At 45.1% G+C, this 60948-nt stretch overlaps 1 protein-coding gene across 2 annotated transcripts; it reads left to right on the forward strand.

The window, feature by feature from the left end:
* The first annotated feature begins 24734 nt into the window (after positions 1 to 24734).
* LOC122924972 (zinc finger protein OZF-like) lies at positions 24735 to 57511 on the forward strand. 2 transcript variants are annotated; one of them, XM_044276519.1, is made up of 4 exons: positions 24735 to 24762; positions 24899 to 25019; positions 26279 to 27301; positions 55295 to 57511. In XM_044276519.1, the coding sequence occupies exons 2-4, from the start codon at positions 24899 to 24901 to the stop codon at positions 56251 to 56253; spliced, it is 2103 nt and encodes a 700-aa protein (XP_044132454.1). In that variant the 5' UTR covers positions 24735 to 24762; the 3' UTR covers positions 56254 to 57511. The 2 variants fall into 2 exon arrangements, with proteins under 2 accessions (XP_044132454.1, XP_044132453.1); XM_044276518.1 differs by lacking the exon at positions 26279 to 27301 and having other exon boundaries at positions 55025 to 57511.
* Positions 57512 to 60948: the final 3437 nt, after the last annotated feature.

Below are 60948 nucleotides of genomic sequence, written 5' to 3' on the forward strand. Positions count from 1 at the left end.
GCTGCGCTCCAGAAACGTTAGTAAAAGCCCCTTGGGCACCTTACTTGCCTCATTTACATATATAAAATCGTTTTTTTTTTGCCTAAATAAAAGCACTCAGAGCTATGGGGAATGGATATTGTGGACGTGCTAACGGTGATCTAGCAGCCCATGTCCGCAGCTCTATAGGCAAAATCCAGGTGACACAATCCCTTTAACTTGTATTATAAATATTTTCCTACCTATAATTAATATTTTTTTTTATAGATGCTATATTTTATTTTTAAAATAAATCATTACCTATAATTCACAATAAACAACATAGAACAGACAATCACACAAAGGCTGTATGCCAAAAGCCAGGTATGTGTAAGCCAACAACCTATCCATAAGACGGGTACCTTCAGCATACCTTACAATGACAGCCTTGTATGCAATAAGACATTCAAGACCAACTCTCATTTGAGAGCCAATAAGCCTCAAAGTTGCCTGATTTTTGTTGAATGTCTTGGGGGACCTGCGCACCATGATCATTATCATAAGGGTGACAAAAATAGAATATTTTTTTTTGGATGCCAGCTAACTCCTCTCTCACTGCTTAGGAGGGCTGCATACAAATTTTCCGTTTTTCTAATTGTCTTAACATTTATATTTAATAACCTTTCTATACTGTTTTGTCATGTAAACGCATTTACATAAACATGGACATATGGGAAAGACATGCAAATGAGCAGAATCTGCCTTGTTTTTCAGCTGAAACACTATTTGCATGTCTTTCCCATATGACCATGTTTATGCAAATGAGTTTACATGACAGAACAGTATAGAAAGGTTATTGAATATAAATATTAGAACAATTAGAAAACTGAAACTTTTTACGCAGCCCCCCCCTAAGCAGTGAGAGAAGAGTTAGCTGGCATCCCCCCAAAAAATTATATTTTTGTCACCCTAATGATAATCATCATGGTGCGCAGGTCCCCCAAGCCATCATGAAGTCACAGCTCCATGTATTACATCAACACAAAACAATAAGCGCTTGCCCGGCTAGGCACTCACTAGGTTTTCCCTACCTCACCTCTAGCTCAGTATTCACACTGTGGTATTTGGCTTAGGTCAGACAGCCTTCTAGGTGTGACCAGTACAACCCACCAGTACTGTTTGTAAAATCAGTTTTGAATACCTTGAAGGGTGTAGTTTCTTAGATGGGGTCGCTTTTATGGAGTTTCTACTCTAGGGGTGCATCATGGGGGCTTCAAATGGGACATGGTGCCAAAAAAAAGGCCATCAAAATCTGCCGGTGTTCCTTTCCTTCTGCGCCCTGCCGTGTGCCCGTACAGCAGTTTACAACCACATATGGGGTGTTTCTGTAAACTGCAGAATCAGGGCAATAAATATTAAGTTTTGTTTGGCTGTTAACCCTTGCTTTGTTACTGGAAAAAAACGTTGGCACAGTTTTTATTTTATTTTTTTGACCGTGTTCATCTGAGGGGTTAGGTCATGGGGTATTTTTATAGAGCAGATTCTTACGGACGCGGCGATACCTAATATGTCTACTTTTTTTACATTTATTTAGGTTTTACACTATATTATCCTTTTTTTTAAAAAAAATAAACATTTTAGTATCTCCATAATCTAAGAGTCATATTTTTTTTTCCGTTTTTAGACTATTATCTTAGGTAGGGGCTCATTTTTTTGTGGGATGACAGGATGGTTTTATTGGCACTATTTTGGGGGGGCATATGACTTTTTGATCGCTTGTGATGTAAGGTGACCAAAAAATACCTTTTTTTGCACCGTTTTTATTTTTTTGAGGGGTTAGGTCATGGGGTATTTTTATAGAGCAGATTCTTACGGACGCGGTGATATCTAATATGTCAACTTTTTTTATTTATTTTAGTTTTACAAAAAAAAAATTTTTTTTTGTTTGTTTTAGTGTCTCAAGTCTGAGAACCATAGTTTTTTTTCAGATTGTAAGTGGCTAAATGGAATTAAAATTGGGGAAGGGGAATATAAATTTAGTACTCCATGGAAGTGTGATACTCCCTGAAGCAATCGATAGCGCAGAGGCCCGGATGATCGGGGCACGTGTCACACTAAGGCTGGGTTCACACCTGAGCGTTTTACAGCGCGTTCCTACGCGCTGTAAAACGCTCAACAAGGAGAAACCAATGATTCCCTATGGGAATGGTTCACACCTGGGCGTTTTACAGCGCGTACGATCGCGCTGTAAAACGCCCGATGCTCAAAAAAGTACATGAGCGACTTTGGGGCGTTTTGACGCGCGTTTGTGGCCATAGGACACTGCAGTCAATCACACAAACACGCATCAAACGCGTGTTTACTATTACCAAAAACGCGCATAAAAATGCAACGCTCAAGTGTGAACCCAGCCTTAGTAGTGGTGTCCTTCCGTATCCCCCTCCTGCGACACACACTGCACTTTTTTTGGGTTCGTCCCTTCTTTCCAGTATGGGGGACCACACCTGGAAAGTGTTGGCCAGGGACGATCCGGGCGCCTCCAGTTCCCGAGGTACTCCGGCCTGCTCTTTCCCGGTCCGAAAAGATCATGGCCTTGAGGACTGCCTCATAGAACTGGAGGAATGTCCCTGTGTTGCCAGCGATCCGGGACAGCACAAAAGAGTTGTACAAGGCAACCTGCACCAAGTAGACCGCAACTTTTTTGTACCATGCCTGGGTTTTGCGCATGGCATTATATGGCTTGAGGACTTGATCAGAGAGATCAATTCCCCCATATACCGATTGTAGTCGATGATACAATCGGGCTTGAGGACCATTGCCGCGGTACCTCGCACAGAGACTGGGGTGGTGCGGTTACCGTGGATTGTGGACAGTACAAGGACATCCCTCTTGTCCTTATTTCTGACCAGTAACATGTTTCCAGTGGTAAGGGCACGGGTCGCACCCCTGGGGATAGGTACCTCGGTAGGGAGGCCACATTGATTTTTCCGCACGGTCCCAAAAGCGGATGTGGATCTGGCGGCGAGGGACTGGAACAAGGGGCTACTAGTATAAAAGTTATCCACATACAGGTGGTAACCCTTATCTAGAAGTGGGTGCATAAGGTCCCACACAAGTTTCCCGCTAACACCCAGAGTGGGGGGACATTCTGGGGGTTGAATATGGGAATCGCGCCCCTCGTACACATAAAACTTGTAAGTGCACCCTGAGGTACTCTCACAAAGTTTGTACAGCTTCACGCCATACCTCGCCCGCTTAGAGGGAACATACTGGCGGAAAATGAGTCTCCCCTTGAAAGCAATGAGAGACTCATCAACCGCGACCTCCCTTCCAGGTACATAGGCCTCCAAAAATTTGCCCCCAAAGTGATCGATGACCGGCCTGATTTTGTACAGGCGGTCATAGCCAGGATCACCTTGGGGGGGGGGGGGGGACATGCTGCATTATCTGCATAATGCAGGCATTTCTGGATGGCCTCAAACCGGGAGCGTGTCATGGCCGTACTGTAAAGTGGGGTCTGGTAGAGGACTCCAGTAATGCCTGACACTGTTTTTTTTTTACTAGGCCCATGTGCAGCACGAGGCCCCAAAACGTCCTCATCTTAGCTGCAGTGACCGGCGTCCAGCCATCGGGCCTAGTCAAAAAGGAGCCCGAGTGTTGAGCAACAAACTGTTTGGCGTACAGGTTTGTTTGCTCCACCATCAGATTCACAAAGTGGTCACTGAAAAAAAGAGTAAAATAGTCGTATTCAGTGAAGCCCAGTGTGGCAATCTGGATTCCTGATTGGCCTACAAAATCAGGAATCACAGGCTCAAAACGCTCTTGGGTACACCAGACAAGTTCACCAGCAGGGGGCTTCGGTGGATTTAACTGGCGGGCCGGAAAACTAGTACGAGCCCCAGAGTTGCTGGCATGGCGGTCCCCTTGCTCCGCCGCCTTGGGGGCTCATCATTATCGCTAGATGATGATGAGGACGCGGAGGACAAAAGGAAAGTGGGGTCATCCTTGTCCTCACTGGGGCTCTCGGACTCGAAGACAAGCAGGGCATATGCCTCCTTGGCCGAGAACGTCCGGCGGGCCATAGGGGAGTGTTTGTGTGTGTGTGTGTGGAAAACTTTATTTAGTGTGTGTGGGGGCTCTGGTGTTCGTGGACTTTGCCCTAAACCGAAAAAAATTACTAAATAAAAAAAAAAGTGAAAACCCCAAAAAGGCAAAAGAAATAATAGATTCAGACTCGCTGATCAGCCGTACGAAAGCTGATCAGCGGTGGCCGGACTCTAAAAATGTGTGGAGGGGGGCAGGGGGTAATCTGCAGCACCCCTGGGGGGTCTAGGGTAACACCCCTGTGGACTCCAGACACCCGATCAGGGTGATGCAACAGTTAAAACTTTTTTCCCCTAAACTTTCCCTGAATATCCCTGCCTAACCTGTCCCTATCCTTTCCCTGTCCCTAAACTCTGGTGACCGTCAGGCTGTTATAGGATAGCACAGGAGAGAACTACAACTCACAGCATGTCCAGACTGCTATTATAGGATATCAGAAAAGAGAACTACAACTCCCAGCATGTACACAATATTATAGGATAGCACAGGAGAGAACTACAACTCCTAACATGTCCAGACTGTTATTATAGGATATCAGAAGAGAGAACTACAACTCCCAGCATGTCCAAACTGCTATTATAGGATAACAGTGGGCAGAACTACAACTCCGAGTATTTTCCCAGCACTTCCCAGTTCTCTTTTTCTCCATACAAAGCTCAGACTCTTATGTCACATGACCATCAATCACGCCTCTATTTCTGCTTGCCCCGCCCCCCTCAGGCAATTACATCATCCCAGGTCCTTCACCACCCCTTCTCCTCCCCACTACTAAGCCCCGCCCCCTGCACTGAGCATATGATAGTGACATCATCACAGGTCCTACACCACGTCTTCTCCCCACTCCTGAGCCCCACCCCCTGCACTGATCACATGACGGTGACATCACCCCAGGTCCTTCACTACCTCTTCTTCAATCCTCAGCCCCGCCCCCTGCACTGATCACATGACGGTGACGTCACCCCAGGTCCTTCAGCTCTGGCAGTGCTGCAGACACTGGGCAGGTCCTGGTCGGTAGTCGGGGCTCTTGTTCTCTATGGTATCAGCCATTCCTCCAGCCTGCAGGTAAGATGAGCTGTGATTAGAGATGAGCGAAGTTTTCAAAAATTTGATTTGAACACTTTACAGAATTTTTGCCCAAAAATTGCTTTGTTCCGAATGAATTTGTCATGAATCGCGTTACAACGTCTATTTCCTGGCTGCAGAGAGCCTGTATAGCGGTGTAGAACACTGTGCCTGTATAGCGGTGTAGAACACTGTGCCTGTATAGCGGTGTAGAGCACTGTGCCTGTATAGAGGTGTAGAACACTGCGCCTGTATAGTGGTGTAGAACACTGTGCCTGTATAGCGGTGTAGAACACTGTGCCTGTATAGCGGTGTAGAGCACTGTGCCTGTATAGAGGTGTAGAACACTGTGCCTGTATAGCGGTGTAGAACACTGTGCCTGTATAGTGGTGTAGAGCACTGTGCCTGTATAGCGGTGTAGAACACTGTGCCTGTATAGGGGTGTAGAACATTGCGCCTGTATAGCGGTGTAGAACACTGTGCCTGTATAGTGGTGTAGAGCACTGTGCCTGTATAGCGGTGTAGAACACTGTGCCTGTATAGCGGTGTAGAGCACTGTGCCTGTATAGCGGTGTAGAACACTGCGCCTGTATAGCGGTGTAGAACACTGTGCCTGTATAGCGGTGTAGAACACTGTGCCTGTATAGTGGTGTAGAACACTGTGCCTGTATAGCGGTGTAGAACACTGTGCCTGTATAGCGGTGTAGAGCACTGTGCCTGTATAGTGGTGTAGAACACTGCGCCTGTATAGCGGTGTAGAACACTGTGCCTGTATAGGGGTGTAGAACACTGTGCCTGTATAGCGGTGTAGAACGCTGTGCCTGTATAGCGGTGTAGAACGCTGTGCCTGTATAGCGGTGTAGAACACTGTGCCTGTATAGCGGTGTAGAACACTGTGACTGTATAGCGGTGTAGAACACTGTGCCTGTATAGCGGTGTAGAACACTGTGCCTGTATAGCGGTGTAGAACACTGTGCCTGTATAGCGGTGTAGAACACTGTGCCTGTATAGCGGTGTAGAACGCTGTGCCTGTATAGCGGTGTAGAACGCTGTGCCTGTATAGCGGTGTAGAACGCTGTGCCTGTATAGCGGTGTAGAACGCTGTGCCTGTATAGAGGTGTAGAACGCTGTGCCTGTATAGCGGTGTAGAACGCTGTGCCTGTATAGCGGTGTAGAACGCTGTGCCTGTATAGCGGTGTAGAACGCTGTGCCTGTATAGCGGTGTAGAACGCTGTGCCTGTATAGCGGTGTAGAACGCTGTGCCTGTATAGCGGTGTAGAACGCTGTGCCTGTATAGCGGTGTAGAACGCTGTGCCTGTATAGTGGTGTAGAACGCTGTGCCTGTATAGAGGTGTAGAACGCTGTGCCTGTATAGCGGTGTAGAGCACTGTGCCTGTATAGCGGTGTAGAACACTGTGCCTGTATAGTGGTGTAGAACACTGAGCCTGTATAGCGGTGTAGAACACTGTGCCTGTATAGTGGTGTAGAACACTGTGCCTGTATAGCGGTGTAGAACACTGCGCCTGTATAGCGGTGTAGAGCACTGTGCCTGTATAGTGGTGTAGAACGCTGTGCCTGTATAGAGGTGTAGAACGCTGTGCCTGTATAGTGGTGTAGAACGCTGTGCCTGTATAGCGGTGTAGAGCACTGATTCCACATAGATGTCTACAGAACCTGTTCTATTAACCCCTTCAGGACTCTGTCATTTTTCACCTTAGAGGGAACCTGTCACTGGGATTTTGTGTATAGAGCTGAGGACATGGGCTGCTAGATGGCCGCTAGCACATCCGCAATACCCCATAGCTCTGTGTGCTTTTGTTGTGTAAAAAAAACTGATTTGATACATATGGACGCCGGCTAGGGCCCCCGCGCAAGACGCGGATTTATTGGCTTGGCGTGGATGCATTTGTTAAGAGAACTGTAAAAGAACATACTAACACTTTTTAGTAGGATAGGGTATTTTAAGGACCATGAAAGGTCAGCACTTGTGTGAAGTGTCAATTTTGACAGATCTTGAGACGACACTAGTATTGGAAAGTGTTCAATATGAGAGAGAATCTAAATCGCACATCCTCATACTATGCCTTCCATATTCCAAACGTATTACATATCCGCATGATGAGACATCGCTATATAGCGCTATTGTCAATCTATTGCTGATGTCTCTTCATGCTGATATGTAATACGTTTGGAATATGGGAAGCAGAGTATGAGGATGTGCGATTTAGATTCTCTCTCATATTTAAACAAACTAGTATTGGAAAGGTTCGGAATCCTCCTCCTCAGCAGATCATTATTAGCTTTACATATAAGGATCACTTAGAAAATCCTGATGTAAGGGGATTTACCTGTTAGCCATATATGTCTGTTAGAATGGTAAATGTAGGATACAATGTAACTCTATGGAGAGTCAACCTATAAAAGGCTTTGTCTCATGACATTGGAGAACATTCTTTGACAAGACGCCTGTTGCTCTCTACACACATTCACACATACACGTTACTTTAAGGGAATTGCTTTTTCACTCATTTTAAATAGTTTTAGTGCTTGCTTGTTACTTTTTGAGATTCATCTGCTTTGCTTTATTTTTCTCTTCCTAAACTTTATAACCTTTTCTTTTTATGCGAATTAAATCCTTTTAACTTTTATCTTTCATCAAGAACTCTCCATATTTTGTGGGCTCCTTCTGAAGCATCTCTTACAAAATTAAGAAATGCTGGACGATATTTAACAAATGGCGAGTCAGCCAGGAGACGAACCTAGAACAATATATGAAAGGACCGTGCGTTGTCTCTAGTGCGCCTGATCAGCCGCTGGAGATAATGACGATGTCCTGTAAATAAACCTGCAGGAGGATTATAGTAACTTTATCTGGCATTGATTACTGAGCGAGGATGGATAACGTTACCTCCAGTGGTTATAGGATACATGTGTTTGTTAGTTGGCTATGTTATTCTAAATGATGGTGTCTTGTCTTCCTATGTCATCACTTCCTGTACGTCATCACTTCCTGTACGTCATCACTTCCTGTATGTCATCACTTCCTGTATGCCATCACTTCCTGCACCCTTGTTACATGAAGTAAGTGGTCGGGTGACGGGCAGCCCCTTTTCTATTGTTACACCTTTTGTGAGTAAACAATAAAAGTGTACAGACTGGGGGGGGGCAGTTGCTCAGCAGAACTGAAGATAGTAACACCTTTGTCGGACTGTGGTTAAGGGATTTGCCTGTCCGTACACAAAGTCTGAGAGCGGATTTCTCCTATTAATATCTCTATAACAGTAGAAACTCCAAAAAAAAGTGACCCCATTTTGGAAACTATGGGATAGGGTAGCAGTTTTGTTGGTACTATCTTAGGGTACATATGATTTTTAGTTGCTCTCACTTTTTGTGAGGCAAGGTAACAAAAAATATATGTTTTGGCACAGTTTTTATTTTTTATTATTTACAGTGTTCATCTGACAGGTTTGACCATGTGGTATTTTTATAGAGCAGGTTGTTACAGACGCGACAATACCAAATATGAATTTTTTGGGTTGGTTGTTTTAGTTTTACATAATAAAGCATTTTTGAAAAAAAAATAATAATAATTTGTGTCTCCATATTCTGAAAGCCATATATATATTTTTTTTTGGGCGACTGTCTTATATAGGGGCTTATTTTTTCCGGGATGAAATGACAGTTTGATTGGTACTATTTTAGGGTGCATATGACTTTTTGATCCCTTGCTATTAAACTTTTTGTGATTTAATGCAACAAAAAAATTGCTTTTTTGACACTGTTTTTACTTTATCTTTTTTACGGTTTTCACCTGAGGGATTTGGTCATGTGATATTTTTATAGAGCAGGTTGTTACGGAGGCGGTGATACCTAATATGTATACTTTTTTTTTTTTTTTTTACATTTAACACAATATAAGAATTTTTCCAAAAAAATAAATCATGTTTTAGTGTCTCCATAGTCTGAGAGCCATAGTTTTTTTTTTTTTGAGCGATTGTCTTAGGTAGGGGCTAATTGTTTGCGGGACAAAGTGACATTTAGATTTGTACTATTTTGGGGGCATACGCCTTTTTGATCGCTTGGTGTTGCACTTTTAGTGATGTAAGGTGACAATTTTTTTTTTTTTTTTGACGGTGTTCACCTGAGGAGTTACGTCATGTGAGTGATATTTTTATAGAGCCGATCGATACGGACGCGGCGATAGCTTATATGTCTACATTTCTTTTTTTTCCCTAATTTGTACAATTATGTTTTTACTTCATTTTGGGAAAATGACGACACTTTTTTATTTTTTATTTTTTTTTACTTGACACTATAAAAAAATTGGCTAAAAATAATTTTTCATCACTTTATTTTTTGTCCCACTCTGGGACTTCAACTTTTGGGGGTCTGATCCACTTTACAATGTATCACAATACTTCTGTATTTAATGCATTGGCTGCCTTCCCTGCCATCTGGTCCGTATCACAGCAGTGCAGTGACCCGATGGCCACCCTGCACCCGGCAGGATCCCGCACGTGCCGCGGCAGTTCGAGGCTTAATGTGCCGGCATCAGTATTTTCAGTGATTGCCGGACCCCTGCCACTGATCGGGCGGGCGCAACTCCTGCACCCATCCGATCAGCCTGCCGTACATGTACGTCGCGGGTCCTTAAGTCACGTCTACCAGCGCCATACATGTACGACACGGGTCCTTAACGCTTATTCAAGTAGAGCCCCCCCGACAGAGAGGGTGTCAGCAGTAAGTTTGTGTTGGCATCACTGTTTATTTCGCCCTTCTTCTGATCCATCTCAGAAACAACCCCAAAAAACGTATGCTGTCTTTTGAGCATCCGCCTTTACTCGGTCAGCATTTGGTCAGTATTTCATCAGTATTGCTAAGACCAAAAAAAAACGGGAGTGGATCCAAAACAGAGATGACACCTGAATGGAATATTTGCATGTCTTCTGTGTTTTGTACCCACTCCTGCTTTTGTCTACCAAATCATAAGCCAATTCTGATGGGACCATACAGGCCTTACAGCTGCTACACAGACAGGATCCGTTGTGCGTCTCATTTTTCCGTCCTTCTAACAGATCAGAAAAAGTGTCAAATAAATTATATCAACAAGGCCAAACAGGGTCAATAGCGGACAACCGCATGAGGAGTCAACACAATGGTCAGTCACATAGTAGGGAGGGTGGCAACCTTATGAGGACTCAAAACAATGGTCAGTAACAGAGTGGGGAGGTGGCACTAGCAGTGGCAGTAACAGCACAAGTTAGTGGGTGGAAGTAGGAGTTCTCCTTGGGGTAACTATGCCCCCACTGCACTAAACACCTGATCTGATGCCACTCTACTGGCCGGGCAGGAAAGTTTGTCCAGGGCAAACTCGGCCAGTTGCAGCCACAATTCAATTCAAGTTTGGCAGCCCAGTAGTCCAAGGGATCTTGGATCTGGGGGGCAGGGTACAGTCCAAGTATGCCAACACCTGCTTGTTCACATTCTTCACCATGTCCTGTTGCTGCTGGGTGGTTTCTTCTGTATGCGGGTGAAGAAAAGTGCTCATTAGAGACCCACGACTTAAGTTGCTGATGTTGGAGCTGGTGCTGATCCTGTCCCCCAACCCCCCTCCAGCAATCATGGCAGAGGGTCACCCCCCAGTCAGACCTTCGTGAGGATGGGCTATGGCACACATAGGCAGTAGAGATGTCGCGAACATAACATTTTCCGTTCGTGAACGGCGAACGCGAATTTCCGCAAATGTTCGCGAACGGCCGAACCGCCATTCACTTCAATAGGCAGGCGAATTTTAAAAACCACAGGGACTCTTTCTGGCCACAATAGTAATGGAAAAGTTGTTTCAAGGGGACTAACACCTGAACTGTGGCATGCCGGAGGGGGATCCATGGCAAAACTCCCATGGAAAATTACGTAGTTGACGCAGAGTCGGGTTTTAATCCATAAAGGGCATAAATCACCTAACATTCCTAAATTGTTTGGAATAACGTGCTTTAAAACATCAGGTATGATGTTGTATCGATCAGGTAGTGTAAGGGTTACGCCTGCTTCACAGTGACAGACCAAACTCTGACAGACCAAACTCCCCGTTTAACGCACCGCAAACGGTCCATTTGCACAACCGCAAACTCTCCATTTGCATAAGGTTGGATACCAAGCTAGCCATGTCCCATTCCTTGTCCTCACTGACGTCATTGAAGGTCTCTTCCTCCACCCAGACACCAAGGGTCCCCGAAAGGTGACAACAAGCCCCCTGGGACGCCTGCTGTGGTTGGTCTTCCACCTCCTCAAAGCCACCTTCCTCCTCTGACTCCTCTTCTTCAGACTCCTCTCTCTGCGTTGCCGCAGGTTCAGCATTGACGACGACAAGGCTGCTTCTGGTGGTGATGGTGACCACAACTCTTCCTCTTAATGCTCATCTACGGCCTGATCCAGCACTCTTCGCAGGGCACGCTCCAGAAAAAATGCATATGGGATGAGGTCGCCGCAAAAGGACGCATGAGCCTACAGCCATTGTGCATAAGCGTTCAGTAATGCGGCCAAAAAATACCCAGCTCCGCAAAGGCGGTCCTCTTTTTTTTTTTTTTAAATTAAAAAAATCTGTTCTTACCAGTTTTACCTCTGTTTTGTCCCCTATCAGGGGCCGGTGTATGGAATAGATTTTAGGAACCGGGAGATGGAAAAAGATGCTTGGTTGGTCCTCCTACTACTTCCAATTTGGGGCACTGCGCATGCAATGTACTGTGCCACCAGATATGAGTGGCGTGTTAAGTAGTACTATTCCTATCAGTTTAATCCCTGTTACGTTCACAAGTATTATTATTATTATTATTATTATAAGGTGTGTTAAGTAGTACTATTCCTATCAGTTTAATCCCTGTTACGTCCCCTATCAGGGGACGTGTATGGAATAGATTTTAGACAACCGCAAAGAGTTGTCAATAGTTGACACACTCATGACATAAATTTTATTCCTCTATGCGTTAATCTTGGTGTAGTGATGACTGTGATCGTGCGCACGTTTGGGAGATTGCAGGCGATGGGGTTTTTTCAAAGTCTATGGTCGTGCTGAGGTAGTTCAGTGACAGTTAAGTGACCCAGAAAACAATGATTCTGCAGTGTGGGCCCATTGTTGGCCTAGTAGGCTTTAATGATCACCTTAGATGATCACAAAGAAAATTTATGTTTTTTCTATGCAAAATTATCCAGCCGATCGCTTTTGGTCTGTTCACAATGAAGCAACGACCTTATCATCTGGGGTGTGCCAACATTGCCATTGCCAACACACTCATAGAGGTGGTCGCTTCATTGTGATACGCAAGCCCCTTCACCACAACAAGGTAACGATCACGAAGGGGAATTGACACATGTATGTGCCTTTTTTTTGTTTTGGTTTTTGCAGCCACAGTGCAGCACCAGAGGCCAGAAAAATTAGGCATGTACACATGCCTGAAAAATTAGGTATTGTTGCAGCGGCCAGAAAAATTGATGTTTTCCAGGCAGAAAGTGCCCTAAAACATTGCGGCTTGAACCCTAGTTGGTGGCGGATAAGTCACGCAAGTCATCCGGCATGCAGAGATAAAATACAGCAGCGTGTGGACCATTTTTAGCCCAAGGCAGCTCATCTCATCAGGCCTTTTTTAGTCGAATGTATCGCCCACTGTCAGTCCCTTCGGGATCCATCCCTCATTCATCTTAATAAAGGTGAGGTAATCTAGACTTTTTTGACCTAGGCGACTTCTCTTCTCAGTGACAATACCTCCTGCTGCACTGAAGGTCCTTCTGACAGGACACTTGAAGCGGGGCAAGCCAGAAGTTCTATCGCAAACTGGGATAGCTCAGGCCACAGGTCAAGCCTGCACACCCAGTAGTCAAGGGGTTCATCGCTCCTCAGAGTGTCGATATCTGCAGTTAAGGCGAGGTAGTCTGCTACCTGTCGGTCGAGTCGTTCTCTGAGGGTGGACCCCGAAGGGCTGTGGTGATGCGTAGGACTGAAAAAGCTCTGCATGTCCTCCATACAACAGCACGTCTGTAAAGCGTCCTGTCCTTGCCGGCGTGGTCGTGGTAGGAGGAGGATTACTTTCACCTCTTCCCCTGTTAGATTCCCGTTGTGCTGTGACATCACCCTTATACGCTGTGTAAAGCATACTTTTTAATTTATTTTGGAACTGCTGCATCCTTTCCGACTTCCGGTAATTCAGTAACATTTCAGGCACTTTCTGCTTATACCGGGGGTCTAGTAGCGTGGACACCCAGTACAGGTCGTTCTCCTTCAGCCTTTTTATACGAGGGTCCCTCAACAGGCACGACAGCATGAAAGACCCCATTTGCACAAGGTTGGATGCCGAGCTCCTCATGTCCCGTTCCTCGTCCTCACTGATCTCACTGAAGGTCTGTTCTTCCCCCCAGCCACGTACAACACCACGGGTACCAGATAGGTGACAACGAGCACCCTGGGATGCCTGCTGTGGTTGGTCTTCCTCCTCCTCAAAGCCACATTCTTCTACTGACTCCTCTTCCTCAGACTCCTCTTCCAGCGTTGCCGCAGGTCCAGCAAACGATGCTGATAAGGCTGTTTCTGGTGGTGATGATGGTGACCACACCTCTTCCTCTTCACGCTCATCTACGGCCTGATCCAGCACTCTTCGCAGGGCACGCTCCAGGAAGAAAACAAATGGGATGATGTCGCTAATGGTGCCTTCGGTGCGACTGACTAGGTTTGTCACCTCCTCAAAAGGACGCATGAGCCTACAGGCATTGCACATGAGCGTCCAGTAACGTGGCAAAAAAATTCCCAGCTCCGCAGAGGCTGTCCTAGCACCCCGGTCATACAAATACTCGTTGACGGCTTTTTCTTGTTGGAGCAGGCGGTCGAACATTAGGAGTGTTGAATTCCAACGTGTCGGGCTGTCGCAAATCAAGCGCCTCACTGGCATGTTGTTTCGCCGCTGAATATCTGAAAAGTGCGCCATGGCCGTGTAGGAACGCCTGAAATGGCCACACACCTTCCTGGCCTGCTTGAGGACGTCCTGTAAGCCTGGGTACTTATGCACAAAGCGTTGTACGATCAGATTACACACATGTGCCATGCACGGCACATGTGTCAACTTGCCCAAATTCAATGCCGCCAACAAATTGCTTTCGTTGTCACACACCACTTTGCCGATCTCCAGTTGGTGCGGAGTCAGCCACTGATCCACCTGTGCGTTCAGGGCGGACAGGAGTGCTGGTCCGGTGTGACTCTCTGCTTTCAGGCAAGTCAACCCCAAGACGGCGTGACACTGTCGTATCCGGGATGTGGAATAGCCCCTGGGGAGCTGGGGGGGTGCAGTTGATGTGGAGCAAGACGCAGCAGCAGAAGAGGACTCAGCCGAGGAGGTTAGCGAAGAGGATGGAGTAGGAGGAGTAGAGGAGGTGGCAGCAGGCCTGCCTGCAAGTCGTGGCGGTGTCACCAACTCCTCTGCAGAGCCACGCATTCCATGCTTGGCAGCCGTCAGCAGGTTTACCCAATGCGCAGTGTAGGTGATATACCTGCCCTGACCGTGCTTTGCAGACCAGGTATCAGTGGTCAGATGGACCCTTGCCCCAACACTGTGTGCCAGACATGCCATGACTTCCTTTTGCACAATCGAGTACAGGTTGGGGATTGCCTTTTGTGAAAAGATATTTCAGCCGGGTACCTTCCACTGCGGTGTCCCAATAGCTACAAATTTTTTGAAGGCCTCAGACTCCACCAGCTTGTATGGTAAAAGCTGGCGGGCTAAGAGTTCCGACAAGCCAGCTGTCAGACGCCGGGCAAGGGGGTGACTCTGTGACATTGGCTTCTTACGCTCAAACATGTCCTTGACAGACACCTGACTGTGGGCAGATGAGCAGGAACTGCTCAAGGCGAGAGGCGGAGTGGCGGGTGGTTGAGAGGGGGCAAGGAGGACAGCAGTGGTTGACGTGGCTGAAGATGCTGGACCAGGAGGAGGATGGTGGCTTTGAGCTTGTGTGCTGCTTTATACTCATGTGTTGATCCCATAGGCGTTTGTGATGTGAGATCATGTGCCTTCGCAAAGCAGTTGTACCTAGGTGGGTGTTGGACTTCCCACGACTCAGTTTCTTTTGGCACAGGTTGCAAATGGCATCGCTGTTGTCAGAGGCAGACACACAAAAAAAATGCCACACTGCTGAGCTTTGCAATGACGGCATTCTGGTGGTGGCAACAGCATGCGTTGATTGGCGTGCTGTCTGGCTGACCCCGGGTGCCGATACATGCTGTCTGACTGTGCCACTAGCTCCTTGCGACGACCTCCCCCTGCTTCCAACTCGTCTCCTCCTCCTCTCTGTCTCCCCATCTGAACTTTCCCCCTGTTCTTCTTCTCTTCGAGCGGGCACCCACGTGACATCCACGGACACATCGTCATCATCAACCGCTTCACTTGTATCTGACAACTCAGCAAAGGAAGCAGCAGCGGGTACAACATCATCATCATCACACCGTACGTCCATGTGTGTAATGCTGCCTGACTGAGACATATCCCTGTTATCTACATCCTCTGGCAATAATGGTTGCGCATCACTAATTTCTTCCAACTGATGTGTAAATAACTCCTCTGACAGATCAAGTGAAGCAGGCTGTGGTGCTAGTGTTGGTGGTGGCGGCAGGCGGGCGAGTGGTAACTTGAGAGGTGCCCGAAGCTGAGCTGGAGGAGGATGGTGCGTCAAGGTTCCGAGCGGAAGCTGTAGAAGATTGGGTGTCCTGTGTTAGCCAGTCAACTATGTCCTCAGAACTTTTTGAGTTCAGGGTACGTGGCCTCTGAACACTGGGAATTATTCTAGGGCCAAAGGGAATCACAGCACCACGAATCACAGCACCACAGCACCTGCCTGTAATTTTTTTTTGTTTAGTTGTATTATGCGTGCAAGCTACTGTGACACCAGATATGAGTTGCACTGGTGACACTCTGCACTTGCAGGGCCTGAAACACACACGCTTGCAGGCAAGTGGGCAATTGACTGCTATTCTATTACAGTAAAAAAAAAAAAAAAATTTTATGGAATATACTCTGACACCAGATAGGAGTTGCTCTGGTGAGGTGACACTCTGCACTTGCAGGGCCTGAAACACACACGCTTGCAGGCAACTGACTGCTATTCTATTACAGTCAAAAAAAATATTATTTTTTGTTAAATGCAAGCTACTGTGACACCAGATATGAGTGGTGGTACTGGACAAGTGGGCACAGTATATGCTGTGAGCCTGACACACACACGCTGGCAGGCAAATGCAATTAGATTACACAGGAAAAAAAAGCAGACTGATGTACTAGCCCTAAAAAGGGCTTTTTGGGGTGCTGTCAGGACGCTGAATACACTGGCCTAGCTATCGATTTCCTCATTAAATCAGCAGCAGCTACACTGTCCCTCCTCTCACTAAGAATGCAGCTTCCGAATGAATCTAAAATGGATGCTGTCCAGGAGGTGGGAGGGTCTGGGAGGGAGGGTCTGCTGCTGATTGGCTGGAATGTGTCTGCTGACTGTGAGGTACAGGGTCAAAGTTTACACAATGATGACGAATAGGGGGCGGACCGAAACATCGCATATGTTCGCCCGCCGCGGCGAACGCGAACAAGCTATGTTCGCCAGGAACTGTTCGCCGGCGAAAAGTTCGGGACATCTCTAATAGGCAGCGTCCAACTGACTACATAGAATGTCTCGATAGTTGAGTTTATTCTCCCTCTCAGCAGGTGAAAAAAAAGGCCCCCTTTTGGACCAGTAGCGAGGGTCTAACATGGTGGAGAGCTAGTAGTCATCCTTCTGCTGAATGGTGATAATATGGCTGTCATTACGCAGCAATTCAGTTTGCATATGGCTATTTCCACAAGGGACTCGGTGGGACTTTCCGCCTCCATCTCCACTTAATACTGCCACAGTGTTTTCGGGTCGTCTGCCAGGTCTTCATCATCGCCCTCCTGCTCCTCTCCTGTCGCTTGGGCAGGTAAACCACCAATTTCTGAACATTTCCTAGGTGTTAATATCTTCCTCCTTTTTCTCCTCCTCTGCCCGATCAGCCCCCACAGGGCTCAGCTGGCAGTGAGATGTAGGCACCACGTCTCCTGTCCACTGTCCAGCCAGATTTTTCAGCATCTGCTCCAGGACATGAAGGAGTGGAATGACATCATTAATCCCATAGTCCTGGCGACTAACAAATTAAAGTGGCCTCCTGTCACACATGAGCGGCCACTGGCTGACGTCAAAGTTACACAGGGGAGTGCTCCTGTCCACCTGCATCATCAATAAATCGTTCACCACCTTCCTCTGCTCATATAGTTGGTCCAACATGTGGAGGGTGGAGTTCCAACGTGTTGAATGTCGCATATGAGGTGATGTTGGGGAACACTATTCTTCCTTTGCAGTGCAAGGAGGACTTGTTTTGCAGTGTAAAAGTGGCTGAAGTGCATGCACAGTTTCCTGGCCATTTTCAAGACGTCTTACAGTTCGGTGGAAAACTTCAGGAACTGGGTAACAACCAGATTAAAGACGTGCACCATCCAGGGTGCATGTGTCAGCTGTCCTTGACACAGTGCCGACACAATATTCTTCTCATTATTGGCGACCATGGTTCCGATCTTCAATTGGCGAGGAGATAGCCGGGATTTGATTCCTTGTTGAAGGACATGGAGCAGTTCCTCCCCAGTGTGACTCCGTTCGCCTAGGCAGGCCAGGGGCAGAACAGCGTGACACTTCCATGCTCTACATAGGTGGTATGCTGGAGGACCACTCTGAACTGTGCCTACAGAGGACAAGGTGGAGGATGAGGAGCCAGAGAAGGACATTGGTGCCGCAATCACAGCATAAGAACACGGAGGTGACATTACTATCACTTAGCCAAGTTGCTGGTGTGCCTGGGCAGGAACCACATTTACCTAGTGGGCCATAAAGGACATGTGGGGGGGGGGGGTGTCTGATGTCAGTTGAAAACGGAGTCAACCATTCAAGTTCAGCTGGATTGCTGGTCAAAACACGACTGCTGGATGACACTAGCAGCCAGGCTGCGACTACTGCTACCACCACCCCTTCTGCTGCTATTTCTGATGGCTCCAGCAATATTTTTGGCACTGCCCGTTCCCTCAAGGGGCCCTGGCACCTGTCTGTTGGACATACGTAACAGTAACTGCATATGTAAAATAAGCTATTCAATGTCAATGTGGGCACCCCAATAACAGTAGAACAAAACAAGTTATTCACCCCAATTTGAGAATCAAGGCGTAATAGAATGAGTTATCAATAAAACAAAGGGGATACCCTAATAACAGTTAAAATACACTACTTATTCACTCCAGTTTGAGAATCAAGGCGTAATAGGAGGAAGATGTTCTAAGTTTGCTGTCTAAAGTGAAGACAAATAAGTCACAGGGGCCTGATGAGATACACCCAAAATTATTAAAAGAGCTTAGTGGTGAGCTGGCAAAACCGTTAACAGATTCATTTAACCAATCATTAGTAACAGGAGTCGTCCCGGAAGATTGGAAATTGGCAAATGTCGTGCCCATTCACAAGAAAGGTAGTAGGGAGGAATCGAGCAACTATAGACCAGTGAGTCTGACATCAATAGTAGGCAAATTAATGGAAACCCTATTAAAGGATAGGATTGTGGAACATCTAAAATCCCATGGATTGCAAGATGAAAAACAGCATGGGTTTACTTCAGGGAGATCATGTCAAACAAATCTTATAGATTTTTTTGACTGGGTGACTAAAATAATAGACGGTGGAGGTGCAGTAGACATCGCATATCTAGATTTTAGTAAGGCTTTTGACACTGTCCCACATAGAAGACTTATCAATAAACTGCAGTCATTGAGCATGGACTCCCATATTGTTGAGTGGATTAGGCAGTGGCTGAGTGACAGACAACAGAGGGTTGTAGTCAATGGAGAACATTCAAAACAAGGTCATGTTACCAGTGGGATTCCACAGGGATCTGTACTGGGACCAATTTTGTTTAATATCTTCATAAGTGATATTGCAGAAGGCCTCGATGGTAAGGTTTGTCTTTTTGCTGATGACACAAAGATATGTAACAGGGTTGATGTTCCTGGAGGGAAACGCCAAATGGAAAAGGACTTAGGAAAACTAGAAGAATGGTCAGAACTCTGGCAACTGAAATTTAATGTGGATAAGTGCAAGATAATGCACCTGGGGCGTAAAAACCCAAGGGCAGAATATAGAATATTCGACACAGTCCTGACCTCAGTATCTGAGGAAAGGGATTTAGGAGTAATTATTTCAGAAGACTTAAAGGTGGGAAGACAATGTAATAAAGCAGCACGAAATGCAAGCAGAATGCTTGGATGTATAGGGAGAGGTATAAGCAGTAGAAAGAGTGAAGTGCTTATGCCGCTGTACAGATCACTAGTGAGACCTCACTTGGAGTATTGTGCGCAGTACTGGAGGCCATATCTCCAGAAGGATATAGATACTCTAGAGAGAGTTCAGAGAAGAGCTACTAAACTAGTACATGGATTGCAGGATAAAACTTACCAGGAAAGGTTAAAAGACCTTAATATGTATAGCTTGGAAGAAAGAAGAGACAGAGGGGATATGATAGAAACTGCTAAATACATAAAGGGAATCAACTCGGTAAAGGAGGAGAGCATATTTAAAAGAAGAAAAACTACCACAAGAGGACACAGTTTTAAATTAGAGGGGCAAAGGTTTAAAAGTAATATAAGGAAGTATTACTTTACTGAGAGGGTAGTGGATGCATGGAATAGCCTTCCTGCAGAAGTGGTAGCTGCAAATACAGTGAAGGAGTTTAAGCATGCATGGGATAGGCATAAGGCCATCCTTCATATAAGATAGGGCCGGGGCTATTCATAGGATTCAGATATATTGGGCAGACTAGATGGGCCAAATGGTTCTTATCTGCCGACACATTCTATGTTTCTATGTAATAGAATTGCTTATCTATTAAACAAGGTGGACTTGGATAGCTTTGTGCAGAGATTAATGCAAACTGAGATGTATCATATGGATCCCTTCAGCTTCTGATTACACAACCAGCATTCTCCCTGCACTCTTTTTGCACTATCCCTATGCTCTCCTTACAGTGTGTAAAAACCTCTCCCTACAATGTCCCTGCAGTCTCCCTATCCAAGATTCTACAATTTAAGCTTTGTTAAACACTGTCCCTAGCACTTATCAAGTCTTTTCCTATGCTCAGTTCATTGTAAAATGACTGAGACTGGGCAGGATTAGAATTCTTAAAGGTCTGTGACATCACTGGGGATGGCCATCTGCTGATTGCCTGGCTGCATTGCATTAAGGGAGATCTCTTGTTCCCGGGCTTCTTACTTTCACTTTGTAACATGTTAAGCCATCATTTTAGGAAAAAATCGATTTGTTACTACGAAGTGGCAGGAAATTTCGATTTATTGCGAATCAAATTCCACTTTGGATGCTTCGATACTCTCAACACTAGCTGTGAGGAGACAGTGTGGTGGAGAGCTCAGACATGTCACCTCTGGAGATTCTCCTCCATTACACACAGGAATTCCTTGGGGGAGAAGTAGTGGGGATAATGGGGGTTGTCATCATTCGATGGCCCCTGACTGTCCTGGTGAGGGGCCCCTGCATCCAGGAGGAGAATGAATGGAGCGGGGCCCGGCCTGAGCTCAGCTCTCTCCAGTCTCTTCTCTAGGAGTTCTGGACACAGCTGAGCACAGCCCAGAGGTGGGACCTGCATCTATCAGACATTTATCTCCTGTGGAGCCACAAGAGATCTCCATGTTGGGGCCCCTGGAATCCATGTGGTGGGGGGTCTGAGAAGTGGGGCCCCTCCAGGCTCAGGAAGTGTGGTTCTGGAGGTGACATCTGGTCTCGTCCTCCCCTGGATGATTTCCTCTCCTCTTCTCATAAAGGCGCCTGCAGTACTAGAAGCCTCCAGCTCCTCCAGTTCTCTCCTCTTGTCCTGAATGACCACCAAGGATGGACAGGAAGGAGATCAGCAGAAGAATATTAGACCTCACCTTGGAGATCATCTCCCTGCTGAGCGGAGAGGTAAACTTTTCTAGATTTCTCTCCTCTTTATTGTATTCTGTAACAAGTCAGACATCAAGGAGGAGAATCTATCATAGGATGTGATAGGAAGAGTCCAGGGTCCTGTAGAATGGCCTCCAGACATTCCAAGTGACAGAGAACATGAAGATCAGTCCCCAACATGGTGAGTGATGTATCATGTGACAAATAGTCATGTTGTAGGAGCAATAAGAAGGTAAGTAGGCACGTTGTACCAGGAGGAGAGGGCCGGAAGAGAGCACATGGCCCCTGAAGGGTTTATTCCCTAAGTGTCTCTCTCCATCCACAGGAGTACACAATAGTGAAGAAGACATCGGGGGACTGTGTGACTCCCATCATCCATCTCCAGGAGTCAGGAGGGCGGAGCAGGACCCCTCACCCCCTGATACATGAGCAGAAGATCCTAGAACTCACCCACAAGATGATGGAGCTGCTGACTGGAGAGGTGACACTGCTGGGAATGGTGGGAAATTCTCCAGTGTCAAAGTAATCCCAGCAGGCGTGTTGCTCTCCAAACAAAAAAAAATTCTCATACAGTTTTAAATACAGCAGATCCATAAACAACTCCTGTTGTCTCTCTGAGTAATCGCTACATTGCAACAAAGCTAATGTAGCTTCTAAACCTTTCTTATGCTCTATGGAGGTGTATAAACTGACCACGTCAATAGTCACCAACCGGCAATCTTTAGGGATCAATTTCAGTTCCTGTATAATCCTCAAAAATTTTGAAGTATTAAGCAAGAAAGAATCTGTATCCTTCACCAGTGGCATCAGTGCTCTCTCCACAACTATTGCTAGTGGGAATAAAATAGAATCAACTGAGGCCACAATCGGTCGGCCTGGTGGATCTTCCAATGTTTTGAGCACTTTTACGAGTATATAGAACACTGGCGTCACTGGTGAGTTGTTCATCAAAAAATCATGGAGTTTCCCATCGGGTATAACGATGTAAGATGCACTAATACATTGTTTTTATTCCATTTATTTTTTTGATTGACATATTGATTGATTACATCACTTCCTGCTTGCATAATTAAGTGATGATGTCATGAACATGTGATCCAATTGCATCTATATAAGGTTACTATATGCCATTTGTTTGATGCAGTTGAGAAAAGCTGGACGGGCCGAAACGCGTCCTGTAAAATATTCTTATTGGATTATTAATATAAATAATATACCTTGCTGAGAGCAACACTCCTGCTGGGATTACTTTGACATTGAGTGTGGGGATCGCACCTTCCCACTCACAGCGATATACGGATTGTGAGCTGTCTAACCTCGGGGAAATTCTCCAGTAACAGCACTGGAGGGGTCTGGGTGATGACGGTGTCATTGTGTTGTCAGGTTCCTATAAGGTGTCAGGATGTCACTGTCTATTTCTCCATGGAGGAGTGGGAGTATATAGAAGGACACAAGGATCTGTACAAGGAGGCCATGATGGAGGAGCACCAGCCTCTTATATCACAAGGTAAGAGCCGTCATGTGCAGTGTATACACGTGTGTGCAGTGACGTGTAATGGAGGAGCACCGGCCTCTTATATCACAAGGTAAGAGCCGTCATGTGCAGTGTATACACGTGTGTGCAGTGACATGTAATGGAGGAGCACCAGCCTCTTATATCACAAGGTAAGACCAGTCATGTGCAGTGTGTACACGTGTGTGCAGTGACATGTAATGGAGGAGCACCAGCCTATTATATCACAAGGTAATTCCTGTCATGTGCAGTGTATACACGTGTGTGCAGTGGCATGTAATGGAGGAGCACCAGCCTCTTATATCACAAGGTAAGAGCCGTCATGTGCAGTGTATACACGTGTGTGCAGTGACATGTAATGGAGGAGCACCAGCCTCTTATATCACAAGGTAAGACCCGTCATGTGCAGTGTATACACGTGTGTGCAGTGACATGTAATGGAGGAGCACCAGCCTCTTATATCACAAGGTAAGAGCTGACATGTGCAGTGCATACACGTGTGTGCAGTGACATGTAATGGAGGAGCACCAGCCTCTTATATCACATGGTAAAAGCCGTCATGTGCAGTGTATACACGTGTGTGCAGTGACATGTAATGGAGGAGCACCAGCCTCTTATATCACAAGGTAAGAGCCGTCATGTGCAGTGTATACACTTGTGTGCAGTGACATGTAATGGAGAAGCACCAGCCTCTTATATCACAAGGTAAGAGCCGTCATGTGCAGTGTATACAGTTGTGTGTAGTGACATGTAAGGGAGGAGCACCAGCCTCTTATATCACAAGGTAAGAGCCATCATGTGCAGTGTGTGCAGTGACATGTAATGGAGGAGCACCAGCCTCTTATATCACAAGGTAAGAGCCGTCATGTGCAGTGTATACACGTGTGTGAAGTGACATGTAATGGAGAAGCACCAGCCTCTTATATCACAAGGTAAGAGCCGTCATGTGCAGTGTATACACGTGTGTGCAGTGACATGTAATGGAGGAGCACCAGCCTCTTATATCACAGGGTAAGACCCGTCATGTGCAGTGTATACACGTGTGTGCAGTGACATGTAATGGAGGAGCACCAGCCTCTTATATCACAAGGTAAGAGCCGTCATGTGCAGTGTATACATGTGTGTGCAGTGACATGTAATGGAGGAGCACCAGCCTCTTATATCACAGGGTAAGAGCCGTCATGTGCAGTGTATACACGTGTGTGCAGTGACATGTAATGGAGGAGCACTAGCCTCTTATATTACAGGGTAATACCTGTCATGTGCAGTGTATACACGTGTGTGCAGTGACATGTAATGGAGGAGCACCAGCTTCTTATATCACAAGGTAAGAGCCGTCATGTGCAGTGTATACACGTGTGTGCAGTGACATGTAATGGAGGAGCACCAGCCTCCTATATCACAGGGTAAGAGCCGTCATGTGCAGTGTATACACGTGTGTGCAGAGACATGTAATGGAGAAGCACCAGCCTCTTATATCACAAGGTAAGAGCCGTCATGTGCAGTGTTGCAGTGTATACAATATAGATCAGCACTCGGGTTCCTACTCCCCCATGTGAAAGCTGCCACCGTTGGTTTGAGGGGGATCTAATGGCTGTTGGCTCTGAGAGCAATGTTCCCTTCGGGTATAACAATGTAAGACGGACTAATACATTGTTTTTATTCCATTTATTTTTTTGATTGACATATTGATTGATTACATCACTTCCTGCTTACATAATTAAGTGATGATGTCATGAACATGTGATCCAATTGCATCTATATAAGGTTACTATATGTCATTTGTTTGATGCAGTTGAGAAAAGCTGGACGGGCCGAAACGCGTCCTGTAAAAGATGTTGCTTCAGTATGTGGCTTGCTAGTTGCTGGACCTCAGCACAGGGGGTGAGGAGCAGAACATTGATCACTAAACCTAGAAGTGAAGGAGCTGAGAGAAGTGTCTGATCTATAGACAGATCTACAGGAGGCCATGTATTCAGTCACTGTGTGCTTGTGTCTCCACAGAAGGATCCAGGAGGAGAAATCCACCAGAGAGATGTCACCACCCTCTGTATTCCCAGGACTGTCCAGAGGAGAAGGTCCCAGAGAACCCTCAGGTAGATGGAGCTGAGCCCTGTACACATCTATATAGGGGGGTCCTGCAGTCATAGAGGGGTCATAGATTGTGGGGGTCTCTTCTGTGGATCTGTTAGATTTCCCACCTGTCTGCTGTATTGTACTGAATTGTTACAGATGACAAATCAGGGGGAAGATCTGACTGATATTAAAGTGGAGGATGAAGAAGAGCGGATGATGGGCGATCCCCCGTGTAAGAGTGAGGTGGAGGAGGATATTCCAGGAGATGTCACCAGAGGTATGGAATCATGACTGACGGAAGTGATATCAGATTCTATCCTTGGTGTCTTTGGGGCAGGAGGAGAATCTGATCACCGGCTGCTGAGCTTCTTTTTGATTGGAGATGTCCTCATCATATCATGAAGTTTTCCTCTTATCCTGCTGATGGTGATCTCTGATCAGATTCTTCTCTAATCCCGGCTGTTCCTGCAGGACATGATGGTCAATCACTTCCACACACCCACTGGGGATTATGTGGGCACAGCTTTTGTGTCTGTGCTATCATGATGGATACATGTACACCATTCTGCTGGAAATGCATGCCGCCAGTGATCTACATGTACCTCATTGGGCAGGAAAGGGCTAAGTGTCACTTTGGGCTCGTCAGCAGACATTACAAGAAATCCTTATATTTGGGTGATTTCTTCTGTAAACGGTTAAATCAAATAAATCAGTGAAGAAATTCCCCAATAATTAAAGACCATGTTGATGTATCTGTATGAAGGATTGTTTTTCGTATGACAAGTTGTATTGTTGTCACTGTACTTTGCAGTGGACTCCATTCATCAGAGACCAGTGTTCATACTGGATGGTTACCCCATAATGGCATAGCAGAGTTTCAGTAGCCAGAAAAAGGGAGCCCTCCCTTTGGTCAGCCTGTAGATGACAACACTGTATAAATAATGGATATATCCATCATGGTTCAATTGGAGGTTAAGCCATACATGTGCTTTATGACACGATATTCCTAGAGACTCTACCAGATTCATCTAAGGTCTAAGAAATCCATCTAATGAATGCAGTTTTTTGTTGATGAATGTGGCGAGGAATCCTTGGTGAGATGTATTACAGTGCTAACAGAGGATTTGTTTGATAGGCAGACATGTTTGGTATTTAAAATGTTTGAGTTTTATAAAATCATGGTTTATGTAATGAAAGTGGTGACTGGGTGGGAGATTAGTAGAAAGAATCAGTCGCTCTGGAAACAGGTGGTGCTCATATCCTGGGTTGCAGACCCATACACCCAAGTAGAAGAAGTGATCAGCACTCACAATTTTGCTCATGTGATTTTAGTGAAAGACTGGAATCCTACATGCAGTTTTTGATGCAGTTTTTTTGAGCAAAAGTCATAACTGGATTGAAAATGTATTGCTTACAGTATATCTCTCCATCCTGCTGGTTTAACTTTGAGGCCTTCTACGATATTATTACTATTATTATTATTATTCATTTTATCGTTTGAAAAAACATCTCAAATACCACTTTTTATCTTAACAGAAAATTCCAGTAAGAATTCTGAAGGAAATGTCATGTTATCACCAAACTATAATATAGAAGATGAAGACATCATTCAGCGCCCTTCAGGAGAAAACCTATTTAATGTACATCCATTACTTCAAAGTACAGATCTATTATATAACCCCCCCAATCATGAAGAATCTTCTTCTGACCAATCACACATTGTTACTGCAAGTACAGGTCAGAAAAGGGGTGAAAGGTTTCAATGTGGTAAAGAGTTCACAAAAAGCTCAGATCTTTCTACTCACAGAAGAATTCACACAGGAGAGAAGCCATACTCCTGTTCTGAATGTAGGAAGTGCTTCACAGAGGAATCAAGTCTTGTTAGACACAAGAGACGTCACACAGGAGAGAAGCCGTATTCATGTTCAGAATGTGGGAAATGTTTTACGCAGACATCTAATCTTGTTAAACATCAGAGAGTTCACTCAGGAGAGAAACTGTATTCATGTATTGAATGTGGGAAATGCTTTACACAAAAATCAGATATTGTTAGACATGAAAGAAGTCACACAGGGGAGAAGCCATATTCATGTTCAGAATGTGGGAAATGTTTTGCACAGAAATATAATCTTGTTAAACATCAAAGAATTCATACAGGAGAGAAGATGTATTCATGTTCAGAATGTGGGAAATGTTTTACACAAAAATCTGATATTGTTAGACATGAAAGAAGTCACACAGGAGAGAAACCATATTTATGTTCAGAATGTGGGAAATGTTTTACAGACAAATCAAATCTTGTTAAACATCAGAGAATGCACACAGGAGAGAACCTGTTTTCATGTTCGGAATGTGGGAAATGTTTTATTAGTAAAGCTAAACTTAGTTATCATCAGAGAAGTCACACAGGAGAGAAACCGTATTCATGTGTGGAATGCAGAAAGTGCTTTACAGAAAAATCAAGTCTTGTTAAACATCAGAGAATTCACACAAGAGAGAAGCTGCATTCATGTTCACAATGTGGGAAATGCTTTAATAATAAAGCCAAACTTAAGGTTCATCAGAGAAGTCACACTGGAGAGAAACAATTTTGATGTCCTATGTGTGGAAAATGTTTTACAAAAAAATAAAGATTTAAACATATCAGAGAATTATCATATTAAAGTAAAAAAAAGATACATTTAAAATGGCAGGTTATTTATGGAAATTAGCCGAGGTTATTTTTTGGGTAGAATTGTACTTAATCTGCCAAATGACCACATTATATTTATTAGAGGTCAACTAAGGAGGAAGGCCACGGAGGAAAAGCATATAAGGAAGAGAAGAAGAGCCTTGTTTACTTCCAGAACAGAGACCAATTGGCCCCATGAACCTTGCTTCTTATCACTGTATTCATAGTTACATTGTTAATATGATTGAAAAAAGCCTTCAAGTTCAACCAAGGGATAGATGGGGACGTGAATCCCAGAAGGAAGTGAGTCTCGGATTTCTACACATTTTCATAAGCATTAATGTTGTTTACTTTTAAGAATTCATCTAAACCCTTTTTAAACCCGTCCACTGTTCCTGCTGTGACCACATCCTGAGGAAGTCTATTCCACAGATTCATAGTTCTTACAGTAAAGAAACTTTGACGCCTCTGGAAACTGAACTTTTTCTTCTCCAGTCGGAGGCAGTGCCCCCTTGTCTTTTGAAGGAATTTTACATGGAACAGTTTTTTGTATGGCCCATTTATATATTTGTATAAGTTAATCATGTCCCCCTTAGACATCTCTTCTCAAAACTAAATACATTTAGTTCTTTTAATCTTTCTTCATAACTAAAACGCTCCATGCCCCTTGTCAGTTTAGTCGCTCTCTGTACTTTTTCCAGTTCCAAATCATCCTTTCTGTGGATTGGTGCCTCGCGAGTCTAGGCCTCGATTAATGCATGACAATATTCTGATAGCCTTAGAAGCAGCTAATTGACATTGTATGCTGTTGTTTAATCTACGATCTACAAGGACACCCATATCCTTCTGTATAAGTAACTCTCCCAGTGTTACATCACCTAGGACATATGAAGCACAGAGATTATTATTACCTGATCCTTCTCTATAAGTGACTCTCCCAGTGTTACCTCCCCTAGGACATATGCAGCACAGAGATTATTACTTCCAAGATTCATAACTTTACATTTGTCCACATTGGACTTCATTTGCCAAGTTCATGCCCGATCACTCGGAGTGTTCAAGTCAGCTTGTAGTTTTTTTGGACATCTACCATAGACTGCACTGTACTACACAGCTTAATGTCATCTGCAAAAATAGAAATGGTGCTATTAATCCCGTCCTCGATATCATTAATAAATAAATAATAGAGGGCCCAGCACTGAACCTTGGGGTCACCACTTATAACCCGGGACCATTCTGTATAGGAATCATGGACCACAACTCTCTGGACACGGTCCTTTTAGCCAGTTTTCAATCCAATTACAAACTCTACTTTCCAAGCCTATAGATCTTACTTTACCTATTAAACATCTATGAGGGACAGGATAAAAAGCCTTTACAAAATCCAGAAACACTACATCCACAACCGCCCTTCTGTCCAGGCTTCTACTTACCTCACTACATCCACAGCCACCCCTCTGTTTAGGCTTCTACTTACCTCACTACAGCCACCCCTCTGTCCAGGCTTCTACTTACCTCACTTCATCCATAGCTGCCCCTCTGCCCTTTGCCCTAAATGTCCGGATAAATGGCTGCATAGTGGTCTTATGCTCCTACGCTGACCTCAACCCATTCTGTGCCACACTGGACTTGCCAATACCTAACCTCTCTGACTGGGAGATTGCCATGACATCCCTACTTGTTTGACAGGTGACGGGAGGTAACAAGAGACGTCAACTGCCCTCGCCCAGAGTGATGTCTGCTGACCCTGGAGGAGCGTCCCCCTCAGCAAGACTGGTGCTCCCTGAACCCGGAGAAATAACCCCCCATCGCTAATGGACACGTTGGTGTGCCTGAATAGTTTTCTTTGCCTTCTTGGGGAATTCACTGTTATCGCCCGCTTGGGGCCTAGAAAGTTATGATGGTGGCTTGGTTGCCACCTGTTGACTACAATTGTCTTGACCTATTGGTTCTGCTCAGGTTATCTCCCCCCCCCCCTTGGGATTTGACTGGTTTGGTCCCCAGACAGTGGGGCTCAGTGAGACTGCTCTGTTGGCTTTTTTTACAGCAGGGTTGGTCTCTTTCCAGAATTTTTTAGTCTGTTTATTTTAGGTATATAGGTCATCGCTTGTTTTTGGGACGTCATCCACTACTATAGATGGCCAGCTAAGACCTGTCCTAGGTTGCTAATATAGCTTATATGTGTATATAGCCAGACCTGCCAATAACCTAAATCAGGGGTGTCAAACTCAAATTTATCGGGAGCCGCATCAGCAGTTTGGTCATCTGGTTGTATCTGTAGGACTATGTGTCCACTCTTTATTATCATAAATTATTGTCACTGCAGAGGTTAATTTGCATATTATAAGCCTTTATTTTAAGAGAACGGCGACAGGCAGGGAGTTATAAAACACACTGTTATGTACTGCTGACATTAGCCCATCGCTAACGTCAGTCAGCTACATAACATAAAGTTTTTTCTGATGATTGACAGATTCAGAAACCAGTTTTTTTTTGGGCTACTTATAATCCCTATACTGCGATATATCAATACATAATGTTATTAATCATTTTGGTTCAGTAGATAATGCAAAAAATTTACTTTTATCATATGCAAATTACCTGTCTACCAGCGAGTAGGGCGGTTACTTGCTGATAGCAGCCGCATCCTCCTGTCATGGAGAGCCCCCTCCTCATGTTGATTGACAGGGCAGCGAACACGCTTGTTCTCTGGCTCGCCCTGTCTGCATTCAAAATCTGGCGCCTGCGCCGTACCTGTCTTCAGTCGGCGCAGGCGCACTGAGAGGAGGCCGCTCGGCCGCTCCATCCTCAATGTGCCTGCGCCGATGACGTCACATCTACACCCGGCGCCTGCGCCGACTGAAGACAGGTACGCCAGACTTTCAATGCAGACAGGGCGAGCCAGAGAACAAGCGCGCTCGCTGCCCTGTCAATCAACATGAGGAGGGGGCGTCTATATGACAGGAGGATGCGGCTGCTACCAGCAAGTAACCGCCCTGCTCGCTGGTAGACAGGTAATTTGCATATGATGAAAGTACATTTTTAGGAGAATCTACTGAACCAAAATGATATATAACATTATTATGTATTGATAAATCGCAGTATAGGGATTATAAGTAGCCAAAAAAATTCATAAAAGACTTTAGTGGGGTGACACTGTTACATTACACTTCAAATGTTTTATATTTATACCTTTTTAGAAGTGATTATCTGGTGTCAGGACTGTCTTGGTCAGGTTGAAAAACCACTGCTGCACTGTCTGCAGGCAGGGCACAGTGGGCACTGGGCTGGGCACTACTTGGGCGCTGGAGCTGGACTGGAGAGGAGAAGAATGATTTCAATTCTCCCTCCCTGCCTCTCTCTCTGATGTCACATCCTGTGTGGACCTGACTTCCTTATCAGAGAGAAGGAGGGAGGGACTAGTCTGGGAGGCAGGGGAGGAGCAAGGAGGAGTGAAGACTGGAGACCGGAGACTGATTGAACACAGTGAGTGAGCAGCTGCGCTGCCTGGCATCATTCACTGTTACACTGTAGTGATTGTGTAGACTAGAGGAGGGAGGGGAGGGACTCGGGGAGGGGAGGGAGGAGCGCTGGCTGCGCTCAGCTGATCACCCGGCCCCGGCTGCCGCAGTGAGTGACAGCAGCTAAGCTTATGCGATCGGAGTCTGTCTCACAGCACTCTCGGTCGGACATCCACACTGTCTGCAGTTTGAATGAATAATCCTGTGCCCGGGTCTAAGAAAGTCTTGTACCCGGGCACAGGATTACAATCCCGGACGGGTGGCAACCCTAGGCTACGCGGGCCACACGACTGATTCGGCCCGCGGGCCTTGTGTTTGACAACCGTGACCTAAATACAGTTCCTATGTTTATGTGTTAAAGACAAAAGCAGAGTTATTTACTGTGACATCATGTTTGGATGTCATATAACTGTTATATTTTGTGTTCACAGAAGCAGAAAAGATAATATGCTTTTAAGATTCATTTATAGTGTAAGGTAAGCTCAGTGACACAGCAGAAACAGAAAGCATAGTGTTGTTGCTGGGCAGAAGTCTAGACCAATCACAGCCAGCTTCTCACACAGCAAGAGCTTTCACCAATCACAGTCAGCCTCACATACAGTCTGTCTGGGAATTCCCCTAGCAGGAGCTGCTAAAATCATTATTCACCAGAGACAGGAGCTAAAGAGACATTCACTTCACTGAGAGCTGTGTTTTTATGGAAGCAGGAGAGGCCAAAATAGGTATTTAAAACAGTCATATAATGTTCCTGTTGTTAGTATTGTGATTTGAACTGTATATTGAACCAGTTATATGTGTGTTTACTTACAGTTCCACCAATTGCAAAGTACAAATGCAAATTGGAAGCTACAGTTGCAAACTGTGAACTACTACAAATACCATACAAACATATTGCATACAACCATACCAGATCACACTCAACCAATCTTCAAATAGTTACTGCTAACTACATACCGCCATTTTGTGATATCTTTTCAACACATGTTATGTACATGGACTATCTGCTGCAGAGGCGGCAGTGTTATATATGAAGAAAAGTTGAAGTTAATAAAAGTTATTTCAAGCATTTGGTGTGCTCTTTAAACCTACTGTATCCATAGAATGGCGCTAGAGGAATCACAGAGTAACAGACAGTCTGGTTAGACTAAAAGTCAGAGATATCAAAATTCTTCTAATGCCACAGCACAAAAGGCACTTCATAGTGCTGCACCTGCCACAGTGGAACTATTGCCGTCAGAGGGCGAAGTGATAGCGCTGCTCAACTAGCACAGTAAAGAGCGCATTAGAGCAGCGGAGCGCCAGCATATACCGCCGTGCAGCAACTGTGCCCTAAGTGAGCAAGCAAAGACATCTCAGCGGAGCTACCATAAAGGCCATAGAAGATGCACATTAGTCAAACTGCATCCGACACTTAAAGTGGCAGAACGGCAAAGGCAAGATAGTCAGAGAAAAAGCGCCAACCATCCTGCGATCCCTAGAGAGAGAAAGAGACGCATGGTGGGAGGCCAAAGTCCAGAGCTAGAGTGCCTGCACTGCTATCCACGGAGAGACCACGTACTGCAGCCAGCTAGTTTCCCACTAGGCCCAAAGCCTGCAGCAGCGTATCCAAGCCAAAGCATCGCAAGTCTGCACAGAGCATCACAAGTCAGCGCAAGCATCGCATCATATCAAGAAAAGACACGTCTCCCTAAAGATTGACATTTGTTCCTGCTCTTCAGAATAAGGTCAGGGCTTTCCTTTTATTACTTATTGCATATAGGCTTTGGCATAAAGAGACATTTTTTTTGTGTTCAGAAATAAGAGACTAAATAAAAACAAAGGACAGTTTGTAATACACGGACTCTATTGCATTTAAAGTGAAAGTCATTTATTGCCTGCATTTGTCAATATTGCATTTAAAGTGAAAGGACTCTTAATATTCGTATTGATTGTCAGTATTGCATTTAAATTAAAATGTATGAACCTAGTATTACCATGCCACTGTTAGAGGATACAAAGATAGTTAGAGTAGAGGGGGAAGAGCAAGGGAGCCTGTCTGAGGTAGAAGAGTCTGATGCAGCATTAGTCTTGCCTCAACCAAATATAGCCCAAGCAGATGAATTAAAACGTTCATCACGTGCCAGAAAACCGACCCCAAAGATGCTGGAAAATTTGGAGCATGAAGCAGAACTAAAAGGAAAAAAGCTCACCAGAATGTATGATAAATGGAAATTATACATTAAATACATTCGTAAAAAGCTAAAGCAAGAAAGTATAAAAGGAAACTTGAGTGATATTGTAGAAACTGTAGAAGAATCTGAATCAGAGCTTATGGCAGCATATGTCAAACTGCAGTCATTTGCGACACCTTCCCAGGATATTGTAAGGAACATGGAAACATGTACTGCGGTCACTAAAGATTTGGTAAAGCTCATGAGATAACTACCATCTGCAGAAAACTATGATAAAGTTAAAGCAAGAAGTAGAATGAATGAGCTTTTTATGAGAGACTATGCTAGGTCCTTAGGTGGTACCACAATCTCAAGTGTGACTTCCTTCGCTAGCAGAAGTGCCACCCACATATCAAAGTCCTCAAATACTTCAGCCAAAAGAAAGGAATTAGCTGAACAACTTGCTGTCAAGAGAGCAGAAATTGAATTGGAAGCTGCCATCGAGTCGCAGCGCCAACTGATGGCTGAAAAGAAAACTGAAAAGGATGCACAATGCCATCAAATGGAAGCTGAAATGGAGGCACAGCACAATCAAATGGAAGCTGAATTGAAAAGTCTGGAAAGGCAAAAAGAAGTTAAGATCATAGAGGCCAGACTTAGAGTACACAAAGAGGATATGAATCAGAGTAGTCATAGGTTCAAATCTGTACTAAGTGAAGAAGCAGACGTCTACTTTCCTACATACTCCCAGGAGAATGGAAGGAAATCTCCAGCACTTAGTGAGGAAATAAGTCATTATCCTTCCATCCCTGGTCAGAAAGACAAAGAGAGGTTTAGTCCAGTGTTAGGAAAAAGGTGTGTGGATTTGCCCTCTTTCTCTACCGGAAAAAAGGGACTCCCCTAATTCAGAACTAAGTAATAAAATAGAACCGGATGATTTTATTCCTATATGCCACGTCAATGCTGAGGAGAATGTTACAACCACTGTCCCAGCAAGACCTTAGAGAACAGTCCTAGCTAGACTTCCCGTTCCGGAACCTACTGTATTTTCAGGAGGTGTACTGAAGTTCATAGAGTGGAAGGTAAGTTTTGAGATGATCATTGAGCATCATTGCTTCAGTCCAGTTAACAAGTTATTCTACCTTCAGAGATATGTTGGTGGAGAAGTCAAGGAAGTTCTTGAAGGTAACTTCTATAGAAAAGACGAAGAAGTCTACAAACAAGCTTGGGAAAAATTGAATGCAAGATATGGTCATCCTTTAGAGAGCCTTTAGAGAGAAACTGAATAACTGGCCTAAAATAGGCCCTAAAGAACACTTCAAACTCCAAAAGTATGGTGACTTCCTACAAGCATGCAGCAATGCCATCCCACATGTACAAGGACTGTAAGTACTGAACGATTATCTAGAAAACTACAGGATGCTAACTAAGCTACCTAAGGTGGCTTCTAGATGGAATCGCTAAGTGACTGAACAGTTAGATCTAGGTAAGAACTTCCCAAGTTTTAAAGAGTTCTCTGAGTTCATCAATAAGGAAGCACGGATAGCATGTAATCCAGTAACAGCATCTTATGTCTTATAATCCTTAGAAGAAAGGCCTGTGAGAGATATAATATGTGCAAGAGCAACTAGCTTTGCAACCAACACAGCAGCTAAAGGTCCAGATACCTACAAGAGCAAGTCCAAAGTCACTACTGGGATTAGTAGAGAGACAGAACCGACAAATCTTCAGACTACCTTCAAATGTATATTCTGTGGAGAGCACCACTCCATACACAAGTGCCAAAAATTGAAGGAGAAGTCCCCAGATGAAAAGAAAAAAATTGTACTGGATAACCAACTGTGTTTCGGATGCCTAAGAAAAGGCCATGTTACTAAGGAGTGTAAGAAAAAGGCTGCATGCAGCGTTTGCAAAGGATGCCATCCTACACCACTACATGAAGAACGTCCAAAGAAAGATAAATCCTCAATACCTAAAGATACTGAGGAAGAAAATAAAGTATCGGTATTCTCTTGCAGAGTGAGGGAAGGAGAAAGCAACGGCACATCAATGGTTGTGCTAGTGTGTATTTCAAACCCTAAAAGGAGGAACAAAAAGGGATATGCCTATACGCTACTGGATGCCCAGAGTGACGTCACCTTCATTGATCAATAAATCTGCAAGAAATTACAAGTGGCTACAGAACCAGTGAAGCTCAAACTCACCACAATGACGGGGAGAGACACATTAGTGAACAGTCAAAGGACTGAGAGTTAGAGGACTTCATTCAAACTGCACATTTGATCTACCTCCAGCTAATACAAAAGACTATATACAAACCGGATTCCAAAAAAGTTGGGACACTATACAAATCGTGAATAAAAACTGAATGCAATGATGTGGAGGTGCCAACTTCTAATATTTTATTTAGAATAGAACATAAATCACGGAACAAAAGTTTAAACTGAGAAAATGTACCATTTTAAGGGAAAAATATGTTGAATCAGAATTTCATGGTGTCAACAAATCCCCAAAAAGTTGGGACAAGGCCATTTTCACCACTGTGTGGCATCTCCCCTTCTTCTTACAACACTCAGCAGACGTCTGGGGACCGAGGAGACCAGTTTCTCAAGTTTAGAAATAGGAATGCTCTCCCATTCTTGTCTAATACAGGCCTCTAACTGTTCCATCGTCTTGGGCCTTCTTTGTTGCACCTTCCTCTTTATGATGCGCCAAATGTTCTCTATAGGTGAAAGATCTGGACTGCAGACTGGCCATTTCAGTACCCGGATCCTTCTCCTACTGCAGCCATGATGTTGTGATTGATGCAGAATGTGGTCTGGCATTATCTTGTTGAAAAATGCAGGGTCTTCCCTGAAAGAGATGACGTCTGGATGGGAGCATATGTTGTTCTAGAACCTGAATATATTTTTCTGCATTGATGGTGCCTTTCCAGACATGCAAGCTGCCCATGCCACACGCACTCATGCAACCCCATACCATCAGAGATGCAGGCTTCTGAACTGAGCGTTGATAACAACTTGGGTTGTCCTTGTCCTCTTTGGTCCGGATGACATGGCGTCCCAGATTTCCAAAAAGAACTTCGAATCGTGACTCGTCTGACCACAGAACAGTCTTCCATTTTGCCACACTCCATTTTAAATGATCCCTGGCCCAGTGAAAACGCCTGAGCTTGTGGATCTTGCTTAGAAATGGCTTCTTCTTTGCACTGTAGAGTTTCAGCTGGCAGCGGCGGATGGCACGGTGGATTGTGTTCACTGACAATGGTTTCTGGAAGTATTCCTGAGCCCATTCTGGGATTTCCTTTACAGTAGCATTCCTGTTTGTGGTGCAGTGTCGTTTAAGGGCCCGGAGATCACGGGCATCCAGTATGGTTTTACGGCCTTGACCCTTACGCACAGAGATTGTTCCAGATTCTCTGAATCTTCGGATGATGTTCTGCACAGTTGATGATGATAGATGCAAAGTCTTTGCAATTTTTCGCTGGGTAACACCTTTCTGATATTGCTCCACTATCTTTCTGCGCAACATTGTGGGAATTGGTGATCCTCTACCCATCTTGGCTTCTGAGAGACACTGCCACTCTGAGAAGCTCTTTTTATACCCAATCATGTTGCCAATTGACCTAATTAGTGTTAATTGGTCTTCCAGCTCTTCGTTATGCTCAAATTTACTTTTTCCAGCCTCTTATTGCTACTTGTCCCAACTTTTTGGGGATTTGTTGACACCGTGAAAATTTGAATCAACGTATTTTTCCTTTAAAATGATACATTTACTCGGATTAAACATTTGATCTGTAATCTACGTTCTATTACAAATAAAATATTGACATTTGCCATCTCCACATCATTGCATTTAGCTTTTATTCACAATTTGTTTAGTGTCCCAACTTTTTTGGAATCCGGTTTGTACCTCTAGATCGAGATCGCATACCTACCTGTGAAACAGCCAATGAATGAGAGCACATATCTGTTATATCTCATAAAATGTCCCCTCTGAAGGAGTTTGGTGTTGGACTATTGATAGGCTACGATTGTCCCAAATCCTTGGTACCATGAAAGGTAATAAAAGGAGGAAAGTGTGAACCCTACGCTGTTCAAACTGTTCTAGGATGGGGTGTTAATGGAAGAAAACAGCAGATTGCAAACTCAAGACAGGTGACAGGATTGTGACCAAAATTTACCAACTGTAAGTCCAGCAAAAGTAATCAAGATCCTTGAATCCGACTTTGCAGACATAAGTTCTAAAGAAAAGAATGTATCCCAAAAAGACAAAGTTCGTACACACTCTAGAGAAAAATATTCAGCAGAATCAACAAGGTCATCTTGAAATGCTCTTACGTTTTAGAGAACGACCTCGTCTGCCAAAAAACTGAAATCTTGACCTAGCAAGATTGAAATGTTTGAAGAAAAAGATGGGAAGAGATCCCATATTCAATCAGGATTATTTTAAATTCATGGAAAGCATCCTCGAAGAAGGACATGCAGAGAAAGTTAATAACAAACCTAAAGAAGGAGAAGTGTGGTACATCCCACATCAAGGTGTTTACCACTCAAAGAAACCAGATAAGATTAGAGTAGTATTTGATTGCTCAGCAACGTACAATGGTGTTGCATTGAATGATCATATACTAAAAGGACCAGATCTTACAAACACTCTGCCTGGAGTACTCTGTAGATTCAGAAAGTATCCTGTAGCGGTCATGTGTGACGTTGAAAAGATGTTCCACCAGTTTCATGTGAAAAATGACGATAGAGACTTCCTGAGATTTCTATGGTGGGAGTATGGAGATACAGATACAGAGCCAGCAGAATACAGAATGAAAGTACACTTGTTTGGAGCAGCATCATCTGCAGGATGCGCCAATTATGGTATGAAGTACCTGGTTAATCAGAATGAAAAGGATTGCCCATCAGCAGCAAATTTTCTGAAGATGATGATCTTATAAGTATAGAGTCCACAGAATCTGCAATCAAACTAGGGAAAGAAAGCCAACAGTTATGCGCAAGAGGAAACCTGCGCCTTCACAAATTCATCTCAAACAACAGAGAGGTACTGGAATCCATCAGTGACTCTGAACATGCAGCAACAATGAAGAATGTAGATCTCAATTATGATCATCTTCCAGTTCAGAACGTACAGAATATCAGAGGAGAGAACTACAAATCCAAGCATGTCCAAGCTATTATTAATTATAAGGCATCAGTACTTGTGTGCCCAGAGACAAACACTCAGGAAGATCCCATTGGGTAACTGGTGAGTGTGGTTACTGCACTGTTGGTGTCATCAGGCCGCATCCCCGATACTCTGCATCAGTAACTCTATAGATTAAAGTGACGTAACGTAAATCAGTCATTAAAATACAAATAATGGGCACAATATGGGCATAGAAGTGGGCACAAAAAGTGTGATGTAAAGAATTAAGCGAATTTTAACCACTGACCTTGCACTGCCAACACACAGAGGGTGATGCCCTGCATCAGATACAGTGGAGTTCAGCCTGGAAAAAACTGGTTCTGGGCATGAAAACTGGCATCAAAGTGGGCAGACGGACGCTTTACTCTCATTTTGTAATGAATGTACAGTAGGTAGGGGCAGACAAGGCCAGTGAGTCCCTGAACCCATCCCGCTTTCCCTCCCTACTTGAAGTATAATCCCTTAATGGCACAACCGAACCTGGGCGACAGTCCCTACACTAATATATGACCAACAGAACAACACACAATGCAGACAAACACAAAAGCAGAGTTGGGTCAGAACCAGAAGGGCTACGCAGTAGCGAACCATTAGACAATGGAAGGTCAGAGCACAATGTGTCTAGGGTAATCCGGAACAGGAAGAAAGAACAGAGAGCCAAGAGACTATCACTGGAAATGGTAGTACGGGATTACATAGGACACCAGGTCCGTGGATCAGATCTAGATCGCTCCAGTGCCTGCCGATCCCATAGGTCACCACTAAAACATACAAAATAATAGAGCAGCTGGGCTGCCTCCCCAGACGCATGCGCACTGTGTGGAGAAACAGAGCATTACACCCAGTAACTGAGAACGCGGCAGTGTCACTGGGGAGCGTGGCACAGACGTTGCAAAGCTGAAGATTGCGCCGATCGATCATGGACAAGTACGTTTCTTACAGATCTGAATAAGTAACGTGTATTTAAGGGGTTAATTAATTTAGACCACTGAAATGAAATGAGTATGATGGGGGGCATCACCCTCTGTATGTTGTAGGGTAGCCAGACGTCCGGTTTTCAGGCTCCCTGTCCTCCGTCCGGCGCAGGGGCTGGGCAGACACAGGGATGTCCACCCTTTCAGTAGCTCAGGCTCAGACCGCAGCACTGCGATGTCTGAGTGTGAGCTGCAGCACTGACCGAGGCTTCTTTCACCCCCAGTCAGTCACTAGAGCCGCAGACATGGAAGGGAGAGAAGCATCGGGGCCGCCCCCCCCCCCCCCCCCGCTCACTTTCCATTCAGTAAGTTCGTCCCTCGCCTCCCCCTGTTTTTTTCCCGGGCGGCGATGGGGGCGTGACTTCATGGAGGTGGGCGTGGCCGGTGAGGTCCAGCTTTCTGGGGTGACGCCAGTGGCCACCCTAGTATATTGGCAGTGTGAGATCACTGCCCAGAGTTCATTTAACCCCTTAAAAACATCAGTTACTTATTCAAATCAGTGAAAAGTGTACGTCTGCCCACTTTGATGCCAGTTTTCATGCCCAGAACTTGTTTGGACCAGGCTGACCTCCACTGTATCTGGTGCAGGACATCACCCTCCGTATGTTGACTGCCCCGAATTCACTTCACTTTGTGCCACTTCTATGCCCGTAGTTTGTATTTTAATGACTGATTTACGTTACGCACGGCTCACTGCAACTGTCATTGTTACTTGGGATGAGGTGACCTCAAAACTCATAAAATAATACAAATGATGTGAATAAGAAACCAACTCCAGCCTCGATCCGAGCTCTCACACTGTATCATGTATCCTCTCATATCACATGACCATCAATCGCTGAGCCCCGCCCCCTCAGACACATATCACATGACAATGACATCATCCCAGGTCCTTCACACACTATTCTCTCCACTGCTGAGCCCCGCCCCGCCCCCTGCACTGATCACATGACGGTGACGTCACCCCAGGTCCTTCAGCTCTGGCAGTGCAGCAGATACTGGGCAGGTCCTGGTCGGTAGTCAGGGCTCTTGTTCTCTCTGGTATCAGCCATTCCTCCAGCCTGCAGGTAAGATGAGCTGTGAGGAGACAGTGTGGTGGAGAGCTCAGACATGTCACCTCTGGAGATTCTCCTCCATTACACACAATTGTACTGAAGCTCCACCAGACCATAAAAGTCAAGTGAGAGTGTGGACACAAGGCGCAAGGTCACAACCAGATGTAGAATGTCATACAGTTTATGAGCTCCTTTCTCTACCCGTGGCCATTATTTGTCATTACACACAAGGAATTCTTCTCCGCTTAGTATGATGGGAGAGGAGTAGTGGGGATAGTGGGGGTTGTCATCATTCGCTGGCCCCTGACTGTCCTGGTGAGGGGCCCCTGCCTCCAGGAGGATAATGGATGGAGCGGGGCCCGGCCTGAGCTCAGCTCTCTCCAGTCTCTTCTCTAGGAGTTCTGGACACAGCTGAGCACAGCCCAGAGGTGGGACCTGCATCTATCAGACATTTATCTCCTGTGGAGCCACCAGAGATCTCCATGTTGGGGCCCCTGGAATCCATGTGGTGGGGGCTCTGAGAAGCGGGGCCCCTCCAATCTCAGGAAGTGCGGTTCTGGAGGTGACATCTGGTCTTGTCCCCTACATGATTTCCTTTCCTCTTCTCATAAAGGCGCCTGCAGTACTAGAAGCCTCCAGCTCCTCCAGTTCTCTCCTCTTCTCCTGAATGACCACCAAGGATGGACAGGAAGGAGATCAGCAGAAGAATATTAGACCTCACCTTGGAGATCATCTCCCTGCTGAGCGGAGAGGTAAACTTTTCTAGATTTCTCTCCTCTTTATTGTATTCTGTAACAAGTCAGACATCAGGAAGGAGAATCCATCATAGGAAGAGTCCAGGGTCCTGGAGAACGGCCTCCAGACCTTCCAAGTGACGGAGAACCTGAAGATCAGCCCCCAATATGGTGAGTGATGTATCATGTGACCAGTGACCAATAGTCATGTTGTAGGAGCCATGAGAAGGTAAGTAGGCACGTTGTACCAGGAGGAGAGGGCCGGAGGAGAGCACATGGCCCCTGAAGGGTTTATTCCCTAAGTGTCTCTCTCCATCCACAGGAGTACACAATAGTGAAGAAGACATCGGGGGACTGTGTGACTCCCATCATCCATCTCCAGGAGTCAGGAGGGCGGAGCAGGACCCCTCCCCCCATCACAGAGCCTCCCCCTCACCCCCTGATACATGAGCAGAAGATCCTAGAACTCACCCACAAGATGATGGAGCTGCTGACTGGAGAGGTGACACTGCTGGGAATGCTGGGAAATTCTCCAGTAACAGCACTGGAGGGGTACTGGGTGATGACGGTGTCATTGTGTTGTCAGGTTTCTATAAGGTGTCAGGACGTCACTGTCTATTTCTCCATGGAGGAGTGGGAGTATATAGAAGGACACAAGGATCTGTACATGGAGGCCATGATGGAGGAGCACCAGCCTCTTATATCACAGGGTAAGAGCCGTCATGTGCAGTGTATACACGTGTGTGCAGTGACATGTAATGGAGGAGCACCAGCCTCTTATATCACAAGGTAAGAGCCGTCATGTGCAGTGTATACACGTGTGTGCAGTGACATGTAATGGAGGAGCACCAGCCTCTTATATCACAGGGTAAGAGCCGTCATGTGCAGTGTATACACGTGTGTGCAGTGACATGTAATGGAGGAGCACCAGCCTCTTATATCACAGGGTAAGAGCTGTCATGTGCAGTGTATACACGTGTGTGCAGTGACATGTAATGGGGGAGCACCAGCCTCTTATATTACAAGGTAAGAGACGTCATGTGCAGTGTATACACGTGTGTGCAGTGACATGTAATGGAGGAGCACCAGCCTCTTATATCACAAGGTAAGAGCCGTCATGTGCAGTGTATACACGTGTGTGCAGTGACATGTAATGGAGGAGCACCAGCCTCTTATATCACAAGGTAAGAGCCGTCATGTGCAGTGTATACACGTGTGTGCAGTGACATGTAATGGAGGAGCACCAGCCTCTTATATCACAAGGTAAGAGCCGTCATGTGCAGTGTATACACGTGTGTGCAGTGACATGTAATGGAGGAGCACCAGCCTCTTATATCACAGGTAAGAGCCGTCATGTGCAGTGTATACACGTGTGTGCAGTGACATGTAATGGAGGAGCACCAGCCTCTTATATCACAAGGTAAGAGCCGTCATGTGCAGTGTATACACGTGTGTGCAGTGACATGTAATGGAGGAGCACCAGCCTCTTATATCACAGGGTAAGAGCCGTCATGTGCAGTGTATACACGTGTGTGCAGTGACATGTAATGGAGGAGCACCAGCCTCTATATCACAGGGTAAGAGCCGTCATGTGCAGTGTATACACGTGTGTGCAGTGACATGTAATGGAGGAGCACCAGCCTCTTATATCACAGGGTAAGAGCCGTCATGTGCAGTGTATACACGTGTGTGCAGTGACATGTAATGGAGGAGCACCAGCCTCTTATATCACAAGGTAAGAGCCGTCATGTGCAGTGTATACACGTGTGTGCAGTGACATGTAATGGAGGAGCACCAGCCTCTTATATCACAAGGTAAGAGCCGTCATGTGCAGTGTATACACGTGTGTGCAGTGACATGTAATGGAGGAGCACCAGCCTCTTATATCACAGGGTAAGAGCCGTCATGTGCAGTGTATACATGTGTGTGCAGTGACATGTAATGGAGGAGCACCAGCCTCTTATATCACAGGGTAAGAGCCATCATGTGCAGTGTATACACGTGTGTGCAGTGACATGTAATGGAGGAGGACCAGCCTCTTATATCACAAGGTAAGAGCTGTCATGTGCAGTGTATACACGTGTGTGCAGTGACATGTAATGGAGGAGCACCAGCCTCTTATATCACAGGGTAAGAGCCATCATGTGCAGTGTATACACGTGTGTGCAGTGACATGTAATGGAGGAGCACCAGCCTCTTATATCACAAGGTAAGAGCCGTCATGTTCAGTGTATACACGTGTGTGCAGTGACATGTAATGGAGGACCAGCCTCATGAATAGAGATGAATAATCACGTGGCACTCACCCTCCAGTAAAATGCTTACTTTACTCAGGAATTCAGGTACACGGTAAGTGGATGAAGAAGGCAATGGCCGTTTTGTGCTGTCCACACGCCTGATCCATTCATTGACCATGTACTCACTTTCTTGAATGAAGTAAGGATTTTACCGGAGGTCAGTGTCATGGACTTCTTCATCTCTATTGTATTAGCCAAAACAGAAAGCTGCTTCTTCCAGTTCCAGAATGTTCCTGGCTCCGTTCTCCATTACTGACTTGCCATCCTCATCTGCTTGTTCAGTCATTTGGGTACTGGCGCACTTTATACCTAGGTTCGGTCTTCCAGTGCCTAATTCTCTTCATGTCTCTCTTCTCGAGCTGGTGGGCCTCAATAGTAGATCTTCTACTCTTAGTTCTTCTCTAGTCGCTTCTGAAAATATTTGAGGTAAAATAAAATTAGTGGCAAAACATATTTCCTAGTTGAGTGGAAGAGTTTCTGTCCAAAAGAAAGGTGATGGGAGCCGGTGGAGAACGTTCACACTCTTCTGTTAAAGAAATTCTTGCAAAGGACCGGCCTGAAGGAAAGGCGATCGAAGGGAGGGGGTACGTTTTTTTGCTTACTGTCCATGGCTGTCACTGCCCTGCTGCACCCTGCTGGTGTGGACGCCACATCACTCACAGTGCTATCCAGTGTCCTGGTCATCAGCATCCTCTACAAGTTGTGGCCTGTATGCTCCTGCCTAGCCTTCCAATATCTTTCTCCTTGAGGTGCTCCTGTCCAGCCTTTTACAGAGCCAGCTAATTCACTTCCAAATCCTTGGGGGTCCCCAAGTATTTAACCCCCTTCCCTTCCCAGGTAGAGGGTGCCTAAGTTTAGGTTCCCTGGTGACCAGCAAAGGTATTTTTTAGTTTTGTGCTTCAGTGATTTGCCTGTATTATTCCTGCAGATTGCAGTTCTGTGCCTATCCTGCCTGTGTTTAGTTTAGTACCTAATCTGTCTGCCCATTCTGTGCTCCAGTCACGTTCCGAGCCTTGCCTGTGCGTCCACCGCTACCCCACCCGCATCTGTGTCTAAACTCATCCATGTTAACTGTGGGCTGCCTGGAACTTCAGAAACCGGTTTCCAGTCCTGGTGCCCGTTCAGACTGCTCCTAGAGTTTTGGTGCTTGCTACATTGAGCTCCTGGTGCTTGGACCAAAATCCCTGACCCCAGTAGGTCACCTGTCAGCTACACCCGGAATATCCCAGGAGGTAGCGCTTGCTTCCCTGCAGCAATGCCAAATCCCTGTACGGGGCTTAAAGGATAACTGTCATATATATATTTTTTTGGAGTATCTGTTGCTAGGCATGGTCCGTCTATCTGTTGCTAGGCATGGTCCGTCTGTCTGTTGCTAGGCATGGTCCATCTGTCTGTTGCTAGGCATGGTCCGTCTATGTGTTGCTAGGTATGGTCCGTCTATCTGTTGCTAGGCATGGTCCGTCTATCTGTTGCTAGGCGTGGTCCGTCTATCTGTTGCTAGGCGTGGTCCGTCTGTCTGTTGCTAGGCATGGTCCGTCTGTCTATTGCTAGGCATGGTCCGTCTATCTGTTGCTAGGCATGGTCCGTCTATCTGTTGCTAGGCATGATCCGTCTATCTGTTGCTAGGCATGGTCCGTCTATCTGTTGCTAGGCATGGTCCGTCTATCTGTTGCTAGGCATGGTCCGTCTATGTGTTGCTAGGCATGGTCCGTCTATCTGTTGCTAGGCATGGTCCGTCTATCTGTTGCTAGGCATGGTCCGTCTATCTGTTGCTAGGCATGGTCCGTCTATCTGTTGCTAGGCATGGTCCGTCTATCTGTTGCTAGGCATGGTCCGTCTATCTGTTGCTAGGCATGGTCCGTCTCTCTGTTGCTAGGCATGGTCCGTCTCTCTGTTGCTAGGCATGGTCCGTCTCTCTGTTGCTAGGCATGGTCCGTCTATCTGTTGCTAGGCATGGTCCGTCTATCTGTGGCTAGGCATGGTCCGTCTATCTGTTGCTAGGCATGGTCCGTCTAGGTGTTGCTAGGCAGGGTCCGTCTCTCTGTTGCTAGGCAGGTCCGTCTGTCTGTTGAAGGACAGAGGACACAGAAGCACGCAGCGTGCAAGGTCACATTCCTGACAGCCAGGGACTGTAAGTAAATGATTAGAGCCAGGTCCTCCCCAGCAGCTGATACCAGTGCCTGGGCTGTGTGCACTTCTCCCTGTCCCTGCGCTTGGCAGACGCTCCCTCACTCAGCAGACCTGGAGAAGCAGAGTTGGAGCAGCGCAGAGCAGGGAAGGGAGATCTGCCGTCTGCTCAGTGTATAAATGACAGCAACATGTGGTAAGAGGACCCCTTTGTGCTGCAGGAGATTAACCCTTTAGGGGGAGGGCTCTGGTTACTGACACTTTTGGGGGCTATTGTTACTGGCTAGTGCAGGCGGGATTAGCCTCAGGGGGAGGGCAGTGGCGGCCATCTTAACTGAATAGTGAGATTGCAGTTTTATGCAGACTGGTTGCTAAGGGCTGAATCTTATTAAATATGGGGTAAGTCAGTCTAATAGTAACTGATTCTGGAATATCCTGTTATTAGTAACTACATGTATGAAAATTGAAATTAGGGTCTAAATGTGACAGTTATCCTTTAAAGGGTGAATACTAGTGGAGCGCTGGAATAACGACCCTTAGGTTTAACCGAAAGCCTAACCAGTTGGCACAGCAGGTCCACACTCACACACAGGAGCCTTGGAGGGGAATAGAGATGTAGAGCTTTCTCTAACACCTCAGTGCCTGATGGAGAGGAGGCTGGGAGTAGTTGTTTTACTTCCTCCATGTACTGTGTCTGACTGATGAAGGTCTTCACTGTGGGTTTTCTCGTTAGGATTTTACCTCATAAGTGGAGGTGTCATTGTGCCTGGACGAGGTTCTAACACCTTTTTGTTTGTTAGGGGACTCTTACAAAATCCCACCATCAGAATCCCTGACCCCAGTGAGACGGCTGCCAACCACACCGGGACTATCCCTGGAGGTAGTGGTTTGGTTGCTTCCCTGCAGTGAAGGCCAGATCTCTGTACAGGTGTTAAAGAATGAATACCAGGGGTGCACCGGAATAATGCCATTAAGGTTAGTTCAAAGCAAAACCAGGTAATTGGCACACTGGGTGCACCCTCACTGATCTGTTACCAGAGACTTGGAGTCTGGTGGAGAGGAGACTGGGAGTAGTTGTTTTACTTCCTTCATGAACCTTGACCAATGAAATTATTCACTATTGGTTCTCTCTCCACAAATTTAAAACATAAGCAGAGTGACGAGGCCTTGACAGCTTTTTGTTTGTAGGGCACTGTAGGATGCGCTTAAAAATATACTGTATCCTCATCATCAGAATGTATTGTTATAGAGAAGGAGCCGTCAGCCCACTGCCCGTCATTCACTCGCATATGCCAGAGGTTACTTCAGTCTGTGGCCTGCTCGGTGCTGGGACCTTGGCACAGGTGGTGAGGAGCAGAACATTGATCACTAAACCTAGAAGTGAAGGAGCTGAGAGAAGGGTCTGATCTATAGACAGATCTACAGGAGGCCATGTATGCAGTCACTGTCTGCTTGTGTCTCCACAGATGGATCCAGGAGTAGAAATCCACCAGAGAGATGTCCCCGTCCTCTGTATTCCCATGACTGTCCAGAGGAGAAGCTCCCGGAGAACCCTCAGGTAGATGGAGCTGAGCCCTATACACATCTATATAGGGGGTCCTGCGGTCATAGAGGGGTCATAGATTGTGGGGGTCTCTTCTGTGGATCTGTTAGATTTCCCTCCTGTCTGCTGTATTGTACTGAATTGTTACAGATGACAAATCAGGGGGAAGATGTGACTGATATTAAAGTGGAGGATGAAGAAGAGTGGATGATGGGCGATCCCCCGTGTAAGAGTGAGGTGGAGGAGGACATTCCAGGAGATGTCACCACAGGTATGGAATCATGAATGGAGAAAGCGACTTCAGATTCTGTCCTTGGTGCCTTCAGGGCAGGAGGAGAATCTGATCTCCGGCTGCTCTTTGATTGGAGATGTCCCCATCCCATCATGAAGTGTTATCCAGGTGACGGTGATCTCTGATCAGATTCTTCTCTGATCCCGGCTGTTCCTGCAGGACATGACGGTCAATCACATTCACACACCCACTGGGGATTATGTGGGCACAGCGTTTGTGGCTGTGCTGTCATGTACCTCATTGTGCAAGAAAGGGTTAAGCATCACTTTGGGCTCGTCAGCAGACATTACAAGAAATCCTGACATTTTGGTGATTTCCTTTGTAAACAGTTCAAGCAAAGAAATTAGTGAAGAAATCTCCCAATAATAACAGCGGAGAAGAAAGCTCCTCATCTTACTTCTATATTTCATAAGAGGCTGGGGGCAAGAACTGAGGAGACATCTGACAACACACAAGGTCTCCTGACAACTCTGCCCACTAGCCAAAGGGACATGTTGTCTTCAGGACTTTCCAATAGTACAACCTTAGGCTGTGATATCAGCAGTCAGATGTCTATAATCTAGTGCCCACTATACAGCTCTCCGGGAACATGTCTTCTGGGGGTCTCCTATAAGGGTCTATGGAGGGAACCTTTCCCCCCTTATGCCGTCCCCTCTGAGCGGTGACAGGTGACCTCTATAGGTGGGGGAAGCCTATATCTCATGAATACACTGGACTTCTGCTTTAAAGATGTTTGGTTGTGGTGTTTTTTGGCTTCCTGTCGGTGGACTCCAGTCCTCAGCTCCATAATTATCAGGAAGCTCCGATGTCACATGTGATTATTGTACAGACACAGACGTCTCAGTGATGATTCCCTGCACTCACAAGACACTTCATTAGGTCACCTTCTTAATTCTTGATAGGACCCTCGTTCCCCTTAGAACATCCTGAATTCTTAGTGTAATGGCCCCAACAAGGTGCTGGAGACCTTTATTACAGGTTCTGATTGATGGCCTCTCTCTGTCTATTCCACTGCATCCTACAGATGTCTATAAACCTGAGATCTGGTGACTGTGCGGCCATTACACCTTACAGGTCACATTGTCATGTCACCCTGAGACGTGAGCTTCACCTGATGGCGCGGGGAACCTGTCACATGGAACATGGTGTCTGAGCTGCAGGCAGCAGGTTATAGAGCAGGAGATGAGCAGACTGATATATAGTTTTTTGGGAAAAGATTCAATAAAGCTTGTAGTTTATACATTTTGAGACGGTCCTATCAGTGATTGACAGCCTCCCCTCTATGACTGTGCATATAGAGATAGCTGTCAATCACTGATAGCACCACCTCCTTCACTTCAAAGTCCAGAATGTGGGCTTCCCTTTAAATGCAGAAACTTGCCGTGATCAGATTGTCCATGACAATAGAGGGGATGTCTCACTAGATTTCACAAACTGCATATAATATGAAATAGATCTTTTAGACCTGATGAGGCCAGTGTACTTACTTTGACACTTTCCACACAAAAAAACTGAAAAAAGGACCGGCACAACTGATATAATGTGGGTGCTACTTACCTCCTGAAACAAAGTTTGAACAAAAAGGAGAAAAACAGGGGCAGAGGAATAAAGTGGAATCAGTATATTTTTGTATAATAAAGCAGATTATTGAGGAGTGGTCCACTTTGTACCTCTGGCCCTGTTTTTCTCCTCTTTGTTCACAATGCCTGTATGATACTTTTTCATTTCTATCTGACACTAAAATGAGCAGTTTTTGCCCAAGTGGAGAGCGACATCACTAAAGGGTTCTGTATCCGCAAATATAGCCTCAGTTCCTGTCCAGCTATAGGACCTATCTCCTCTTCTGACATGCCTGTTATAGTAACTGCATGCATTCCCAATGCCTTGACAATTCTGGATCCGTTTTTCATATAACTCTATATTATTAGTTTCCTCTGTTATTCCTACTTAAAGTTTATGAATGAATTGTCAACTGGGTGTTAGATGTTGGGGATGTAGGGGCGAGGCCAGACGGCACATGGAGACGTGCGTCTCAGGAGCTCCGGCCAAGATCCTGATCTTCAGCCTGTCCCAGGTACCAGCATCGCCGCTTCACACAACTTATAGATCCATCTAATGACACAGAGGTGCGGATCATCTACCCCAACCACCCACATGCTGAAAAAAAGGTAAAACCCCGCTGAAACCAGAGCAGGAAGTACGGGCCCAACATGGCGCTGGGTAGTAGGACAGACGTTTGCCGGCGCGGCTTGAGAAGTTTGCGCATAAACCTCAAAGGAGCATGCAGGAGAGGTGGGGAGGTTCAGAGGAGGCACAATCAGCCTCAGATGATAATGAAAATTACTCAGATGAGGAAAAGCCAGACCAGGGGTCAGAGATGGCTTAAAGCAATCACAATAGCACAGTCCATAAGGAGCAGAGTCAAGGGGATGAAAATGCAGAGCCCACCCTGAAAGATGTAATGGCAGCAATAGCAATTCCACACTCAAGAGCCTGAATCTACAATTTGGGAGCCTTAAAGAGGACATTTCTATAATACGTCATGATTTACATAAAGTGGCGGAGCGCGCTACTGAGGTGGAACGCAGGGTGTCGGAATTCGAGGATGGCTCTAAACTGCTTCAGAAAGCTGCCAAAATAACCGCAAAAGATATAGCGGCGCTATACGCCAAAGCAAATGACCTAGAAAACCGGTCGCGCCGGAATAACATTAGTCTTGTGGGGGTACCAGGAAAGGCTGAAGGATTAAATCCCACTGAATTTGTTGAAAAATGGCTAGCTGAAAAGTTCCAAGATAAAGGCCTCTCTTCTTTATATGTCATCGAGCGTGCGCATCAAGTTCCTACTAGACCGTTACCGCCTGGTCACCCACAAAGATTTTGCATTACAAGGACAGAGACAACATATTTAAAAAATCCAGGGACCATCCAGAGCTCACGATCAATGGGATAAAGATCTCTATATTCCCTAATTATTCATCGAAAGTACAGAAGAAAAAGGCTCACTTTGTGGATATGAGAAGAAGACTCCGTTGATTGCAAGTCCAATATTCAATGATGTTTCCGGCCAAGCTGCGGGTAGTAGCTTTAGGTTCTACGCTGTTCTTTGAAGGCCCAGATTCTGCACTACAATGGTTGGGTGAGAAGGAAAGACAACTCGGGAATCAAAATGTGGACACAAAGCTTTTACCTACTGAGTGGATAAAATCTAAATTCACTGTGAGGGGTTAAATCTAATAAAGTGGCAGTTGTGGACTCAGAATGGACTTCTCGGGCCTGTTGCTAGGGACGTCTCTGTAGAGGAGCGTGAGTACTGGAAGTCATCTGCAAAGACTGTTGGGCTAGTTTCTTTGTGTTAGCCCTATGCTATGAAAGTATTACTGCTAAATCCGAATGTATTTTAGTTTCTTAACGGGGGCGGGGGAGGGCCGGCTTTTTCCGGTATCAGAATACTAATATTGACGCGGGTACATTACAGGGATAGGATTATGGAAATGCCTGTCAGACATTCATGTAAACTGAACAATTGGGGTGGCTTCTTAGCTGGAATGTGCAGGGAATGGCGGCATAACATAGAGGCATATGAAAAGGCTCTCAGGAATTGTTATTCCATGGGGAATGCAAATAGTTACTACAACAGAAAACTAAACTAAAATTAGAGAAATGGTGATAGGTCCTTTTTATTTGAAAAACTGCTTCCAGTGCACCTCCTCCCCTGCTGCTGATATCTCACACATGCTCAGTACGAGCTGCAGTAAAATAACGCTGTAATTCCACACTAATTCTGCTGCTGGAAGAAGGAGGATCTCTGACTACCCAGCCAGGGAAACTTCAGCTTGTACTGAGCAGGGGGGGAGGTGCACTGAAACAACACGCTGACCAGGCCTGGTTATTTAATGACCAATTAATCTTCTTTTATAATATTAGTGTCAGATTTAGAGACCAACACATTTTTCTGTCAATGTATCTGGTTGAAGGATTGTTTTTTGTGTGACGAGTTGGGTATTGTTTAGATTTTTTTTTTAGGGAGAAATTTTGGGTCTGATTTAGAAGAAATGGGTCAGCAAAGTTATGTATGATACTCTGGGGTCTCCTAGGACTGTATCCAACCATAGGTAACAGTAGCTTTGCAAGGCAGAAGATGTGCAGCTCTGTAGGGGTAGTAGTAGCGGCAGTAGTATCAACAGGAGCAGCAAGGTATGGAACCTGACAGACAAGGCAGGAGATGTGCAGCTCTGTAGGGGTAGTAGTAGCGGCAGTAGTATCAACAGGAGCAGCATGGTATGGAACCTGACAGACAGAGCAGGAGATATTCAGCTCTGTAGGGGTAGTAGTAGCGGCAGTAGTATCAACAGGAGCAGCATGGTATGGAATCTGACAGACAAGGCAGAAGATATTCAGCTCTGTAGAGGTAGTAGTAGCAGCAGCAGTATCAACAGCAGCAGCAAGGTATGGAACCTGACAGACAGAGCAGGAGATATTCAGCTCTGTAGGGGTAGTAGTAGCAGCAGCAGTATCAACAGGAGCAGCAAGGTATGGAACCTGACAGACAAGGCAGGAGATGTGCAGCTCTGTAGGGGTAGTAGCAGTAGTATCAGCAGCAGCACGGTATGGAACCTGACAGACAGAGCAGGAGATATTCAGCTCTGTAGGGGCAGTAGTATCAACAGCAGCAGTAGTATCAACAGCAGCAGCAAGGTATGGAACCTGACAGACAGAGCAGGAGATGTGCAGCTCTGTAGGGGTAGTAGTAGCAGCAGCAGTATCAACAGCAGCAGCAAGGTATGGAACCTGAGAGACAAGGCAGGAGATGTACAGCTCTGTAGGGGTAGTAGTAGCAGCAGTAGTATCAACAGCAGCAGCAAGGTATGGAACCTGACAGACAGAGCAGGAGATATTCAGCTCTGTAGGGGTAGTAGTAGCGGCAGTAGTATCAACAGCAGCAGCAAGGTATGGAACCTGACAGACAGAGCAGGAGATGTGCAGCTCTGTAGGGGTAATAGTAGCGGCAGTAGTATCAACAGGAGCAGCATGGTATGGAACCTGACAGACAGAGCAGGAGATGTGCAGCTCTGTAGGGGTAGTAGTAGCGGCAGTAGTATCAACAGGAGCAGCATGGTATGGAACCTGACAGACAGAGCAGGAGATGTGCAGCTCTGTAGGGGTAGTAGTAGCGGCAGTAGTATCAACAGGAGCAGCATGGTATGGAACCTGACAGACAGAGCAGGAGATGTGCAGCTCTGTAGGGGTAGTAGTAGCAGCAGTAGTATCAACAGCAGCAGCAAGGTATGGAACCTGACAGACAGAGCAGGAGATATTCAGCTCTGTAGGGGTAGTAGTAGCAGCAGTAGTATCAACAGGAGCAGCATGGTATGGAACCTGACAGACAGAGCAGGAGATGTGCAGCTCTGTAGGGGCAGTAGTATCAACAGCAGCAGCAAGGTATGGAACCTGACAGACAAGGCAGAAGATATTCAGCTCTGTAGAGGTAGTAGTAGCAGCAGCAGTATCAACAGCAGCAGCAAGGTATGGAACCTGACAGACAGAGCAGGAGATGTGCAGCTCTGTAGGGGTAGTAGTAGCAGCAGCAGTATCAACAGGAGCAGCATGGTATGGAACCTGACAGACAGAGCAGGAGATATTCAGCTCTGTAGAGGTCGTAGTAGCAGCAGCAGTATCAACAGCAGCAGCAAGGTATGGAACCTGACAGACAAGGCAGGAGATGTGCAGCTCTGTAGGGGTAGTAGTATCAACAGGAGCAGCATGGTATGGAACCTGACAGACAAGGCAGGAGATGTGCAGCTCTGTAGGGGTAGTAGCAGTAGTATCAGCAGCAGCACGTTATGGAACCTGACAGACAAGGCAGGAGATGTGCAGCTCTGTAGGGGTAGTAGTAGCAGCAGTAGTATCAACAGGAGCAGCATGGTATGGAACCTGACAGACAAGGCAGAAGATGTGCAGCTCTGTAGGGGTAGTAGTAGTAGCAGCAGTAGTATCAACAGGAGCAGCATGGTATGGAACCTGACAGACAAGGCAGAAGATGTGCAGCTCTGTAGAGGTAGTAGCAGCAGCAGCAGCAGCAGTATCAACAGCAGCAGCAAGGTATGGAACCTGACAGACAAGGCAGGAGATATTCAGCTCTGTAGAGGTAGTAGTATCAGCAGCAGCACGTTATGGAACCTGACAGACAAGGCAGGAGATGTGCAGCTCTGTAGGGGTAGTAGTAGCGGCAGTAGTATCAACAGCAGCAGCAAGGTATGGAACCTGACAGACAGAGCAGGAGATATTCAGCTCTGTAGGGGTAGTAGTAGCAGCAGCAGTATCAACAGGAGCAGCATTGTATGGAACCTGACAGACAGAGCAGGAGATATTAAGCTCTGTAGAGGTAGTAGTAGCAGCAGCAGTATCAACAGCAGCAGCAAGGTATGGAACCTGACAGACAGAGCAGGAGATGTGCAGCTCTGTAGGGGTAGTAGTAGCAGCAGTAGTATCAACAGCAGCAGCAAGGTATGGAACCTGACAGACAAAGCAGGAGATGTGCAGCTCTGTAGGGGTAGTAGTAGCAGCAGTAGTATCATCAGCAGCAGCAAGGTATGGAACCTGACAGACAAGGCAGAAGATGTGCAGCTCTGTAGGGGTAGTAGTAGTAGCAGCAGTAGTATCAACAGCAGCAGCAAGGTATGGAACCTGACAGACAAGGCAGGAGATATTCAGCTCTGTAGAGGTAGTAGCAGCAGCAGTATCAACAGCAGCAGCAAGGTATGGAACCTGACAGACAGAGCAGGAGATATTCAGCTCTGTAGGGGTAGTAGTAGCAGCAGCAGTATCAACAGCAGCAGCAAGGTATGGAACCTGACAGACAGAGCAGGAGATGTGCAGCTCTGTAGGGGTAGTAGTAGCAGCAGTAGTATCAACAGGAGCAGCATGGTATGGAACCTGACAGACAAGGCAGGAGATATTCAGCTCTGTAGGGGTAGTAGTAGCAGCAGCAGTATCAACAGCAGCAGCAAGGTATGGAACCTGACAGACAAGGCAGGAGATGTGCAGCTCTGTAGGGGTAGTAGTAGTGGCAGTACTATCAACAGAAGCAGCACATTATGAAACCTGATGGATAAGGCAGAAGATTTATAGCTGTGTAGGGGTAGTAGCAGTAGCATCAGTAATAAAGTATAGAACATGATGGACAGACAGCAACAGTGATATTTTTAGGCCAGTGATAAGAAGCCATTGTCAGCAATGGTAGATCTATTTATTGGCATTAGCAGGAGGTGTGTGAACATTTTCACCGATCCATGCCTGATACATTTTCACATATGTAATGTCTTCTACACTTGGAGTACAATCTTGCCCACTTTTTGTGATGAGGCCAACTCTCATTTAGAATTCCCTTTGTGACAGTATGCTGAAAGCAGGAGAAGACAGTATACCGATAGTAAACTAGGCTTAGAAGGCCATGTTAAGACTGAATCAGTTTGTCCAGGCACTGAAGATTTTGCCTATGTGATTTTAGATTTTAGTCTGAGGCTGAAATCTAATTATTATTATTATTATTTATTTTTTTAAGCTAAGGACACAACTGGATTTAAAATGAATGCGTTATACAGTGCCTCACATTCCTGCTGGATCCATTTTGAAACCTATTAGGAATGTTATAAGTTGGTTAACTTTATGGTTGTTAACTTTAGTGAAAAGAAAACACTAATTCCAATTGTTCTCTTAACAGAAAATCCCAGTAAGAATTCTGAGGAAAACTTCACGTTATCACCAAATTATAATGTAGATGATGAAGACATCATGCAGCGCTCTTCAAGAGAAAACCCCATTAATATTAATGTATATCCAGAAGTTCACATTACAGATCTATCATATAACCCCCTTCATCATGAGGAACCTTCTGACCAGTCACACATTGTTGCCATAAGTAGCGGTCAGAAAGGAGGTGAAAGGTTTCAATGTGGTAAAGAGTTCACAAAAAGCTCAGATCTTTCTACACACAGAAGAATTCACACAGGGGAGAATCCATACTTCTGTTCTGAATGTGGGAAGTGCTTTGCAGAAAAATCAAGTCTTGTTAGACACAAGAAACGTCATAGAGGGGAGAAGCCATATTCATGTTCAGAATGTGGGAAATGTTTTACAATTAAGTCACATCTTGTTAAACATCAGAGAAGTCACACAGGAGAGAAGCCATATTTATGTTCAGAATGTGGGAAATGTTTTACAATTAAATCAAATCTTGTTAAACATGAAAGACGTCACAGAGGAGAGAAGCCATATTCATGTTCAGAATGTGGGAAATGTTTTACACAAAAATCACATCTTGTTAGACATGAGAGAAGTCACACAGGAGAGAAACCGTATTCATGTTTGGAATGTGGGAAATGTTTTGCACAAAAATCAAATCTTTTTAAACACCAGGGAGTTCACACAGGAGAGAAGTCATATTCATGTTTGGAATGTGGGAAATGTTTTGCACAAAAATCAAATCTTTTTAAACATCAGGGAGTTCACACAGGGGAGAAGTCATATTCATGTTCAGAATGTGGGAAATGGTTTACACAAAAATCATATCTTGTTAGACATGAGAGAAGTCACACAGGAGAGAAACCGTATTCATGTTTAGAATGTGGGAGATGTTTTACAGATAAAGCAAATCTTGTTACACATCAGAGAATGCACACAGGGGAGAAACCATATTCATGTTCAGAATGTGGGAAATGTTTTATTACTAAAGCCAGACTTCGTTTTCATCAGAGAAGCCACACAGGAGAGAAGCCATATTTTTGTTCAGAGTGTGGAAAGTGCTTTACAGAGAAATCAAGTCTTGTTGTACATGAGAGAATTCACACAGGACAGAAACCGTATTCATGTTCAGAATGTGGGAAATGTTTTATTACCAAACCCAAACTAAGAATTCATCAAAGAAGTCACACAGGAGAAAAGCCATTTTGATGTTCTATATGTGTAAAATGTTTATTAATAATAATAATAATATTGTAGTTGAATCAGAATTGCTCACCCTCTAGGTAATATGGAATAGGGTGCTTTAACTACTATAGACTCACCCTGTCTATTGCAATATAAACATTTTTGAAGGAATGTATGTTAGGCACACCTAATATCTAGGCCCATATATGGAAACACGATAATCGTGTAAAATATTTAATATGGTAAAATATTCAAAAACAGGGATTCAAAAACAAGTCTCAATATTCCTAAACACAATACTCCTAAAAGTCATATAAATAAAATACAGCAATGCATATATAGGTAATTCATAAAGCTTATATATGTTGCCAACATAGTTGTTAGTTCAAGAAGGAATATTAGATGCTTGCAGTTGGTACAGTATAGTCTCTTTGCTTTATCTTTATATGTATAGCAAACACAGTTCCAATATTAGTAGTGGCACAGCTTCATGTGCGTTACTGTTTGGTGCTCTGCAGCGGGGTCTCGTAACTGGCGTCCTGCCTGTGTGTGTGCTCAGAACGAGCCCTTACCTCGCACTTCCTGTTTCAGTGGGAGCTGTTGCAGTGATTTTTGTTGGCCACTAGATGGCTCCCACAGATTGTGTGTGGTTTGTAGATGTCGGTATTCAGACTGAATACTGCAGATTTTTACAGACGCTGGAGCGCTCCTTATTCGTATGTAGTCCATATGCATCTGTATAGTACGGGGGACTGTAGATACCAGACGCGTTTCGGAGTCAAACTTGTACTCCATCAGTGGTAACAGACTCCCTAATAAATGTGACCTTATATACCTCTCTTGAGGCTTTTATAATGAGGATTCATTTGAAAACCTGAAACGGATTTTCTTATTATTCTTCCATTACAGGTATACATAGCTGCCCTTGGTATAATATAGTTAGAATGACTGACATAACAAAAATGCACGATTGTAAATGCACTATAATTATGGCTACACAAATTTATATATTTTACCATTATAATACAGTTTCTATACATCTTTCATATTTTGGTGAACTTGCACTCCCAATAGTTGGATATACTTATCTTCTATAATGTAATGCAGTTATATTACAATTTCTGTGCGTTTTTTGACATCTTTTATATTTATATTAGGTTTTTATCATTAAAGATATCCCCATTTCCAATACATGGTCAAATTATTATTTTTTAGATGTGAAGGATGTGATCCCCTATAGTGACCTTACACATATATTACGATTATTGTCTGTTTTTGGTACAGATACTTTTGGAAAACCATATCTCGATTTCTATATAATAAAGCTATATATTAAAGCTAATCCCCTGAAGTGTGTTATGATTACGTTACGATTTCTGTGCATTTTTTGTGCGTTATTTAACATTCCTAAAATTAACTATGTGCCTATTTCCAATCTTTGATATGATAACTTCTATAGGCTTGTGTTACTGGTCCTATACGTTTCTTATGCAGTTTCGATGCATATGTGAAAAATATCTCCATTTCCTTTATAGTAGACCAGAATTCTTGTCCAAATAGCCAAGAGGTGTATATATAATTGTATATAATGCTGCATTATCCTATATAGATTATACATAGGGGAGATCTCTTATTTATGTATTTCAGCCTTCCTGAAAAAATGAAAGTATTTTGATGGTTGTAAACTGGGAGAGGCCCACCACCAAGGGGGATCGGAGTGGTATCTCGGCCAAGAAAACTGCCAAACTGCATCATGTGAGCGCCATGATGGTTGGAAGAATACATTCCAAAGCCAAGAGGTGGACATCCAGGCAAAATATCGGAGTCAACAAATCAGCTTATCACAATGTCTATCAGTTCTGTTGCAACAAACACAGCAGTGTAGGTGGCCCGTATGCTTTGTAATACTGAGATCACAGACGTCCGTGTGACGTGCATTACTCAAGTCTGGAATCGTGGCCCGAAAAAAGGTGAAGAAACCTCAACTTTAATATCATCATAAGAAGCATCGGCTCAAGAAGTATACGAACAGTGGACAGTAGAAGATTTGAAACGATGAGATGAAAGTCGATAGACTTGGCTCTGATGGGTGCAAATGTATCTGGAAGAAACAAGGAAAAGGGGGATAACAGATCGAGAAATTGAAGGAAGTTCCAGCAGGACAACGACCCGAAGTATATGTCAAGATTGGAGAAGAAACGGTTCAATGACAATAAAGTAGAGGTGCTGGATTGGCCCCCACAGTCCCCAGACCTCGACCCAATCGAACACTTGGGGTTAGAGTTAAAGGAAAAGCTGTATTCGTCCCTAAGTGAGTCACCCAGTATCCACCAACATTGGGAACATGTAGAAGAGACCTGGGAACAGATTTCGGTGGAGACGTGCTTGAATCTGATTGAGAGCATGCCCAGAAGGATTCAGGCCGTTTTGAAAGCCAAAGGTGGATTAAATACTAACAAAATAATACAAATTAGATTTTTAGGAGCAAAACAGTAACAATGCAGTTACATGAGAAGAATCTGCAGAACTAATCATATGCTAAATAGCTGCAAGTCCAATTTATGTTTGAAATATCCAAGATGATTGTCTATAAAACGATGGTAGTCTCAAGTTCAAAGTGGATGGTGAGATATGGAGCCTGAAACAAATCTACCTAATGCTTTTTTTTTTTCTTTTAAAGGGGTTGTCTCATCTCATCAAATGGCCCTTGTACTGCTTAAAACTTTAATACAAGTGACTTACCAATGTAATCCATTTGTCCAAATTGCCCCTTTGTCAGTGTTTATTCTATTTTTCCACCTCATTATAGATTGCTCGTTGTCAGTGGTTACGGCCATGCAGCAGCGATGACCGTGCTTATTCACTGTGGAAAATTGATCTGGCCTCTGTAGTGGCCGGGATAGTGGAAGCGCGCTGAGACCCGTCCCGGCCCCCTGTAACTGTGCTTCTAGTTAGTGTAGAACAGCTCCAGGGCATGCACAGTAGCCCTGGAGATGTTGTACACAGCTATTTCACTGATGTCTTCATAGCAGCGTCGGCTCGGGAACGCGCTTGCAGAGGCAAACTGTGTTAGGATGACGACATCACCTCTTGCCTGTGCGAGCACGTTCCTCCATCAATCACACTCCTAGCCAACTTCCCCATACACGTCAGGAAGTCCAGGGCTGGTGAGCAGTGGCAGCCCTGAACTTGCAAGGTGAGACAACACCTTTACCATAAATTATTCTAATTCTATTTTTCAGAACATTTTATTAGACTTTCTCTATGTAATGCAAAAACTCGGGTTTGGTGAATAATAAAAGTATAAAAAATAATATATAATTGCACAAGAGCAACACAGTTATATGGTCACAATATAGGAAGATATCTGTTTTTAATGACTTGACTTACATTTTACATCTAAGGCCTGTATCTGTACACCAACAGATTATCTGACTGATCATTGGTCAGATGGCCAGTTACACGCACAGATCTTTTGTCATGCACAACAACTATTGGTCTGATTGGACAGATATTGGTCAGATAATCTGTTGGTGTAATACAGGCCTTACACTTATCTTACAGTTACTCTTGTTTCTTTGATTCATTTTCATCTTGAATATGTGTAAAAAAAAACGGATCTGGCACCATTGACTTAGATATTTTTTTGGGTGCCAAATCCGGTATGTTCAGTTTCCCATGCCTCACACAAAAAGGCCGCTTGCAGCAGTTTTGTGTCAACATGGGATTGCGACAAACCGGAACGGAATGCATTCTGGTGCGCTAAATTGTTGTACAATTTTGTCCCCATCTCACTAAACTCTCCCTCCTTCAGTCTGTCCTAAATGCAGCAGCCAGGCTCATCTATCTGTCCACCCGCTACACCAATGCCTCTAGCCTGTGCCAGTCTCTTCACTGGTTGCCCATCCACCACACAATACAGTTTAAAGTTCTCACCCTCACCCACAAAGCTCTCCATCATCTCCATCTACCACCCTACGCATGCTCTCCGTTCTGCCAGTCATCTAAGACTAACATCCTCCATAATTTGAACCTTTCACTCCCGTCTTCGAGACTTTTCTTGAGCTGCACCTGCTCTTGACTACCCCGGATAATCAGGTTAATTCCCAACTTCCTCAGCTTCAAACATGCCTTAAAAACACATAATTTTAGGCAGACTTATGTTCCCTAAACTGACTTTTCCCGACTTACCTCCCCCCTATTCTTCAGGACCGAACCCCATCTTCTGACAGTTATCCCCACACTCAATCTGCTGGCCTGAAAGGACACTTTTACTTGATGGATGAGCACTTGCTCGTTCATTCGGTGATCGTGGCACCTTTACACAGGGCGATTAGCAGGACCAAGAGTTCTTAGGAAGGCTCCTTTACAATAATTAGAAATTAATGAATTTCCCAAAAATCTTTTTGGGTCAGATTTTATCAATGCAACCATCAGATTTGGTTCAGTGCAAAGAAATGTTGTGCAAAGGTATTCCTATGGTCCTGAAAAGTCTGGGGTCTCCAAGGACTGTATCCAACCTCTTTCAAGCAACTTAGCATCAAGACAGAATAAATTCGAAGCAACAGCAACCTGCATATTGGACCAGTTATAAGTCCGGAGAATGGGCACAGTCCAGGCACAACTGAACCTGGTTGTTCAGACAATGTGTATCCATCTGCTGATGTGCTTCAGGTTGGTGCAGTGGTTGAAAAAACTTCCATCATGTTCAGCAAACTA

The sequence above is a fragment of the Bufo gargarizans genome, chromosome 1, assembly GCF_014858855.1.
Source record: "Bufo gargarizans isolate SCDJY-AF-19 chromosome 1, ASM1485885v1, whole genome shotgun sequence".
Classification (NCBI taxonomy): domain Eukaryota; kingdom Metazoa; phylum Chordata; class Amphibia; order Anura; family Bufonidae; genus Bufo; species Bufo gargarizans.

What these genes read in the sequence shown, in the direction of transcription:
- LOC122924972 (XM_044276519.1), top strand. Translation starts at nt 24,899, where the DNA reads ATGACAAATCAGGGGGAAGATCTGACTGATATTAAAGTGGAGGATGAA. An exon ending in TCCAGGAGATGTCACCAGAG is followed by an intron (nt 25,020 to 26,278) that starts GTATGGAATCAT and finishes TTATCTTAACAG; the next exon opens with AAAATTCCAGTAAGAATTCT. An exon ending in TAAAGCCAAACTTAAGGTTC is followed by an intron (nt 27,302 to 55,294) that starts ATCAGAGAAGTC and finishes ATCTTTCTACAC; the next exon opens with ACAGAAGAATTCACACAGGG.